Genomic DNA, 70,956 nt, shown 5'->3' on the forward strand with positions numbered 1-70,956 from the left:
TTGAATTTTCTCCAGTCTAATTTTTACTTAAATGTTAGTAAAGATGAGAGCAGTAAGGCATCCTCCTTTCTTTAGCTAAAATGTGAAGTGTACAATGATGTGAACAACTCATTTAGATAAAGTCGCTAGAATAAGGGGTAACAGTGTCTTTGAAGCAAAAAAAATTCGGGTGCCCTTTTTATTTTTTCACCCCTGCCCTTCAAACAGTCTGAGTCCGCCACTGACTGCAGGGTGCAGTACGGTTCGGTTCGCAAAGGTGCGGTACGGATTGCGTTTACACCGCCAAAAGTGGGCGTGACCTGGACTGAGCCGTACTCGTTTTGCCCTCGTTTTCAGTACTCCTCCGTTGGGGTACTGAAAACGATACGAGACACCTGAAAGGGTACCGGAAAATTCGAGCTAAAAACAATAAAAACAAACAAACAGTAGCCTTGAGGTATTATTCTTTACAATGAACATGTCGCGTAAAACGCTTGCTTGGGCAAACAAGGAGGTGGAGACGTTCCTCTGCATTCTTGGGGAGGAAGACGTTGTTTACGATGTTTATGTAGCTGCCACAGTGATCGACATCCGGCCTACCATAAAAGGTACTGTCGGCGGTGGAAACGCGACCTCGGAACTGAGCTGGGCTATACCGCCCCCTCCCTCCCGGACTGAGGCGAACCGAACCGTACCGCACCCTGCAGTGGAAACGCGGCATTATGTGAGTAATGTAACGTAATGCAACCAAGTAAATTAAAATGTCAAGGACAAGAAAATAACTAAAATCGACTCAATTACGTCATAACAGCAAATACTACAGATATATAAAATGTACTTAAAATCTTGAGGAAAATTATGTTCTTGACTTCGAAAAACAAGTAGACTTTACTTAATTTGTTTAAATAAATAAAACTTGGGTGTAATTAAGTAAATGTTACTTAATATTTTCACAACTGTTTTTTTTTATGGTAAGTAAAATTGACTTGATACTGGCAAGTTAGTGTTACTTGATATTGCAGCATTACATTTTACTTGAATCATTTGCGTGAAAATACTTACAATATATTTTTTAAGTAAATCTTACGAGTTATTTTTTCAGTCTTCCATATTAAAATGTATCAGGCATGATACATGTAAAGGCATCAACCATCATATTTTATCAATATCTTGGTCGGTTTTAAACCATCAGTGGATGGTTAATCTTTCTATCTTCCTGGGGTTTTTAGGTCTACCAATGCAAAGGAGGTGCTTGAGGTGATGGAGGGATGGGCTCTGTGATGGCCTCAATGATCTCCTGAAAGAAAACATAACAAATAACAAATAAGAAGGAATTATAACTGGGTTATATGGCAACATGTTATGTACAATACATAATGATTGATGGATGGATGGATGGATGGATGGATGGATGGATGGATGGATGGATGGATGGATGGATGGATGGATGGATGGATGGATGGATGGATGGATGGATGGATGGATAGATATTTCTACCAAAATAAATGAAAAAATACACTGGTTTATAAAAAAAAACGACATCACATTGGCTAATAAGCATTTTTAAAACGAATTATTGCATTACTTGGCAGGGGATTAAAGCTTATCTCCAAACCGGAGTCTGTCTCACGCTGCTGGTATGAAACGCTTGCCCTGTTTGCAGCTTTCACTACACAGCAGGAGTTGGTTGGGCCTGAAGTGCCGAGACAGCTTGTACACAACCTAAACCCTCTCTGGCCTCATGTGGTATGAGACTGTAACCCATTACCTGGAAGACAATAGGATAGGGGAGAGGACTAACCAACAAACTCCAGAAAGCTCCAGAAACCAGAAATGGTGGAAGGTTGGGCTTGGGGCTAGCAACCCCAACTCTCAAAATCCTACATGCTACAGAAACGTTGATGAAAGCTAAAAAAATCCCAAAGCGTTGGAAAAGAAGTCTCTTCAGCGTCCGAAGCTAAAGAAAAAATGACGACGCACATGGAAAACCGCAAGGAGACAGTGCGTCCGAAGCTTCTTCTGACCCCTAGACGACCCACCACCATAGCAACACTGAACGTGAGGACCAAGTATGCAGGAGGAAAGACAGCAGTGATAGCGGAGGAGATGAGGAGCTACAATCTATCCGTCCTTGGTCTGGGTGAAAACAGATGGCTTCAAACAGGGCAGGTCAAGCTGGCGAGTGGAGAGTCCATACTGTACTCATGGCACCCAGATGACTCTGCGCCACATACAGAGGGAGTAGCATTCATGCTTTCCAAAGAAGCACAGAGGGCCCTTATCAGCTGGGAACCCATCAACTCAAGGATCATCAGAGCCAGATTCCATACTACACACAAGAAAATAAACCTCCAGGAAGTACAATGCTACGCCCCCACAAACGACGCAGCCGATGAAACCAAGGATAACATTCACAACCGACTGTACCACATACTCCAGGCCAAGAAAGAAAAGGACATAATTATCCTGATGGGAGACATGAATGCCAAGATAGGAGGAAACAACAATGGCTACGAACTGGTAATGGGGAGACATGGACTAGAGCATAAAGCAACTTGGGTTTCCGCTGACCATACCACAGAAAATCAGATTGACCACATCTGCATTAGCCAAAGGTTTAGGCATTCATTGCTGGATGTCAGAGTTAGAAGAGGAGCTGATGCTGGATCTGATCATCACCTGGTTACAGCAAGGATCCAGCTGAAACTGAAACGCATGAAACCCAGACAAGGAAGAGTCAAATCCAGTGTACAGCAATTTCAGGATATAGGCACATCGGAACTCCATCAAGTCACATTACACAACCGGTTCCAAGCACTACAATAACTACAACAGCAAGAAGCAGAAACCCCAAGATAAACTGCAACCCCCCCACCAAGACGGAAATCAAGAAGGCCATCAAGGCCCTGAGAGGAGGCAAGGCAGAGGGGCCGGATGAGATACCAGCCGAAGCCCTCAAGGCAGACATCGCAACCTCCACCGACATGCTTCACCATCTCATGCAAATCATCTGGGAGGAAGAAAATGTCCCGCCTGATTGGAGAGATGGCAACATTATAAAGATTCCAAAGAAAGGGGACCTCAGGGAGTGTAAAAACTACAGAGGAATAATGCTGCTTTCAACCCCAGGGAAGGTGCTCAACCGCATTATACTCGAGAGACTCCAGAAGGCGGTGGATGAGAAACTGAGGGAATACTAGGCCGGCTTCAGGGACAGTAGATCCTGTGGAGACCAAATAGCCACCATCAGGATTGTCATTGAACAATCAATCGAATGGAACTCTCCTGTCTTAGTAAATTTCATAGACTTTGAAAAGGCTTTTGACAGTGTGGATCGGGAGATGCTGTGGAAATTGATGGGGCACTATGGCATCCCACCAGAGTTCATCAGCATCATCAAGAATACTTACCATGGGATGCAATGTCAAGTTCTCCATGAAGGATGCGTATCAGAGGCCTTTGAGGTCCTGACTGGGGTGCGGCAGGGATGCTTGCTTTCACCCTTCCTCCTCCTCCTCTGCATAGACTGGACTATGAAACAGGTAACCAACAACAGCCGAACCGGCATAGAGGGGAGCCTGACCGAACAGCTAGAGGATCTGGATTTTGCTTTTTATTTTATTGTGTGAAGTCCTTATTTTTGCCATCATTAGTTTAAAGTTGACATTGTGCTCCACTTATCTTACACAGGCATATAATGTAATGCATGAAATATCTCATTTCCGCCACAGGGTGGCTTTGACCTATTGGTGCACTTTCTGTCCGGTGTCTAGACATGTTGTAGAGCAGCGTTGTACGGAAGAGGATTAGGGCCACACATGTAAAAAATAATTAAGTTCTGACTTTATTCTCAGAATTCAGAGAAAAAAGTCAGAATTCTGACTTTAATCTCAGAATTCTGAGAATAAAGTCAGAATTCTGACATTAATCTCAGAATTCTGAGATAAAAAGTCCGAATTCTGACATTAATCTCAGAATTCAGAGAAAAAAGTCAGAATTCTGACATTAATCTCAGAATTCTGACTTTAATCTCAGAATTCTGAGAAAAAAGTCAGAATTCTGACTTTAAAGTCAGAACTACGGGTATCTGTAAGGACCAACCTCCGTGGGAGAGACACTTTGCTTTATGCAGTAGGAGGAAACCTATGGAAAGCCAAGAAGGCCACAATCCGGCCCTAGAATGGCGCGGTAAAAGTGCAAGAATTCCGTACGGAATCCGTACGGAACTAATAGCCGCGGCTATTAGTCATATTGAGATGGCAGTGTGCGAAATACCCGTCAATAATCGGGGATGCCCTCATCCCCAGATTGTTCTCGATATGCAGTAGCCAGCTAGGCCATAACATTACAATATTTCATGGATGCAAGCAAGCCAAGACAATCGATCTATATCTATAGCCTACATGACAACACACACACACACACACACACACACACACACACACACACACACACACACACACACACACACACACACACACACACACACACACACACACACACACACACACACGCACACACGCACACACGTTAAACACACTGGTAAAGCAATAGGAGCCTGCATTGGCTAAAGTTGTTGGGATGCAAGTTATTTTATAACAGGGAGGGGCAAAGTTGTGCATTACAATGCAAGCACGACAATAATTGGCACCGTTCTTGCGCACTCAGAAGAACATGAACTGAATAAATGCCAGGTATATAGCATATCGGAGACGGGCACACAATCAGTGCATTTGCAAATGAGAGCCTGCAGTATGACCGATCTTGTGACATTATTTAACCATCCATCTACAGCTAATACGATCAGACAGATACATCATTGATCACATATAAGCCCACAACAAGCCCAACATCACCACGGCAGGTGCGCTCTCTCTCGCACATTCACACAATCACTCCAACTTCTCCAACTCCAAGGCAAAGCTGTTTCACTAAGACCACAAACAACCACAACTAACCAGCCTACATATCCACAACAATGCACAACAATCAGTTCTATACATTGCGTCTATCTTCTGTTTGGCGCACATGGCTAATTTGCATACTTGCACAGGACTGTCGGCTCCGCTTGTCAAAAAAATAGAACGTATTTGTGAATAAATGCTTTGAATTCTGAATACTGGACTTGGTGAGCTTGGTGAGTTGGCTATGGGACGTGCACTTTTACCGCGCCATTCTAGGGCCGGATTGTGGCCTTCTTGGCTTTCCATAGGGTTCCTCCTACTGCATAAAGCAAAGTGTCTCTCCCACGGAGGTTGGTCCTTACAGATACCCGTAGTTCTGACTTTAAAGTCAGAATTCTGACTTTTTTCTCAGAATTCTGAGATTAATGTCAGAATTCTGACTTTAATCTCAGAATTCTGAGAAAAAAGTCAGAATTCTGAGATTAAAGTCAGAATTCTGATTTTTTATCTCAGAATTCTGAGATTAATGTCAGAATTCTGACTTTTTTCTCAGAATTCTGAGAATAAAGTCAGAACTTAATTTTTTTTTACATGTGTGGCCCTAATCCTCTTCCGTAGCGTTGAGGCATGGCGGACAGAAAGTGTTGTAAACAAATGTGTCGCAATGTCTGTGTATGTTGACAGGTAAGCAGGCAATATAAGAGAATGTTGTGGCAACCCCGGTCATCGGCGGCTGAGATTTGAGAAGGACAAGCTGAAGCAGGGTTGCGGGGCAACGTTTTAATTCGTGCAGCTCACGTGAAAAAGGTAAAACAAAAGGAAATATAGGTTCTTCCTCATATGGGGCAAAAAGGGTCCGTCCCCGGGTCTGGTCCGGCGGTGAGGACGGCGTCTCTATCGCTCCCGCCTTCTCTCGTTCAGTCCTGTGGGGAAGTCTGCTGGCATTAGTACGGGTTGGTGCGTACTCCCCCTACCGCGTCTCTCCAACTCGGCTGTCTTCCCCGTCTGGTGCTTGTGTCCGGTCCTTAAGAGGCCTCTGCCGTCTCCCTCCCCCAGGTGATCTCAATGCCCGTGATTGTCCGGGTGCGCTTGATGCGCGCTCCTGCGCAGCCGCGCTGAACGGCACGTACCTCCCTCGGACTACCTGTCCGCCGCGCCAACTCGACCCCCCGAGTTGGCGCGGGGTTGCCCCAATGTACATAAGAATGAGCTTGGCAAGGATACAGATATGTGGGGAAGAGTTGGCTGTTTACCTCTGCTGTGAATGTTGTATTAAAGGGTTGCAATGCCGCAGCAGGGATGCCTGGGTAACCCCGCTGGGCGTACAGCTGCAAGTCCGCTGCGTAGGCCCCAAACCGTTCCCCCTCCTGGTGGCGGCGTCTGTTTAGCAGCTCGCGGCTGTGGCTGCCGATGGCCCGCTGCCCGAAACGCCTCTCCAAGGCCCGGGTCAGGGCCCCGAGGTCCCGTTGGTCCGCTGGGGCAGGGTCCAGGAGCGCCTGCACCGCTGTCCCCTCCAGCGCCAGGGCGAGGTGGACGACCGCCTCCCCGGCACCCCAGCCGTTGTGCCACTCAGCGAGCCGGAACTGTGCCAGGTACGGCTCCAGCTGAGTTGCCCCGGAGAACTTCGGTAGCTTAACCGCTGTCCTGGCAGCTGCTGGTTCCCTGCTGGCCATTCCGGTCGTTGTCACATTGGGGCCCTGCGCTCCCCTAGCGTAGGGTGCCGGTTGGGGCCTCCATGGGCTCGACCGTGAAGCTCAAGTCCCTCTCCGGGTGAGCAGGCCACATCCCACTTCTGACACCAATGTGGCGAGCAGTGCGGGAAGGCCGAGACGGGAGCCCAGGTTAAGCGGTGACGCAACTCTCGTGCCCCATACACCGCACGACTACGAGAGCTGCCTTAATTTAACACACCACACAACACACAGCGCACCGCATACCCAACCAACAGACATGCAACTCTCGGTAACGGTTGCCGGCAACACTACACACAACAAGCAACACTCCACAACACACAACTACATTCTACCGAGCACACACCCCAAACCCAACACGAAAAGGCAATAAAACCCCTTTTCCCAAACCGGCATATCGGATCCCAAGAATCCCCGGCGCGACCCCCGTAGGAGTCGCCACAATATTATTTCGATTTTAAAAAGGCCAGCAGAGAAGGCTCTGCTGGCCCTGATGGCCCACCACTGCGTTTTGCATACCTAATAGCCGTGGCTATTAGGTATGCAAAAGTGGAATTGTCTTGCTTACAGCGTTTAAACCGGTGTCCAGCCGATTTAGCCCTTTTACTGCGCCATTCTAGGGCCGTATGGTGGCCTTCCATACGGCAGATACACATCGTCACCTCATAGCAGCCCGACAGTGTAGCCTGCTAGTAAATCCAAGGTTGAAGAAGACGTGACACATGTATGTAGCTCAAACTTGTTGGCATCCTTTCAGACGTCTGGGTACCCCAACGGAGGAGTACTGAGGCTACTCACTGCTAAGTTCGGACACCGCCCACTTTTGGCGGTGGAAACACGAATAATGCCACACCTTAACGCACAGAATCGTTCCGCATCACACGTTGGAAACGCGCCATAAGTGAATTTAACTTACTTCGTCCTTTCAGGCACAGAATGGAATAGGAAGATGCATGGCATGTTGTAAAAGTGGGCCCAGGTTGTGGATCTTTGTGTTCATGTTCAATAACTCAGTTGTGGAGATTGTCTTAATACCTTTGCGATTGATTATCGTTACGTGTATTTCCATCCATTTACAACATCCACCTTTTGTAGCTTTGTAGCACCAAACATTAATGCTATGACGGAGAGCTCTGAAGTGGGGACAATTAATTATTTCAACCTCCAAAATGCTAGGGTTTAAATGTGTATGGGTAACTGCAAATGAATAAACAATCAACAATAAGAGATTTGACAGATTTATTTAAAGAGGAGAAAGAAATGAAAAAAATAAAAAAGTAGGGAACATGTTTGCATGTTTTGGGGAGCAGAGGGTGAGTCCTAGCCCAGAGTTGCCATAGTGCCCAAAGCCCTAAGCTGTCTCCACTACTTGTCGTAGTTCTTCGATGAGCGGTACCAGCTCCTTCTCCAGACTGATGATCAGACCTGTAAGGGCACAGGGCAAAAAAAACATTTGGAGTTTGAATTTTATTAATTCAATAAGTTCTGTTAAGTGATTTTCTGCTGAAAGTAGTATGCAAGCAACACACTTTTTGAGCGAAACGGCCCTGTTGTATGAAAAATAAAACAGACTAATTTGATACACAATGTACAGAAATAAAGAAGTGAATTGGATTGTTCTAATTTGTACCCGTGTTGGCACTGCTGCTAGCGATGAAGCTGATCACTAGTGGTAACCGGTTGAACTGCACAATCTGTATCAGAAGGAGACAAAAGGTAAAACAAACATCCAGTCAAAGGGAACATGCCACTGCAACCAATAACTTGGTTTCAAAAAGCTAATAGTTTCATTGTAAATCTTTTTCCTTACATACATAAAACTAATTGCAGATTAGAAACACGCAAGCATAATCCTAGTTGTTTTTGAACATCGCATTTCTATTTACAAAGACTTAAGACCCATCAGGAATACAAACAGTCTTTCACTGTTCTAGAGGTTAACTACATGGAGTGAAATAGTGTTCACTCAATAGTTGGATAGAAATTAACCCAGAATGTGGAAGAAACCTGGTAAGTGTTGTAGTAGCAGATGATACTCTTGTTCTTGGAGAGACCCAGTTTACTGCCCTGGTCCGTGGCCAGAGCGAACGTTGAGAGGAACCCTGGCCGCTGGGCATATTCTGGAGCGTTCTCATTGGCCACTAAATAGGAAACACATTTATTTTATTAAAGGATATACCAGGGGTCTGCAACCTTCACTATCAAAAGAGCCAATTCTGGTCCCTCCCACCAAATGAAATGTTATAAACCACATAACCAATTCGACCCCCAAAATGAAGATAGCACATCATCTAACGTTTTATATATAGTTATACTATAAATAAAATAACCAATAGCCTATAGCATTTGTGAAATGTGTGGGTGTGGGATGTGTCGTTTATTCAAAGCTCAGAGACACATTCGGCTCCGGGCCGCAGGTGGGTGACCCCTGTGATATACCTAGACCACCAATTGGTGCATCAAAATTTCATTGATCCCTGGGTCGGCTGAGATCAGGAGGTAGAGCAGTTGTCTTGTAACCGAAAGGTTGCTAGTTCAATCCCCAGCTCCTAGCTGAGTGTTGATTTGTCCCTGAGCAAGACACTTAATCCTAACTGCTCCTGACGAGCTTGCATGGTTCACTCTGCCGTTGGTGTGTGTATTAGCCGCTGTAAGTCGCTTTGGATAAATGCCCTAATTATAATTGACATCCCTGTCATAAATATTTATTTTTATTTTTACGCAAAGGGTGTTCTTGAATTTACGAAGTAAGGAATAATAACTATGGGAATGAAAAATTAATATAGCTGTTGAAAACATCCTCTCAGAGTTAACTCAACTGTAAGGCTGTAAGGGTGTCGCTGTGTTGAGTGTAGTCCCATTTATATATCAATTATACATAGTAAAAACAGGCAGTCTAGAATAGTCATCGGAGAGTAAAAGGATTCAGGGAATGGTGGTTTTACTATCTAGGCGGTTCATTAAGTACTATAACTAAGCTCACTATAAGACTACAGTCTAGACATGGGGTTGTGTACTTTGTACATTCATCTGAAACATTGAACTGAACACGTGATGTGGCATCGTACCTTTAATGACCGGTACACCGTCTCTGTCAGTCACCACGATGGCATGAAGACCTTCAACACTGGAGGAGATGAACCACAAGGTTAGTGGGAGGACTCGTTGGTTTAAATGCGATGTCTCATATAACCGACTGATTATACCAACCTTGGAAGCTGTTTGTACAGATATCGTCTTATATCCTGCAAGATAACACATTATTAAACATATTATCCTCATATCATGAGGACCATGACCATGATGTACATCCAAAAGGCCAATTGAGAATCATGAATTTCATGCAATCATTGCATTCCCTATTTTAACTATTAAAGTAGGAGTGACAGCAAGATGATTTAAAAGCACCAGCAGACCGTCCTTACATCGACCATGGTGGTCGGCGTGGGTCTCCACGGAGTCAAAGAGTCAAACCAGTGGATCTGAGGAGAAGAACCGAGTCAAACCAGTGTTTCTGAGGAGAGGACCGAGTCAAACCAGTGGATCTGTGGAGGAGAAACGAGTCAAACCAGTGGACCTGAGGAAAGGAACTAGTAGTAACGACAGAGGATTACCAACACAATCAGTACGAACCGTCCGTTAAACGTTACGCGGTCTGTAATCGGCGATAACTTGTCGGTGATAAGGTCCCCGAATAACTCAGGTAAAGACACGCTGAACTTGTTTACCTTGGATGAGTTATAATGGAGTTAACAGGAAGAGAGGTCACATGACAGCCTGAGGTCACATGACAGTTTTATTTTCTTTACGCCAAACGTCACTTCCCTAACCCGGAAGTCTCCATTTAATTTAATCATTACTTAAAAAACCAAAAGAAAAAACACAAAAATAACAGATATTAATATTACTTTGCAAAATCTCGAATATATATCAATGTTTCAATCGTTTGTGGTAAAAGGGGCGTTCTGTACGGAGAAGAGTTGCGACACTCTGATCTCGCCGGCAGGGTGGTCACGTGGTTCATGTAAGCCTGAATAGTTCCAAAACACGCCGTGTCATGTTCTTCGACCAATAATTCGACTTTCTTCAGTGTCATGCAAACGCACTGATGTTTTCTTGGTGAGTCGTTCCAGTTGGCGGCCAGTCTGTCTCAGTTAACGAAGCTCAGGTATGAACCAGGCAGGGTGGTATTTTGCCGGGGGGCCAGTTTGGTGAAGGAGGTAGATCAAATGGTGTTGAGTTTGGGAGATCATCAGGTGAGATGAGGGCTGATTCCTGGGCGAGAGCATTGGACAGCAGATCTGAGAGTTGGAGGGGATTGACCGATTTAGTGTCTCGGAAGGTTATTTCTCTGAGGAGTTGTGGACGAGGAGTTGGGGGAAATGGAGACGTTGCGGAGTAAATTGACAGAGCAAACTAAGTCAAGGATATGACCTTTAACATGGGTTGGGAAAGTGACGTGCTGGGTTAGGTTGAAATCGTCAAATGTCAGCAAATGTAACCAAAACCAGGGGCGATGCTTGAGAGAGAAAAATCATTAGGTTGGTGTCAGGTTTCGGTGAGAAGGAGAAAATCTAGTGAATTGTCCGAAACTAGTTCATATAGGATGGGGGCTTGTTGTTTATTGATCGGGTGTTGAGGAGGGAAAAGTTGGGTAAATCAGAGGGCGTGTGATGGGGGCACGCTGAAGAGGTCTGAGGTTATCAAGGTTGACAGTGCGAGAAGGTGGAGTGGAAGGCGGGCAGTGGGAATGAATACTTTGGATGTTGGATACCGTATGGATGGGTTAGTGGAAAAATGTAGGCGGCGGTTGTGTTTTGGGCCGCGATGAGGGCAGAGGATTCCAGCAGACTGAGTGAAGATTAGTGCATTAAGGGATAACCGGTAGTTTTTATTGAGACAAAGAAGTTTGTAGGGAGAGTGGTGTAGGGCAGGGGTTTTCAAAGTGTGCAAGAGTGAGCCCCCCCCTCAGAGAAAAAAATCCCCCCCCCCCATCTCTGATCATAATTTTAAAACATTTGAAACATTATTATTATCTTTGAAATGTATTTTTTAAACATATTTTTGAAACATTACAACATCTTTGTGCGTTTTTAAACACATTTCTTAACACAATTTAACAACTTTATCTAAGCATGTTTTAGCTTAACCTTTTTTAAATACATTTGAACATCTTAATCTGTGTAAACTGCCAGTTTACACAGATTCATTCAGGGTCCCCGACTCTGAATTTTCTGAGTCGAATCAGATCTGCCTTTTCAGTCCAGAGATTCGACTATTCGGCGGGGTTTGTTTACCGGCGTTGCTATGGTGACGTAAATTATTATAAGCAACTGAAAACGATGCCGGTTTCAAACTAAAACTGTGATTCTGAAAAAAGTATAAATGCTATCAAAATTCCGTTTAGATAGTATTGAAGATACAAGTGTGTAGATTTGTTTAATGGTTTGAACGATCGTAAACGGTTGAAAAATGAATGAGTTACGATCAGTGCCGCTGTCACACTAAATTTGTACCGGGGGCAAAATTTGTACCGGGCGCGTCATCATTACGTAATCCATTACAAACCTGCCTGTCAGCAGATGATCGCGTCGTCCGTTGCCGGGCAGGTTTCAAAAAACATTCGTGCTCATGTTGCCAAAGACGAAATAACATAATACAGTTAACGGATCGCTAGATAATGTAATGTTTTGTTGGGTTCCTTAATAAACACACAATGTATCTTGGAACAGACATCAACATGCAGCGCGCCAATCCAACTGCGCATGCTCCGTGTGACGGTCTAATAACTGATGTTGATATCATTAAAGATAACACTTCTTTTTACTTTATATTTGTATTGTATTTAATTGTTTAATCCAATTTAGCAAGTAAACTGAGTGTTTAAAGCAGGTCAAGGACGAAATAGCACAATAAAGATAACGGATCGCTAGATAGAAGGTTCGCGAATGTTCACGTCATTCGACGCGATCGTCCGTTGCCCGGCAACGGACGACGCGATCATCTGTTGCCGGGCAGGTTTGGACTGGATTACGTATTGATGACGCGCCCGGTACAAATTTTGCCCCCGGTACAAATTTAGTGTGACACCGCCGCTCCCATAACGCGCACTACGCGCTGCGCGTAGGGCCTCAAGTCCTGAGGGGGCCCCTAAAAAGAAAAGAAAAAAAAATAGGCTGTCTCTGTTTACAAAGTAAAGTGTGTAAATATTTGTGTAAATAGTTTCTAATTGTAAATCTTTGCTTCATAGAAGAATTTTTCTTACTTGTATACTTCTGGTTTTAAGTTTGTATTTATGGATAACTATTTAATTTAAAAGATTTTGGACATTCCAATACTTGTGTGTACTGTATGTATGTTTTGGCTGTTCTGTGAACTGTGTTTACAAAGTAGATTTAACTTTTGCGTTTTAATAAAATGTTAAAATGGGAGAAACCAATTCTTTTTTTCGGGGGGGTGGGGGGGGCATAAAGGAGTCATGCTTAGGGCCCCAAAATAGCTAGCAGCGGCACTGGTTACGATGTCTAGAAGTAGGTGTATCAGAATGGGCTGAAGTCTGCAATGAAAACAGCTGTAAACGAAGCGGTATGAAACTATAACTGTGATTCTGAATAAATTTTAAATGATATCGAAATTCTGTTTAGATATTATTGAAGATACAAGTGTGTAGATTTGTTAAATGGTTTGCACGAAGATAAACGGTTGAAAATTGATTTAGTTATGTTACTTCTACAGTTGAAGTACGACTGATGATTTGAATCATTGCCTTTCAGGGTTTTTTCGGGTTTATTTTTTTCTCACGTCGCGCCCCCCCCTGAAGAACTCTGGCGCCCCCTAGGGGGGGCGCGCCCCACAGTTTGAATACCACTGGTGTAGGGGATGGGGAAGAGCTATTCTGGTTAAGTTAAGTAGGGCAAACACAGCTGTGGCTCATCACATGGTGTGCTCCTATGTCCGGTGCCCCAGTGGACTCCTCTGCTAGAGATAACCCACATTGGTGCTTTGGCACACATCCGCCCAAAGTTAGTGTAAAGAGCTCCACCAGTGTTGACCTTGCTGTGAGAGCTCTGTGAAAAGAGATCAGAGGTCATTAACCACCCACAAGTAGACATGATGTCAAGGTATTGAACATTTTATTTCAACCAATATGCAAATCCGATTGAAGGTGCTTCTTTTGTGTCCAATCTCATGTGGTGGACGGGAAGATAAGCAGTTTTCCAAACAGTCCATGAATCCCCAGCTGTCAATCCTCTGGTCAGTATCCAGCACCAAGGACAGCAACTGGTGGGTCTCCTCCACTGAGAATAGATTCTTTGCCTGCACTTGCTGAGCCACACTGTCTAATTTGTCAAATAAAGACGTCTTGGAAAATCTTTACTGGAAACCTTAATATATAAAGTATTCAACGTGTGCAGTAGCGTGTATGTTGGAAGGTGTATTTGTGTTGTATTGTAAAAATAGCCCATGGACTTTTTTCAAATACCTAAAATATTTTAACTTTGATAAAATGCAGGAAAAAGGGAAAATAATCACTTCGATTAACTGCATTTCAGATAAAACTGTTGGTAAAACTTCACAATACAGTGGGAGATTAATTAACTATTGACCAATTAGTTATTGCAGTTTGAGTAGGCTTTGATATCCTTTTATAGAGGTATGCAGGTTGAAATATCAAACCTAAAATCCCTGCACATGTAAGTCTTAGCCCGATATACCCATGAACCGTCTCCACTTGAACCCGTCTCTGGAAACCCGTCTCCAAGGGAACACGCTTCCGCAGGAACCCCTCTCCACTGTTCTTCCCGTTGCCCCCAGAGGTTAATTGTCCTCAGATTGGCAAATCCTAAAAACTAGTGAGAATTGGAGATGACGTGCAAGTGCAATCAGATTAACATTTAACAAAAAACCCTAATTCCTAGAATAATGCTACATAATGCTTATTACTGCATTTACTCATATTAATTAATGTTTTATTAATTTACCCTCAATGTTCCGGGTTACCTGCAGTTAAGAATGCCAGAAATTCCTGCGGAGGCACCATTGTTTCAAAGAACCTGCATAGTGGGTTGCCTGCGCCTTCCTTCATCTTGAACTAAAACTACCTCTCCCTCTAGCGCTGATTGGCCGATCTGCCTTTTCGTAGTGTGAATGTGCGAGATGAGAGTGGCGTCATGAGGTCATGCCATGGTACCTGCAGATCGCCAACGGTTATGGCTCTCTGGTAGACAACCAGGTGTGGCCAATCACAATGAGGCATCAGAACATGAACCCAGTGAGAAAGTGAGAAATAACCTCCCATCCAATTTCCCTATGCCACAAATCTTCTACCACCCTATTGAAGGCAGTGCAATGAATATAAAGCGTGATAGTGTTTTCTTTTGTGAGTTAAGATTTAAAAATATCTATATTATACAGGGCAAGATGCTGGTGGCTGTTTATAATTTATCCGTCATTGTGATCGGAAAAAAAAGGCAACTTTTCAACAATGAAGTAGGTTGGAAAACCCCAAAGGCAAAAAGTGAGAACGTTGTCATTGACATTCATACACCCAGGGGTGCCTCAGCCAGCGCCGAGGGGCCTTTAGCCAGACCGCATCGTACGAATGAGCTTCATGTTCATTTAGATGCACCTTTTCTAAAACATACCTGAATTTAATTAGCCAACATCAACTGTAACAACATTCAACATTGTAAAAATAATTGAACTAATTTAAAAAGGACGGTGGAACTAGATTGAACTCACACAAAAGACAGCATTTGCTATGGCATTCAATACATTTCACCTTACCAGCCTGCACAAAGTAGATTTCCCACAGAGACATCTGGATATAGCACAGTGCAAGATGAAACAAACAGCCAGTGACCGGATGAATTTAGCTCAGATCACAGTCGGGCAATCAAAAATAGAACATACATTTGAAGTGTCCAGTATAAAGAGTAGGTGGAATTATACTTTGCCGTCTCTGTCGCAAACGAGGGGAATCTCTTGTTTCTTTATTTACATACACGGTAGAAAGCTCAGCAGCCGTCTCTCTCCAACAACCTCAGCACTCTTGGTCTTCCTCCGACTCCATTTCCACGGCGACCTTTTGGGGGTCCCCGACGCAGCACACCTCAGGACCAGCCGGCGCTCTCACCTGTGCGTGTAGCGCCACGCTGCTACCGAGTGGCCGTGGCGCGGCGGCGCTCTGCGCTACGCCCGCTCCCTGCAGAGTGCCCCCCAGCACGGGGGGGAGCGTCAGCAGCTGGTACTGCGGGCCGAGGACCTTGAGGAAGGTCATGGGGCCGCCGCCGCCCCCCGGCCCCCCGGGGGTAGCGGAGAGCAGGGTCAGGTTAGAGGGGTGGCAGAGGGGCGCCTGCTCCGCCGCCGGGCCGCCGGGGGACAGGACGGTGTAGCCGCCCAGGGGGTTCCCCGCCACGGGGGAGCCCGCCAAAGTGAACACCTTCCCCAGGCCGGCCAGCTGGTTGAGGGACAGCGTGATCTGGGGGGGCGGGGAGGCGGCGGGCGGCGCCGACAGGCAGCGGCTCAGCCGGGGGTGCTTGGGCGCGGGCGGGGACGGGGCGGGGCTGAAGGTCATCAGGACGTTGTCCAGGTGCTGCGCTTTGCTCTTCAGCTCCTTGGCGCGCTTCCGGTGCTCGTCGCACTGCTGCTCCAGAGCTGGGACCCCGCAGAGGTCACCCACAGAGATCCGGGGTGATGGGAATGAAAACACAAAGTGTGTTAGCGCGGGGTAGAGATGGATGGTAAATAAATGGACCGCCTTTCTAACAGGTAGCCCCCAACCACGCAGGGCGACAGCCAGCTCGTCAGGAGCAGTTAGTCGGAGCCCTCACCAGCCAGGCTCTGGGTGTACTGCTCCCTGTAGTGGTCCATCTGGCTCTTGTGACGCGCGAGAACCTTCTTCACCAGGTCCAGCATCCCAAAGTTCTGCACTATGTTGTCCAGCAAATTCACGTCTGCATGGGAAAAAGCATTTTGTAATCTGTCTATTATGGCCCCCAATGCACTACTGATCATCCCTGGAAGGAGGGATCCCCCGCTCTGCGGTCCGCCTCAAGATTTCTTCCTTGCTTATTAAGGGAGTATAACATGACCTGTTAGGGCCTTTGAGACTGTACCTGGGATTAAGGGCTATACACATACAATTTGAATTGAAATTGAATCTGAACTTCACGTAAGTACACACACATACAGAGAGACACTCATGCCAGCGTACCTTTTACCAGTAGCGGTGGCTCGGAGACCCTCTCATGCATGCTGGTCAACAGCTGCTTCAGCTCCGTCCGGAAGTCGTCCACCACGTCGTCCAGCAGGCCGGCCTGCTTTACCCCACACCAGAATACAACCGAGTCCTCTGGAGGAACACACACACACACACACACACACACACACACACACACACACACACACACACACACACACTTAGTGTGGGAGTTTTATAGGGGCTCTACCTTTTCTTTTACAGGTAAGGTCAAAACATAAAAATCTTAACAAGCGCCACACCTTGTTTCCTAGCGCACTACCTATCTACTACCTTATCTTTAGCAAAGTCGAAGCCCTGAGGGACGCTGTGCACAGCTCGTTCACTGGGCCATGTATGTTTTTTCCTGCTCAGTAGTGCCGCTTGTAAATGTCCCTGAAGGTAAAGAGGCTTATTGGGCGAAGAACGGCCCTCAAGTCCCTCTCCTCTGCACTCCTTTATTAATATAAGCCCAACATCTTGGACCACTCCTGCTTTTCCAGACACAAGTCATCTCAGATCAAGCAGTCCTTCTATAGTACAGAAGAACATCTGGGGAAGGACAGACCCTGCAGTGGAAGGTACAGCTGAAAGGGGCAGAGTTGTGCCATGTTTCCGGCCGGGCTACGGAGATATTCTACTAAATAGAACTCATTCGCAAGTAGCAAGAAGTCTAACGGTGTTGATTTGACATGCATGCTATCCGTTTCAGAAGGTTGGTGTCCTGGGAGGAGGTTTTAACTCGTCTTCCCCGACTGCTACAGTTTGTATGCGCTGTTGCCAAATTGCGCGCATAAAGATCCCTGCCTTGAGCAACTGTTTAGATCAATTGATCCAAACAAACATGAAGTGAAACAAAGTGAAACAAGATTTTAGCTACTCTGCCATTTGATTTGTGAGACTGACCCTTGGGCAACCCTGTAGTGAATAAAGAATGCGATAACCCTATTTTAATAGAATAATGTATATTAGTCCGATGATTTGAACGGCTACATCACAGATTCCTACCCGACTCTCTCTCTGTAATCTGTTGGTGACAGAGAGCCAACACTGGTTCCCAGTAATATTTCAATGCTATATGGATGGCTGTATCCCATTTCTTTACGTTCATCTGTTGTGGACTTTACCTCCGATGGCTGTGACCCACTCTGAGCTCTCCTCTGCGTCCGAGAACGACGGCGATTGTCCGTTCACTGGGAAAAAAGATCAACAATAAAACTAAGATTCAAAGGCCATTCAAGCGATACACATGCCTCATGAGTCACGACTTACTTTAACGTCATCAAATGCGTCAAAGAAAATTGCGACATTCATCAAATTTCTCTCATTTTCAGTTGGCCACAACTATGGTTTGCATCATTATGATAAACATACTATCGACACTTGCTTTTGTGTGCTGCACAAAAGAGGGCACTCTGTGGGCTCTCTGCTCGGAGGGCAAAACTCATATTTCGTAAGGCCTATGTACTCCCCATTAAAAGGAGTTATGTAACAACATAGATGCAAAGCAATTGCTTTGGATTAGGATTAAACCTCACTTCAGACCCCCTCAGAAATAGCTGTTCCTGAATAACTTTTTCTGACTGCCGTAGACACTAGGAATTAAGCTACATCAGACATATTTTCGAGACATTCGGAAGTAGGTGAAACTGCCAAAATGGGACACGGGAGGATGACAACCCTGAAGTGCGTATTTCATGAATAAGAGTCGGGTTTAGGGTAAGGGTGACGGTTAATGTTGAATCTGAACACTAAGAACTGCTGAACCTCAAGTCCACAAGATATTAGAAAGCTGCTTTGATTGAGTATGGAATTTGAAATGTGATGATCTGTTCAATGTTTGAACAAAGTTTAAGGTTAGAGTTTGAAGTTGTGTTCTGAATAATATTAATATAACATACATACGTACACATACATTCACACGCATGTATATTCTGTAGGTCAATTATCCGGGCCACCCCATTGGGGCGTCTCTGCATACTACTTTTATTTCAACCACCCCATGGTTGAAGAAGCTTTAGGATTTAGTTATGGTAAAAAGAAGGACATTCTCAAATCAGATTTGATCAAATCAGAGGTGTTAAAATGTATACAAACAAAAATTGCATCATTGAATAAGAAAATGAAATAGCCTCCTCAAAATGAGGCCTGTTATCTTACAAATTGTTGATGAAGGTGTGACAGCAATAAACTCAGCAGACTGCTGGCTGATGGCGGATAGTTTGCTTCCCACCAGGTCTATCTTAGTGCTGCGACATGTGTTGGAACACACCTTGGCATGCTGGTAGAACTCCAGCTCACCAGAGTCCATGATCTTTCTGCAGGACATTCAAACACAGACAGGCGTTGTTGAGTGGATGCGACACACGGCCGTCTGATTTGTATGCCTTCCCTGATCCCGTACCTGAGCATGGTGCCATTGAGCCGGATGGCTCTCTTCCAGTCCTTCAGCGTGGATTTCCCCGCTAAACAGACAAACTCCTTTGGGCTGACCAGCTGTTCATTTAACTAATCAACAGAAGGAATGAAGAATTCAATGAGGTAACCTTACTTTTACATTTAGCAGACGCTTTTATCCAAAGCAACTTACAATAACTACATTTTTTAGACTTTACTTTTTTCTTTTTATCAACAGAACCATTTAATGATTTTAGAAAAAGACCCACTTGTATGCATTTGATGTTAATGCCAGGGCACACAAACTTCTTCCAGACTAGAATAGCCTTTGTATCGCCACAGGTGATTGGGTAGTAGATATCCGATTCCACGTCGACCTCTTCTGTTAACTTCACTGCGGGGTAAGAACCACAAGTAGACATTGTTTCAATAGAGCTGAAGAAGATCATGCCGACGTTTGTCGTATGCTACAGCTTTTCACGTTACCATAGACCGCCTCTTGCTTTGACAGAGCATCTGCGGTGCAGGACTCAACATCCAGATCCTCTGGTGCAATCTCCACAACCTCCTCCCTAGAGGAAAACATAAACGCACACAAACGTATCAGGAGAAATACACTTAGCAAACTGAAGGTTTGTGGCGTTGAATGATGAGGATTTTCATTTGAACACTGACCCCATATGTTGGCTCAATTCCGTAGTCACCAATACAGATTTGACATCCTCCTCCTCCTTGACAGAAGAAACATCATCCATCTTCTGGTCAGTAATGGTCATCAACACCACCTCTTCCACATCTTGCATAGCGACTGGTGTCGAGGTTAGTTCCAACTGAAACTGAAAGATCTGCATTCATTATACAGAAATAAGTGTGTCCCAAAACTAATTGTAGCTCAAAACAGGGAAATAACAACTGAAAATTATTGACCGGAAGCAACAACCAACACAATTTTTCCCACTACCTCAAAGTTCCTGGGTCAACAAATCTTACTTTTTGTATCAACCAGCATTACCACGTATTATTCTCTGACTAGGTGTAAAATTATTAACTTATCTGTCACAGAGTAGCCCCCTCCTACCTGAAGTATCTTATTATTCCCCATCTCCACCTATGCAGTCCACAAGTTAGGAGAAACACGCAGGGAGCAGTGTTCTCTTATCACGCGCTCTCCCAGCTGTGGATGCCGAAAATCCAAACTTAAAAGCCATCTCTTGACTCCCTTGTTGGGCTCATAGGAGTGTCCCTCAGCTCCTCATTAGGCCTGCAGCTAAATCCACACGTTGGCCAGCACTAGCCTACCCCTGCTGTATGCTGGTACTAGATAAGAGGTTGTTCCTCCTTACTCCTTGTCCAACCTTTCCCATCATCTAACCATAATGCGGCTTTTGCTTAATGTGATGTGATCATTACTAGATGCCTGGCAGCTCAACCACTAGCCGCCACATCTACATCACCGTGGACATTGCTCATTGTCTAACCATTATGTAAAGGGTTCAGCTTACTGTGCTACAACGAAGGCTGCTCATAGAAGGTTCTCCAACACCATCAGTAGAACATACTGTATATAGCAGGTTCTCTAACACCATCAGTAGAACATAATGTATATAGCAGGTTATCCAACTCCATTCAGTAGAACATACTGTATATAGCAGGTTCACACTGAACATACTGTATATAGCAGGTTCTCTAACACCATCAGTAGAACATAATGTATATAGCAGGTTCTCCAACACCATTCAGTAGAACATACTGTATATAGCAGGTTCTCTAACACCATCAGTAGAACATACTGTATATAGCAGGTTATCCAACACCATTCAGTAGAACATACTGTATATAGCAGGTTCACACTGAACATACTGTATATAGCAGGTTCTCTAACACCATCAGTAGAACATAATGTATATAGCAGGTTCTCCAACACCATTCAGTAGAACATACTGTATATAGCTGGTTCACACTGAACATACTGTATATAGCAGGTTCTCTAACACCATCAGTAGAACATACTGTATATAGCAGGTTCTCCAACACCATTCAGTAGAACATACTGTATATAGCAGGTTCTCCAACACCATCAGTAGAACATACTGTATATAGCAGGTTCTCCAACACCATTCAGTAGAACATACTGTATATAGCAGGTTAACACTGAACATACTGTATACAGCAGGTCCTCCAACACCATTCAGTAGAACATACTGTCCATTATAGTAGCACTCCTAACCATCCCTTCTCCTGCTCTCCTCCTAACCATCCCTTCTCCTGCTCTCCTCCTAACCATCCCTTCTCCTGGTCTCCTCCTAACCATCCCTTCGCTTGGTCTCCTCCTCCATGATGAAGGGAACTCCTTCCTGTTCGTTGGAGGGCTGCGGTTAGGGGTGTGTAAACCATGTGGCCGGGGAAGCCTTTTGAGACTGTCGCTGTGATCAAGAGCTTGACAAATTGGATTGAATAGGATTTGACTTTAAAACACGCAAATATAAACGCAATGCCAGAGTAACCACTGATCCAGATGATCCCTGGAGCTGAACTCTTCCCCGCGGAATCTGACGTCCCACCATCCCCTCCTCTACCGCGGTGTCCATCGGGCCTCAAACCAACCTCGAAGGGAGCTTAATTTAGTAACATCAGGCTTGAAATTAAAAGTAAACTCGTCTCTACAACTGACCTTGGGAAGTAGACACAGCCCGCTTTCCGAGATCCGATGAGAACTACTGATGTTGTTATTGTCCTTCTCCTTCTTTTAGTTCTAAACGACGCTAAAGGTGTACAGCGCCCCCTACTGTCAGGGAGTATATATCACTACAGCTTTATGTTCACTAAAGCTCTCTTTTATATCGTAGTACTAGCTGATCTTTGATTGAGGCTTGCCACTTTGCCAAACTAAATGTTTATATTTGCTTCTCATACCTCCCTTATCTATTTTCCCCCACCCAGGTCCAACCTCAGCCCGGTCTCTCTGACCCTATGACCAACATGTATCTTTATATAGTATATTGCACTATTAAATCAGTGGAGGCTTCTCCAGTGAGGAGAGGGAGGAAGATCCTCCTTAACATTGTTGAGAATAAAAAATGTAGATTTTCCAGACTACTGTAATGAATTAATGCCCTTAAATATGACTACTTTAATGCCTTTGTATATGTAATGTTGGTTTTCCTGGGTTAAGGGATATTAGCACCTCCTATCGCCTATTGACAATTACTTCAGGGAGGACGTTCCTCCCTCAGCCTCCTGAGTGGCGAAGTCACGCCCTTTCCAGTAGACCCCATGGGTATCGGGTTAGGGTAAATATCTAAGCCTTTAGGTTTTATCTTATATTGACGAACAGAGCAATGTTTCCGTTGCCGCGGCCGGGCTGCGGAGCTCATATAGCAGGGCTGCGGAGTCCGCGGCCAGCCAGGGCCGTGGCCAGGCTGCCCGCAGAGTTCGCGGCCAGGCTGCCCGCGGCCGAGTTGCGGAGCCTGCGAGGAGGATTGACTTGATCTATAAATGAAGTCCCTCAAATTCTTAATTGGCTTAACACCATGACCAACATTCTGAAACACACATTAACATCCACATTTGCCTCAAACAATGTAGGCTTTGCCCATGTAAATAGTTTTGAAATAATGCTCTTGGCGTTCTTTTAATTGTTTGTTACTCTGACCACTCTGTTTGATATTGTGGAAAGGATGTTAGTGAATGATTCAGAGGATGATGCATTTTAAATGGCATCGCTTATGGTTGTGTGTCTTCATTTTTCTTAAAAAAATTGTAGCTGAAAATAAACATAGCCAAATTACATCCAATAGCTTCAGTCATTGAGGGCACCAATGATAGGCCCAGATTATATTGTTTAGTTTTACAAATCAAGAGTAGGCCTGAATTGACCAATTGGCTTTGCATCCTTTCCTTCTGCCCTTGTAGTCCAAGACATGCTGCCCACCAGCAGCCACTGATATATATATATACATATATATAGACTATGGACAACCCTCTCCGTCCATCAGCTACAATGGAGGTCAAAGAGATAGGGCTAAAGCTTCCAGCAGGATCGTTTTTATATTCAAAAGCGAAATCATTGCACTCTTCCAACTAGTAGGCATAATTTCTTCTTTCCGTATTTTAACATTCAACATGAAAACTTGAAGTTGAAGCATGAGCTTTTGTTGATGGGCTTCCTCCTCAGTTTGGTGAGTTATCCGTGTCAGGTTTTACTAATCTTCCTCAGTGCAGACCAACACCATGCTGGTTGTAGAGGCCCTGGAGGAGTAGACGGAGCAACCCAAATGCACTCTCCACCAGTGATTTGTCACATAACGGCATGGTGTGGTAGGAGGGACTTTTGCAAAAGCCTCCACAACCCTACAAAGACACCTAAAGAGGGGCATGAGCCTGGTAGGATCATCAATAGAACCAGAGGAAGACACGTCTCTCTGCCTGGTAGGATCATCTATAGAACCGTCTCTCTGCCTGGTAGGGTCATCAATAGAACCAGAAGAAGAACCGGCTCTGTGCTGCTGTTATTGTGTTTAATCTGTAACGGTTTACTTTATTAATCTTGGAGGGAGAAAGAGATTTCAAAATCCCAATATAGCTACATCGAATAATTTCTATTGTTCATATGCAAGCATTCCCCGGCCTCAGTGCAGAGCGGCCACAACCGGCCCGTTCAGTTGACCATGAGGTGCAGTCTGAAGCAGTAAAGCCACTGTGTGGTGGCACAAGGCTGTCTGGAATGCCTCTGTCTAACCTATAAAAGAAGGTGAAATATATATATGCAATGCGTGTTTCTTTATTGAATACTTAAGTTTGTAACATCCAACCCGTGTGTGTGATCGTATACTCAAAATCCAATATGTGATTGTGTCATTTTAATACCGAAAGTGGAAGGCAATCAAGATTTTCTTCAACGCATTCTTAAGTCTAGTCTGTACTAGTCACACAAGGAAACCTTACCTCTTTCGCAATGAATCACTGGGCATGGCAACATCGCTGCCAAGTGACATTAACCCGCTCTATTTCCAGTCAGCTACCCGTCACTTACTTTTAACAATCACTGGAGGTGGGAAAAGGCACTGTAGACTATAAAAAAAAGTACCCATGAATGTGGTCTAATTACCCACACCACTCCTTCGACTGTTGTGCAAGGCAGATGTGTACTTAAACACTGAGTAATAGTGGCAAATCAATCAAAGAGATTATGCAAGACATTTTTCTCATGGTGTCGACCATAAACAATCTCTCGCTCTCTCACACACACACACACACACCACATCTGCTTTACATTTTACACAATTGAAACAGCAGAGACAATAGAAGCAGTACAAATATTTTATTAAGTGGGCATAAAACAGTAACCAGTGAAGAAAATCACTGAGAAAATGGACAAATCTGAATTATATAGCTTTGTTTCTTTTAAACTGCAACAACCACTGCTCACTGTGCAGAAGTATGCGTTAACCCACACCTGGATCCAATACCAGCTACCAAATGAGAACACTCGCCTTCCAAAAATACAACTTCCTTAATGTATAAGAAACATGTAAAAGTAGCACACAAACATTAAACACAATTATAATATAACACCATTAAATGTTTAACTTTGATGCAAAATACAATTCTTGGTCCCAAGACTTAAAGCAAGCATATAGTTTAGTTCATCAAAAAAATAAAATATATAAATAATTACATATTTTTATCCAACCATATGATTTCATTATTTCATCGAAAAATACCATAAACACTCAAAAATGCTGTAAGGAGTTAAGCATTTTTAAATAAAGAAACGCAGTGGTACACAATTTTTTTTTTTCCATTTTGTGCATTGTTACATTCCAGTGTAATCCCGGGAAGAATCCAGTCTCAAAAAAGGCAGTGGCCTCCACAGGCCTACATTGTTTAAATAAATAAGACCAGAAATTGTTTCAATAAAAGCCGCCATCCCTATACGCCGAGCGCGGAACGTGAGCCCAGCCAGCACCGTCACTCTCTCACTCACTGTGTTCCCAGAAGAGCGTTCCCCTGACCACAAAGACAGGTCCCATAGTACATGAGAAACACAATAAAGCAGCCTCATAGTGACTACTCTGTCTTTTGTCAGTGCAGTCGACTTCGTTAGCCTTTAGCAGCCTCGTCCGCCACCAGCCCCTGATTAAATACACCATCAAGGTGGTGGGGGTGTCCTTTGCAGGTTTGTCTCGGGCTCCCACCATAAAAAGGAAGCCTGACCAGCTCAATGTGCCCCAGCTGACCGCTGGGCTTGTACCCCAGCGGCTCAGTCCTTGGCGCCGTGTGGGATCCCCAGCACCACGTGGAGCTCTTCGGCCGAGTAGCCCAGCAGCTTCTCCAAGTCGCAGGCGAACCGGTAGACGTAGCGCTTCCCCGGCGTCTTGTGGATGATGTTCTTGTCATAGTAGTAACGCAGGCCACGGCTCAGCTTCTCGTAGTTCATCTTGGGCTTGTTCTTGCGCTGACCCCAACGCTGCGCCACCTTGACCCCAACAGAGCATGAATTAGTGTTTCTGTGGCTCTAGTTTAGAGGTCGACAACATTCTTGATTTTGCGTTACAACTTATCTAAAAACACATACGCGGTGGTAAAACCCGAGCAATACATATTGGCTTGTCAGGAAATTTATTTACCGCAATCAAATCATTGAGCCCAATGTTAACTGACATTTCAACAACATACTCATACTTAACATAGCATTATGGATGCAACAGGAATACACACACCTCGTCAGGATCGGTGAGTTTGAATTCCCACCCGTCCCCAGTCCAGATTATAATGGTCTGACAACTGATGTCGGTCAGGAGTTCCAGGAGAAACTGCCAAAGTTGTATAGGGCCACTACCTGAAGAGTGATAAAGTCAGGATGAATAGAGGGGTAATGCCCTCTTCCTATAAACCCTATGAATTGTTTGTGCTATATTAATTTAAATTCCATTGCTAAACCAAGTTGGCGAATAGAAAGACGGAAAACCTTGGCAATCAAGTATAAATCAGTATATTTTCAACTATACTTGTGAGCATCAGATAAGATCAATACTAGTACAGAGTAACAAGTGTTTTACTAATCAAACGCCCAATATAACACAGGGTCATTCTGGGCAATGAAATGAAAACATCAAGGCAAGGCTAACACAGAAAGCATCTCTCTCAGTAGGCCTACGTACAATTAAGTGCAATACATGAAGAATAGCAGCGAGAAGCGAGTTCTGAAGCGAGTTGCATCAGAAAACCAAACGCATCCTCAAAGTAATCCCTGGGAAGATCCCATGGAACTTACCAGTAAAAAGAGCGAGGACAGCAGCTGGTACAACCGGCTTCCCCAGTCCGACGGGCACGTTCTGCTCCTGGATGTAGTCCTTGAAGGACAGGTTCTGTTTGCCCACACAAAACTGGGTCGCACTGCAGTCCTCGTCAAAGCTGTCGATGGATGGCACCCTCTGGGTGTCGGCCAGAGACGACTGGCTGCCCCAGGAGTGCAGACCGTTGAAGCTCTCCACGCTGTCCAGGGAGCTCTCCAGTGAGACTGCAAGATAATACAAAATCAATACGCTGGTTACTTTCCACACTCCCTACTGGAAATAAAGGATAAATTCCAATCGAATAATACGTTTCAAAGAATTTCAAAGAATATAGAATATGCTTTCTGATGTGGGTACACTTACGGGGTTTGGCTTGGTGGCAGTTATTGGAAAAGATGGGGCTTCCTGTAGTGTAGCTCAGTTGGTCATTGTCCCACGGTTTCTCGGAAGAGTCTTTCTGGTCCTGGATCAGAGGAGAGGTCTTATCAGGGCTCTCAAACAGCTGTCTGAGGAGGCTGCTGCTGCTGCTTTTTGGAACCTGCATGACACCACCATTGTCATCCCTACCAAGATCTGCAAAGAGGAGAACAACCAACGATGACGTTGATTGCAGCCTGCTACATGCATAGGAGATCAAAAAAGGGATTCCTTCTATACATCATGACGCTTTTGGAAAGGCCCTTATTAACATCTAGAGGATATTAAGATAAATATGCAAAAGGTTAAGCTGCAAGTCCCCGATGATTCTAGAATAAGTAGATGAAGGTTAATGTTCCCAAATAGATACATATACAGTAGATGTTAGGGGAATTACGTGGATGAATGTTTTAAAAAGATAATGAGCAAACCACTCAGTTTAGCTCTCATATTTACACAAAAATGAAAACATTGAAATGTAGTTAATGAGCAATGAAGGGCTAGAGCCTTACCAGAAGTGCACATCCAGTCCACTAAAGAGGGGACAACACTGTTCAGGTTATTGGCGGCCATCACTTTCTCCTGGGACTCTTAAGAGAAAAGTAGTAAAATATGTTACACTTTATGGAAGTGATCAAACACAGAGCTGCCCTCAAAAGTGTGAATGAATGCTGAACCGCTAAACTGAAGCTTTCTTTAATCACAACACCATCAAGAAAGACTAACACAAAGTGACTAACAAATGACTACAGCTTTACTACACAGAGTCTTAATAGCATTAAAATCCTTACGCATGAATTTACCTCTCATCATTTGATCTAGATGCTCCCACAGGATGTCTCCAACAAAGTCAGGCGCCAGCTGCAGAAAGTTCTCTTTTCCCAAAGCGCACAACTGGTGACCGTTCATCTCGAACCGGGAGAAGTTGAGGTGAGCCAGGCTGAACTCACCTGAGGCCCACTGCAGCCACTGGAGGACATGGGGCCTGGTCCACCTCCGGGGGTCTGCAGGGAGAAACCATCACGTTGTACTTTATCATTAGCCTGATCATCATCCTGAGTTCTATTTGGTTTCACTTTATAATCTGTTCTTAGGTTTCTTCTGTGAGCCGTTTTCATAGCCTGGGCGGGGTCGCCTCAACCAATCACTAAGCAAATAACGATTCCCCCGGTGACGTGGCTCTCTGTTGTTGACTTTAAGAGCCGTTTCTTTTTTTTAAAGCATCTCCAATAGCAGAATAGACAGTGACCTTTCTTAAGCTCTATGATTACACAGACTCTGTCACCATATTTGTTAACAAGTTATACTAACAAGACTTCAAAAATTCAGGGTCAGCCAGTAAAAATGTAAAAAGGGTGACAGAGATTCTTGGGCTAGAATGAGGCCACTTTAGGATCCATTTTCAGGAGCTTTCTCATAACAAACTTGCAGAGCCATCATGACATATTGAATTACAGATATTTGTATATTCTTGATTACCAATCTAATTTCATCTCTCCAGAAATTATCTTTATGAAACTGTCAACGGCGGCCCCGGAATGGTCGTTAGAATCCCAAGACAAATCCAAACGCAATGAACAAGCCATTTGCCAAAGGCAAGAACACATAATGCTGCTACAATGCTCTGACTCATAGCCCAGAAAAAAACTGTAAATAAAATCAATTGGACTCACTGTCGGAGATGCCGAAGCACTGCTGGACTTTGTTGAAGCCTCTGAAGCTGTCCTTCAGGGCTTGACTCATCACTGCTTTGCTACACGGGGTTAGCATCGGCACAGAGCAGGCCCCGGGCTCTGGAGAACACGGAGCGGAGCGGACGGTTAATAGACAGAAGGTGCATTAATCAGGGACTGAATCATTGTTTACTGAATAGCCGCGGCCAACTTGTTTTCCATTTGAGAGGATTCAGTGTGCTGAATAACATCCGATCTAGAGGGATTGTAATCGTTATGTATGTTTATAAGACTAGTAGTGCAGTGGAAACCAAACATGTGCGGGCAGAGGTTTGCTGACATGTGTGGGCGACGTGACTGATGAGTGCAGGGGGTGAAGTGGACCGCAGCATACCTTGAGACACACATTCCAGGCCCGAGGGAACCTCCTGGAGGGACTGATCCTGATCAGGAGTCAAGAAGTACCCCATGGCCAGGGTGTCTTCAAACATGTCAAAGGCCATTTGGCGCTGTGGACGACACACACGTCACACACATACACAGTTTGATTTTTGTGTACAATCCAGTGACTATAAGATCAACAATTCAACAAGAGTTTTGATGACTCATTTATTAGGGGCTGGGATGGGGGGATGGGGGGAGTTTTATAGGGGCTTTCTACTTTTTCTTTAACAGATTACCCAGTCAAAACATTTAAAAAAAAAAAAAGCGCCACACCTTGTTTTCTAGGGCACCTATCGGTCATCTTTGATCAAACTCGTTGCCCTGAGGACTCTGCGCCCAGCTCGTTCACTGGGCCATATATGGTCTTTCCTGTTCCGTAGCTCCGCTTGAAAATTTCCCAAGGTAGAGAGGCTATTTGGGCGGAGAACGCTTCTCAAGTCCCTCTCCTCTGTACTCCTTTATTATTAAAAATCCCAACATCCTGGACCGTTCCTGCTTTTTTAGTGGTACTATTTGCACATCTGTAACATCATGGCACACAGTGGTATGTTGACATGTTATATATTGCCCTTCCTTTATATAGGCTATTTCTTTCTTCTATAGGAAGCGTTCAACGTTTGTTTGTTTTTTGTCACAGCCTGCGCCACCGACCCGTCGCTCACGTAGGGGGTATCTTATTATTGTATAACATTATTAACTACACGCCCGTCATACATTATAAAGTCACATTAATGCTTTATTCTACACACATTTAGCTCTGAACACATTAGGGCAAGCATCGTTGCTCAAGTATCGGGTGTGTCCTTGTTAAGGCAAACCAGGCAACAATACCCTACAATACAGGTCGTATTACATAGGCTATACAATAATAATAATACATTCTTCCCGAGGTGTTCCTCCGCAAAGCCCTTAAATGGTTTGGCTGGTGGTCCAGTGGACGAGAGCACATGCGGGGATGAAGTCAGCCAAGTTTTCTCTGAGGTTCATTCTGTCTATATATAGTCTATTTGAGGGAGGAATCGGTCCAACAACTCCGTGAATTAAACCCAGGTTCTACAACTCAGGAACAAAAAGTAAAGAAAGCCAATGCTGAGAGCCTACCTTGAGAGGGGAGTGATGCCCATTGGGGATGAGAGACATCGGATCCACGGAGAAGTCACACATGTCGACTATAAAGGGGGATGGAATACAAAGCAGCATTTTCACCATACTGCATTATAACTAAAATATTACCATTAAAACCATTTAAACTAAATGTAAGAAAATAACCTATGTATGTAGGTTTACAGTCCAACTCATTTAATGTTTTTTTTTCCCACAACCAGTAGAACACAGGTTTCTATTAAGGATTAAAAAATAAAATAAAATAATTGAATATAGAACTTAATCTAGGCATGATCTGTCGTACAACATGTCATCCGCAGCAGGCCATTATGATTGTATACAGTCAGTGAGCCATGTTCCCCAGCGCTTACCTGTTGAATGGAGAGAGCTGACGCAGATTCAACTCCTAGCAGAATATTCCTTAAATGTGCTTGAACGAAGTGTCCTTGTCGTACCAGGAGACGTTTGTGCGGTCAGTGACGAACCACAGGAGGTGAGTTCTTCCCGGAGATTGCTCTGATGGGCAGGGCTCTGACGCTCTGATGGGCGGGGGTCTGATGCTCTGATGGGCGTGGCCAGCTTCGAAAACATTTCCATCATGCGCAGTGGAAAAAAGTTTTTCAAAAGACCAAGAAGACGACCATTTTCTACGGAAAAGGATTAGGATCACCTGTGATTTTTTTTGTAGTTCTGATTTTAACCTCAGATTTCTGATTTAAAGTCAGAATAAAAAGGTTTTTTTAAGTCAGAATCCTGCCTTTGAACTCAGGATTCCATAGAGATAATCACATGTGGCCCTAATCCTCTTCCATACTTTCCCCACTCTTCTGTAGATTTAACCTTATTGTGCGTTACTGTTATCGGCTACAAGGAGTTTATTGTTTTCAAGCTTTGCCGAAATGTAGTCCATATCTCTGATGGGAAAAAAATGTGCATGAACCATTTCTCAATTAACTCTATGCATGTTCCAAGGCATATGCACAGGTTTGAAACAATATGATTGAGCTGGATTTATAGAAGAACATCTATACAGTAATTGCACAAAATATAATTTTAGGGGTTCATCAAAAATGTGTATTTATATTAAGGTTATGATGATATTTGCCCAAACAAACATATTCATGAAGCCCTCACAGATGAACACAAAAAAGTACAATGAGTAGATCAAATTTGTGATTGGGATATATCACAAAACTTTTTCTAAATGTTGTACAGTAATTTGTATATCTTTTAGCTTAAACAAATAATTATTTCAAAATAAAATCAAATCAAATCAGCACTCCCTCTATTGTGATGAAGGGGAAATCACTTCTATCATAGGCCTTCATGCATCAGTCTCCCTTCTCTGTCCTCTGAAATAAGTTGCATTGGTACAACCCCACTAGTGAGGGGAGCATGTTTGTACTCCATTAAACCTGATGACTGGCTTGAAAATCCCCAACATGGTTCAGCACTTGAAAACGATGATAATGCGATGAGCTAATAATTAGGGTATTTTATTCGTATGTGGAGGGGTTACAGTAACATCATTTGCAATATATTTATTGTTAAAGTACAACAGATACATGATACCTTTGCTAGCAATTCTCAATTTTGTCAATCTGTCATGATAGCTCAATCTAGATATTCTATATTGCTGGTGTCCTTTTAATAAACTCCAACTGTAAAATGGATGAGTGCAAAGAAACAGCCTCATCCCAGTAATGAATGAGCTTACCCGACTTAAAGCTGCTGTTGGTACGATTTTAGAGTTGTAAAGAGAGACTTTTAAGACTTTTAAAACAACCAAAATAACATCCCCCCTCCCTGCGTTTCTCCACCATTGAGAAGTGTTATATTCACATACCTGTGATTGACAGACAAGATGGATCCCCAAACCAATCAGTGAAGAGATGCCCTGATTGGTAAGATATTAGTCAGGAGCAGTGTCAAAGCTAGATGACCTCATACCGAGGGAGGCAAGCAGTCACCCAAAAATATATTTTCAGAGCATTTCACTCATTAATAGCTGACGGATGGCAATGGCATTTCTTACTAATTAAACTAAAATAATCGCTCTTAAATCTCACCTACAGCATCTTTAAATTAAGCAATAAAAAGAGAAAAAAACAAACATCAAAACATTATTGAACTATGTTCATGTAATACTCGCACAGAACATAGCAACAGTATATTGCAATTATGAAATTGCATTAATGAATTTTAACTGCAAATCAACCAAACATATCAGTTTAACCGTTTCATTTCCAACATGGCACATACATTTAAAAACTAATTTTAAAATCAGCTTTACTTTCAATCAAATTCAATTTAGGTTATCGGCTTCTATATAGGAAAAGGGCAATGTCGCTCCTCATCAAGAAAATGCAATTGTATTTCTGCGTAAAAATCCTATTGGATTGCTTTATAGCAATGTGTGTGAAGCATACGGGGCATTTAATTATAACTCACTTGAATGATATACGGGTCTTTGCTTTTGGTAATGCTGCAGAAAGCAATTGCACAAGTAATAAAAACAACAACAATTACATTAATTGTTGAATTATTATCCTGAAAATTGGCAAAGAAATGAACATAATGCAGAGGTAGATGCAGGGCAAAAGGAGAATGGAAATGCAGTCATACAATTACAAAGCTTAACTACCACTGTTCAAAGATATGCTTTTACAGAGTTAGTGGTGTACTGGTGCAAAGGAAAATAAGAAGAAATTGGCACTTATCATAAAAACATCACTATCTTATTTGATTTGGGGTGCTCTACAGTGGTCCAATAACCAATGACAGAATGCTAGTCTTTAAAACACCATGACAACCTGACTCTTCCTCTCTCACTGTTGCATGTCAAGAGAACAACAGAAAATTAGGTATGGAATGCATGGGGTGGGGGGGGGGGTCAGTTCATAGTAATCACTAAAAGTCACTTAAAATAAAAAGCAAAACAATCTTCACAGTACAAAAACACCAATGGCTTTGTGGAAAAAAGATAATAGATATATAGTTTTGCTACCGACAGGATTTCACTATAGATCACGGATTACAACATTTAAGACACCAAAGTTTAAGTTGGAATAGTGGCTACATTTTCACAAGGTCGGACTGAACCGGGGTGCTTCCGCGCTGATGGGGGACAACTAGTAATTGCTCAAAACTAAAAGGAACGCCAACAGTGTGCGGGTACCACCGATGGGTGGAGATACGAATATCCTTTCCCGAAGACACACCTATGCATCGGTGCGTAGCGGAGGACTAGTCTGAGATTGAAGAGTGAATCTAATTGTTAATTTGGTTAGTCCTGGTGCAACCGGTTAATGTTTGTTGCAGAGGTTTTTCTGCCAGTAGACCCAGAGGATAATTAGCTGTTGGGACTCAAACGGTCCCCCATGCTCTCCTCACGGTGTCCCCGTGATGCAAGCATTTCACTGTGGTCCCGGTTTCCTTTCAGTTTTGCAATTACGTTTTTAGCGACGGCCAGAGGGGGTAAGCGCTCTCTCTAGGGGTAAGGGAGTGTCGGGGTGGGCCTGGGAGCGGTGTGGAGTGTGTGTGTGTGTGTGTGTGTGGTAGGGGGGGGGGGGGGGGGGGTTAAAAGGTGGTCCTCAGTTCTTCAAGACAGAGTCGTACACTTGGTAGACGTACTGGGTAACCTCGGGAGCCCTGCACTTCAAGGAGAGCTGTGGAAACCAGAAGGGACATGAGCATAAACACAGAGGAACAGAGGACACTCAGTACTGTACTGTACGGTACTGCAGCGCAACCAAACGCCTGCCAGGAGCATTAGCTTGAAACACGCTAACGCTCATGCAGTTCCTGACCGACTTGAATGCCAGCCGGAGGTCAACTTGGTGGAGATCAGTGGTTTGTTAAAGAACCCATATCATGCTTTTTTTGTGTTAATAATTGGATTTGGGGGTACAACTAGAATAGGGTTACATGATGCCTGTGTGTTAGGAATACCCCTTATTATTCTCACACTGTCAATTTCTGCAAATACAATTTCAGCATCTTTCAAAAACTATCCGTTTTGTATCGTATCGCTTTAAGCCCCCCCCCCTCCCGAGTTGCCCTAGTCTGCTGTGATTGGTCAACACGCCCATTCTGTTGCGATTGGTCGAACGGTTTGCGTGTGTTTCTGCAAAGTCCCACACTATTATGGAAGAATTTTTTTAGCGCAAACGAGCTGTTTCACCCACTTATTGAGGGGCATTCTCGGTGGGCACGACTACTCTGCCATGCTCAGACGTCAATTTTTCTAGCTAAGCAGACGTAAAACATGCGTACCAATGTCATGTAGCAGTCTAAAGCAGGGGTCACCAACACAGTGCCCGCGGGCACCAGGGCGCCCGCAAGGACCTTATGAGGCGTCCGCAGGCCTGTTCTAAACATAGCACTACTCATTCTTGAACAACTCTTTCCCATCTTTTTTAAGTCATTGTTGATAATTATTGTGAGAAATCATTAACATGACTTAATTAATTAACATGTCTTCACATAGATGAGTATCATTAATCATCGTTAATAGTAATACATAACTAAAGGCAAACTGAGCAAATTTGTTATTTCAGAAGAGTGTATCAAACGGGGTGCCCGTCGTATGACTCAGTACCCATGAAGTAGCTCTCAGGTTCAAAAAGGTTGGTGACCCCTGGTCTAAAGCAAAGGGAAAAGTCAAAAAGCATGATATCCCCCGGTTTGAAAGCGAAAGCCTTTGGGGGAGTTCTCGTACCGTGTAGTTGGGGTTCCCGGGCTGGATGCGGAGCTCGGCCAGGATCCAGATGCCGTTGGTGAGTTTGAGGGACTGGTACAGCATGTCCTGGCCCTCCACGTTCCTCTTGGCGATGGTGTAGATGTTGTTGCTCTGCAGTTTGCCCGACACCGTGTCTGCGAGACCACAGGGGAGGATTCATTGGTTCACTACTGTTGGACAGGGGATGATGGATCACACCCCGCAGCTCGGGGTAAGACCCCACACACACGCTGCCGAGGCTCACGCTGTGATTGGCTCACCAGGTGAGAGATGGTCTTGATTAGGGATTGGTTCAGAGATGTTTGAGTCAAAGGCCCAATCCCATTTCTACCCCTTCCCCTTACCCCTGCCCCTTGTTTTGAATGGGTAAGGGGATGGGGTAAGGGGTAGAAATGGGATTGGGCCTAAGGCCCAATCCTTACAAACCCCTTCAAAACAAGGGGGAGGGGTAAGGGGAAGGAGTAAGGGGTAGAAATGGGATTGGGCCTGAGTATTAGCTTAGAGAGGGTTAGGTGTAAGGTTAGAGACTGTGAAGTTTAGGGGTTACGTCAGAGAAGATTAAGTTTATGGATTACATAACAGATGGTGAAGTTTAGGTATTAGGTCAGAGGTGGTTGAGTAGAGTGTGGGAGGCGTGGATTTCGTGTGATGCTTTGTTGTGACTGCCTATCAGCTTTCCCTCCCCCACGATCAAACCTGTGTACTCATGGATGGGCTTTGCCTTTGGTGTGAACCCAGTCAGGGAGAGATCCCCTGTATGAAAGTGGATCACCCTTGTCGTGTTCTGTAGGAGCCCAGAAAAGTCACCTCGGTGGAGTGTGGCAAAGGACATTTAGGTATTAGGTTAAAAAGGAGATGGTTAGGTTTAGCTATTGGGATAGAGATTGTTGTGCTGTTAGGTACCAAGGGAGAAATGGTTACGTTTAGGTACTAGGCCATTAGGTAGAAGGTTAGAGATTAGGTTAAGATATTGGGTTAGAGGTGTTTAGGTATAAGGTTGGAGATAGTTAAGTTAAGGTATTGGGTTAGAGATGGTTAAGTTAAGGTATTAGGTTAGAGATGGTTTAGGCATAAGGTAAGAGATGGTTAAGTTAAGGTATTGGGTTACAGATGGTAATGTTTAGTAAGAAGTGCGTCGGCAACCAATTACAGCACGATTCTGGGCAGAGTGCATCATGGATTAGGATTAGGATCCATAATTACGCCTCTTGCGTGCAGAAAGATAATTGCCTCGTTATTTGGGTCTTTCTGTGCTACCCAGACCTTTGTGAGGGGGACATACAGCTCTTGTTGGAGTGCTTCATAAATTCAGAACAAGACTCAGGTCCGGAGAATAACAACAAAACATCATTTTTCTGAATTGACATCCACCTGAAGAGGTCCGAACCAGGTGCACAGATACAGTTCAAAGGCTGCAACTAAATAGTAATTGTGTTAAATTAATAATTAATTGTGACTAAATCACTGGGCGTTGCGTTAACTTGCCGTCATGTGCTCCACATGGCGCGTCCCAAATCGCCTCTTTGAACATTGATTACGAGCAATAAGATAAGATAAGAATAATGTCATGAAAGTGGAGAGTTGACCCCAGAGTTCGCCGTAGAGGACGGAAGTTCAGCCCTTATTGAGTTGGGAGAGAGACATTGATTACTAAGCTGCCGTTTCCCAGCCAAATCCAAAAGGTCTCCGCTGCACACATTAGACTCGCCGCTCGGAGGCTCACGTGGAGCCGAGGTTGGTCCGAGGGACTCATTGTGTCGTCATGGAGAATATTCATTGTAAAACAAAGCTAGCCTTGAAGGGGCCGGATGCAATGAGCCACATGTCCCACCTGTATCAACACATCCCTGGACCCCCGCTTCATTTCAGGCTTCCAACGTTACGACTATGCTAACCAACACACGGACTACGGGGGGGGAAGAGGACCACTACTGCAGCCGGGTCCGACTAGCTGTTCCACCACACGCTACAGGGACAGGGGCGAGCTATTTGGAGAACCTGGGTGCGGCACGTCCTTGGTGCTCTTATAACGTGGCGGCTTGTTGCTGCTCTACAGGTGGCCGGCCACTCCACTGCCAGCCAACGGAAACGCACGCCTGTAGGGTCTTAAAGCTCTCTGAAAGGGAAACATGGAGGACGGGTGGTTTTTGGATTACGTCGAGGAGATGATGGGTCTTGCATCTATCGGTAAAAGGAAAAGTAAAATGAATCGTAATAGCTCTCTCGGTCTTATTATAGATTTGTAGAAAGGTGGTGGGGGTTGGGGGGGGGGGGGGGGAAGCAGTCAATGTCAGCTGTATGATTTGACAATGGGATACAAATCAATGCTGAGATGGATTAGGAAGAGCCGTGAAGGCCATATTCTGACAGTGTAGGAATATCTTCAACTTCTAACACCATCGTTCTTTTGCCCTAGGGATCATTTACCCCGTGATAATATCCCAACACAACCCGCAATTCATTAATGCAACACAACATTATACAATAACGGACATTTCGGAAATGCAGGTCACCGTTGAGCACATACCTGCATTAAGGTGGCACTCCTTAATCTGGTACTGCAGTTCATTCTCGTTGGGATGTCCTTCCATGTGGCGAGGAACACCTGGCGCTCTGTGGAGAACAAGGTAACTGGCGCTCGCCATCACTCATCCTTGCTGCGCCTGGCTCAACCCTACCCTTATCGTAGGCTCCTCTAGGATTACTAACTGCTGAAGCACAAATGGCTGTCCTCTGATCATTCATTCTGTGATTTCTTAGGAAGGCCATAACCATCCATCAGCTTTCAGTTAGGGAAATACGTGCTGAGAATAACGGTTCAGATTGATGGCTCCTCGCTCTGCATGGGAGGATTTAGATTTTGGACCGGTCTCGGCTCAATTCTGACTGATCAGGAACTCTCTTCCCTGATTGGTTCAGGGAATCCATCTTGCCTTTCAATCCCAGGTGCGTGTTTGCACCACTTCAACGGCAGGTCAAGATTGGTGAAAGGAGACAGTTTTTGGCTTATTAGAAAAATCTCACTCTCTAAAATCTTGGTTAATGCTACCTACAGCACCTTTAAGTCACACTCAGTGTAACATACAATTCCTGTTAAGGATAAGGGGTTGGGACTTCAACACATACCCATTTTTCCATCTTCCACAAAGAATATGTTGAGGGGGATGAGCCCGCTGAAGTAGAACACGTCGATGTTGTTCTTCACGGCCACCTGTGTGCACAGGAACCAAAGCAGTGCTTAGACCTGGCCTCCACACTATGAACGACACGCTGTAGTTTAACTGACCACGCAATGCCGCTCCTGTGAATATATGGAACACTGTTTGTATTGGACTGCCGTGCGTAGAATTGTAGCGTTGTCTTTCCACATATTCTTCACAACACTTGGTAAGCCTGAAGGCGCAATGAGTTTGGCTCCCTAATGACATGTCTCTGGAGTTAGTTTGATATTTTACTTGAAAGAGGGAACAAAACAATCAAAGGCATGAAATCCAAATAAGTTTTGTTTTTCAGGCTTCAAACTGAATTTTCCCGCCCATGATCTTTGACGTCATGACTCTACGGAAGCCATATGGGTCCATGCTAATATATGCAATCTTAATAATAATCAAATATAATACAAAACAATAACTCAAAGTATGCAAACAAGACATTTACTAAATATGGCTCTAAGAGGAATGTATTTATTTGAAAAAGGAAGAACCACCATGCTAATGATTTTCTAATGTATGAGAGCATTTCCTCACCAACGGTCCAAGCTCGGTTCTGTCTGAAGGTGTGGGTACCTGTAGGTTGTTGAGAGGGTCCATCTTCATGACCGGCCCGATGGTGTTGAGAGGCAGGGACACCTCGATGGTCTGGCTGGGCATCAGGGGGGTGTGGATGGGCAGGGGGCTGGTGGGGATCATCCCGAAGCTACAAGCCACAACAGCAGTTACACAAAGCTGAAGCCACAACGCACAACACGTTCAAAGGCGGGTGTTTGGAGGCCATGTGGACGGCCGGAGTGTGCTGTTGGTCACCTGTTCTTGTTGAACTGGATGGCGAAGTCCGACATGTGTTGCAGGGCCTTGTTGGTGAAGGTCATGTCCATGTACATGTGTCCCTGGCGTCGAGAGAACGTCCCGCAGATCTCCAGACCCTTGGCTTTGACGGCTGGGAGCCACACCTAGCACACGACATCTCATTAACATTTAGCAGACGCTTTCATCCAAAGCGACTTACGATGAGTACATTTGTCAGCAGAAGGTGAAACAACATATGGCTGTCTGTACAGTTAGGATGTTCATAGAACCAAGTGGCAAACACAAAAAATCACTAGGTTAACCCACTTCCCGTATTCAACAGAGATAGGATGAGATGCTACACAACTAAGTGCTATAACTAAGTACGACATACAATAACTGCGTAGGAGGGGTGGGAGGGGGTGGCTATTCCGAGTCTAGGTGAACTCTGAACTAGTGAGTCTTGAGAGCGTCTCTGCAGTCCTGCGGTACATTTGGAAGATAATGTCGATTTTTCACAAGCCACATAATAGCCGGGTCGATTTTATGCGTGTATACATAAGAGAGTCGTTCTCTCTCTCTGGACCTTCCCCGCCTTCAGTGAAGGCCTGAGATTGCCAAGAATAATTATGCAAACAATCATCATTATCACTATTATTATTATTATTATTATTATTATTATTATTATTATTATTATTATTATTATGAGTATACATTTGTTGCATCAGATGAGTCCGTTTTCAATCCATTTCCCAACTATATGCGTGCAGCTACAATGGTTTCAGGAGCCTCTGCCTAGCAGAGCCTGTAAAGAAATGCATCCATCTGATCAACATGGGAGTAGATGTGTTTTTAATCCGCTCACATGTTAATCAATGAGAGTGCACAGCAGAACAAGTAGAGACCAGTGGCCATTTGTGTTGAGCTCTGTGTAGGTTTCCAAACCGTGCATAGCACAGCGCTACAGGGTTTTCTGTTTATAAATACCGGTTGCCCCGAGATGAACGAGCTTCGAGTCCACACCCTGTGAATTCCCAGGGTTTACCAAGCAAGGTTCTAGGCCACGCCCATTACAACGTGTCTAGTCCTACGGATACATGAGAGTATATTTAATTCATTTGTAACTCAATGTGAAAGTTAATGACCTGCAAATTACATTTGGAAAACCGGTTACCACTGCAAATTTCGTCTAAATGTGGGCCTGTATTACTGCAGTGTACCGACCTCAGGCAGCACGCGGCTAAGAGGGGCCTAGCATATCCCCAACCTGCCTGTTATATCCCAGCAACCAAAATGAGTCTTTATCATCATGTTATTTTTAGAGCTGTCAAGCGATTAAAATATTTAATCGTGATTAATCGCATTAATGTCATAGTTAACTCTAATTAATCGCGATTAATCACAAATTATTTTTCTATGCTAAATATCCCTTGATTTTTTTGTCCCATAATTCTTCTCATTTTAATTCTCTTATCAACATGGTGAAGTGCATCGGCTTGCCTTGTGCAAATGATTTTTTATTGATAACAACATTGGCATATACACTGATCAAAACAGGACGATACAAAAAAAGAGCCTATAGTGCAATTAAACGACTGCTTTGAACAAATGTCATTTGAACATAGCAGTCAGGCTACTGCTTCTTTGTTTTGAGCCAAAGAATTTTTTTTTTTTTTTTTTTATAAAATAATTGCGTTAATCGCGCGATAAAAAATTTAACGTCGTTAAATTTGGTTTGCGTTAACGCCGTTAATAACGCGTTTAACTGACAGCTCTAGTTATTTTACATGCACTATCTATCTCTGCCTTTTGCCCGCGGTGTCGCCATGTCTCACTGACTCCCAACACGTTCTTGCTAGGGTGCCCAGAAAAACGCATACTCACCTCACAGGGATTATTACACATCTGGAAACCTGAATACGCAAGTCTCTGAGGGCATTTTTGAGTAAGTGTTCACCTAAGGTGGGGTGCCCCTGGTGCAGCAGAGTACAGGTGAGGCCTGCTGCGTTCCACTTTTAACCTTGTATTTGGTATCGGTTCCCTCCGCAGCTCGTGTCACCAGTTCAACAGCGGGAAGGCGTCAACCCGTACGTTTCTATTTTAAGGAATGTGCTAGCGTCATAGACGACCTGACGGTGCTTTGGCCTCCACTCACGGATTTGGGAATGACGTAGCCCCCGGTGGTGTTGGCCATGCCGGTGGAGAGCTCGAACAGGTCGTTGAGGCCACTGCTGAGGGCGGCGGGCGTGGGCGACGGGGCGAACGTGTTGGGCACCGAGGACGGGATGAAGTTCTGCCCCACCTGGGGGAGGGAATCACAACATCTGATTGATGACATTTGACATCAGTGGATTCGGTCAGCCAGTCCAAGATTCTTTTTTTTTTTTTTGCTCCATTTAATATACAAATGTAGTTTTATTTTATCCGTTTACTCGAATATAATTTATTGGTAATATACTTGAAAAAAAAAATAAAAATAATAATAATAATTTATTGTCCAAGCACAATGAAAGGGGCAGGCACTGTGAGCATGTCAGTGCTATTTGTATGTGTGTGCGTTTTAGGTGACACATAAAACTTCGACCTTGCACTTGAAATTCCTTGAAAGAGGGAAAGATTAGGGAAGATGCAATCGGCCTCTTACCCAGGCCAATACTGGATACGAGTCCAGCTGAATTATGATTATTTATGTAAACCTTAGCTAGCTAGCTTTGTCAACTGACAGAGCTGACTGAACTTAAGCAAGGAAGCATGCAGACGGCCGGCTTCAACACGAGGGGCTTCAGAACTTACAGCAGGACTTCCCCCAACACCTCCGCCCAGATCTCCCCCGAGCTAGAGAATAAAAGAGAGGACACCCCAAGCATTACAAACACACACACACACACACACACACACACACAGAGACAGACAGAGACAGAGACAGAGAGACAGAGAGACAGAGAGACAGATAGAGACAGAGAGAGAGGTGTCTAGCAACAGTGAACAACAGATTCTTTGCTTCTGCAATACTTCTTTTAAAAGAAAACATCAATTTTATCTTTGTGAAGGAAAAAATTAATGGTACCATCCTACAGATTTCTGAATAGTTTTACAAACTATATGTGTACGCAGAAATAGGTGTTGCTGGAACGGTGTATAATTGTAGTCCCATATTTTCTTGGGTACATTAACAAGTACACACTGAATAAGGCTTTGGAGAGAAAGCATTGTGATTCTGGGGTTTGTTGGTATCACGCGTTTTTTGTGAGCTTATTTTGATTAGCCTTTTGGACATTTGTAAAAACAGTCAACGGGGGAAAATGTAACTCTCCAAACAACACAAGTAAGCCATCAAGAAAAAGTATTTAAAATAGCACTAGTTAGAACCTTGTGATAATGTTACGCAGATAAATCTAATAGAACACAGATAGATGGTGTGCCATGGTAGCTCACTTAATAGAGTACAAGGCAGTTCACTTTCCATTCAATTAAAACCTATTTGTCCAGCATGTATCCGGAACCACTCGTGTTTGGAGGATGTTCAAGGCTCACAGCCGTCACGTTGCGTTCTCTGGCTTTAGAAAAATGGAATTCTCTCTCCAGAGGTCGTGTTGACAGATTTGCTGGTGAATGGCAACACATTCTCGCCTGTTTAATGGACGGCCTAGACTACCTACAGAATACACACACCATAACCTTGAGGAAAGGTGTTGACGGAACAGGCTTCTCGCCCGCATTGCGGGCGAGGGAGAAGGAAAGACTCCTTTCAGTCACGCGTGTTAGTGTTGAGTAGCGGGAGACAGGGAGTGAACTCCTATAAGGGATTTATCCGCCTTCCACTTTTTACATTTATTTACACTTTTGTATTATTCTAAACCAACACATTTTATGATATGAAAGTTTTGATTTGTGGCGGGTGGGTTTTGGGGCTCCTTCATGAGATTTGCATTACAACAATCAAATACATAAAAAACAAAACCAGCTCTGCGGACTGCAACGTGCTACATGTTGTAATAAGCAGTATTTTGTCCCCCACCAGGCTGTCCAGCCCTCCTCCCAACAGGTCCACGGCCCCCATCTGCATGGAGGACACCTGGGGCACGTTGACGGGGGGGCCCAGGTCCAGGTTGAGCAGGTCCCCCAGCAGATCCCCCTGGCTGGGGATCACGCTGGTCTGGTCCATGGCCGGGGCGGGCCCACTGCTCACCGGGCTCTCCCCGGTCTCCGTGCTGCGGACGGACGGGGGGACGGACGGGGGGGGGGGGGAGAGAACGATGAGGGACGGGCCATGAGAGTCATTCAACACGCTGGGACGTGTTTGCACGCTGTTGGGACGCAAACCGTGCAGAGACGCCTACCGTGTCTGCCAGCAGAGTAGTCCTGGCAGACACCCACCCTCTGCCAGGACTACTCTGCGGGCAGAGACGGTTTCCCAGCCCTTCTGTCTTCAGGCATTCAATGGATTATCTGCTCTTCACTGGAAATCCTTCCCAGGGATACATGATTTAAAGCATCATAAACATGCGATGTAAAAATAACCTGTTGTGTAATGTTGTAATGTTTAACTGTTTAGGACCTCATTCAAAGTACAGTCAGCATTAAGATGGTGAAGCCGTTGCAGTTAGCTGGCCCGTTCGTAGCCATTCAGACCACAACATCTGCTGAGCTCCTATTGGCTAAACTCTCTAGATAGGCATTGTATCGTCCTCAACCAACACAATCATGTTCACAAATAAGGGGTTACCACACCACGTAGACAGACACACAGCACGCAAGGAGTCACCATGAAACTACACAGGAGACCCCTGAATACAGGCAGACACACTAAAAGGGATGGCTCCCAGGTCATGTGACCTTACGGGGCCATACGGGTCAGAAGGGTTTGTGTGACGGGGCCAGTGGTCAACACTGGGCTGTGGCGCCTGACCTGCTGTGCTGGATGGGCAGGTGCTTGCGGTGGATGCCGTGGCTGCCCTCCACGAAGGCGTTGGGGGGCTTGTGGTAGACGGAGGCCAGCGAGCCGATGTGGCAGATGAGCTCGTCCAGCAGGGTGGGCTCGATGAGGTCCGTCTCCTCCGAGATCAGGGGCTTCTCGGACAGCACCACCTCCTTGGCGGTGACTGGGTCGGTGGACAGCAGGCGCCAGTAGATGTAGCCCCTGTCGCGCAGGTCCGGGTTGTCAGAGTCCTGGGGACAAAAGATAACTTTAGTAATTATATTTATAGAAAAAATAACGAGACTTTTAATTGTTTTGTTTATCTTTTTATCTTCGTTATCTGAAACTACATTATGCCCTACATTTTAGATTAGATTAGGCTTTATTGAACCTTTTGGGATGACTCCCTCAAGGAAATTGATTATTTTGAGGTGTGGGTGGAGAAAGGGTAAAGAAAGAATGTCTGGAGTGACTGACTGACTGACTGACTGACTGACTGACTGACTGACTGACTGACTGACTGAGTGTGTGTGTGAGTGTGTGTGGCTCACCTGCGTGGCCAGGCTGAGGACCTGCTGGACCAGCTCCTGGGTCTCAGAGGGTTTCTTGAGGAACAGCTTGACGATGGCGGTCAGCAGAGTGAGCTGGACCTGAGGACGGAGGACGCAACATCCGTCAGCTATACACACGCTACACGTCGTCGCCCCAACGCCGTCCAGTGAGGCAACATTACCCTAGCGGGCGTGTGTTATATACACCCTCTAGTGTTATATTGAGGTTGTACCAAGGTCGCCAACTTAATGAAGATAGAATCAAAATGTAGTCCTATTATATTTACACCTAGGGCATTTAGCAGACACTTTTATCCAAAGACAAAGTACATTTGTCAGAAGGAAGAGAAACAACAATACATTGCTGTTGGTACAGTAAGGATGTTCATAGAACCGAGTTCAAAGCACCAACAATCGCTAATTTAACCCGTTCCCCGTGTACAAAAAAGATAGCTTGGACAAGATGCTACACAACTACTAATTAAAACATACAATTGTGGGTAAATTAACTCTAAAATAAAAGAGTGAATCCAAATTCCTCTCAGTTTCCCAGGAATCGATCAAAAGCAGTGTAACTGGAAACAAGGTCGTTCAGTCTCCGCCCGTCCCTGAGAGTGTACATACAAGTGGTACAACCCTGAAGCCTGCGTGTGCCTGCGCACACAGGACGTGCAAGGTCGTATCAAGTGGGAGATCTCTCGAACATCACCCCTACGTTCAAACAGGCTGAGCCAATTGTGCCTTACATGTTAACAAATACTGTTTTTTAATCTGGATACAATCTAAATTAAATAGATAGAAGTCTGCACTTTAGTAAAACAAAACAACAACCCATGAAACAGGAGAGGTCTGTACAAACAAATGAAGAAGAGGACTTTTACGATATTAGGATTGGAGCTTTAGTGTGCATATGGATAGGGGCAGTACTGACGTCACACAGAGGGGGCAGTGCTGAGGTCCCATTAGGCTGGAAATAATAAAGAACTTTGTTTTGCATATTTTTTTTTTTTTTATTTGACCTTTATTTAACCAGGAAAGTCCCATTGAGATTAGAGTCCTGGGAGTCCTGGCCGCACTGGCCATATACACGGCGGAGAAACTGAACGACCTGATCAAAGCGCGCGGGCTGGTCGCCTGGACCGACGGCACACCCCACCGAGCCGAGGTACCGGTACGGGCGTGTCCGAGAGAGCTGCCCGCATGGCACGACTGTGGTCCCGCGGTGAGTACCTCCCAGCTAACCCCCTAGAGAGGTACGATCGCACTCACCCAGGGAAGTTCAGGCACATGCTTCAAGTTCAACGCAACGCGTAGGGAGGGACACTTGGATCCAGCAGGTGTGGGGGGGGGGGGGGGGGGGGGGGGGGTACCTGCGTGCTCTCGTCGTGGAAGCCCTCCAGGAAGCTCTCCAGCAGCTCGTCGGCGTTGTCGATGCGCTCGGCGTACTCGCCCACGATCCAGATCATGGCGGCGCGCGCGTCGGGCTCGTCCAGGGAGTCCAGGTTCTCACACAGCGTGGCGATGATGCTCTCATACCTGGGGGGGGGGGGGGCACAGGGTCCGGGATTAGGGTCCCACGTTAAACACCGGCCTTCCCCGGCCTATACCACCAACATCTGACCATATAGGCCGCAGTAGAATAAAAGGACTGGTTTAAATAATAAACCAATTGCTTGGCCAGTAAAGCTTTTTTCACTATTGAAAATAAATAGTGAATATTTCATTATGGCAGGGAAAAAGTAAAAAAGTTAATGTTGGGCCCTGAGGAACATGGACTCACCGTTATTGATCAAAAACTGTATAACGCCGTTGCTCATTGGCTCAGCAATTAAAAAGTTTGATGTCATTTTTTGGTGAATACATTAAGATCATTCCCACGCGCTATACAAAGGACAGGCTTCCCCTTGTATTCACACAGTCGCACGTACTTGTTGGGATACTTGCGGAAGATGTCCCGAATGACCACGATGGCCTCCTGCACCACATAGTTGACCTTGGTCTGGATGAGGTCCAACAGCGTGCTGACGCAGCGCTCCGCGGATTGCTGCGTGGGGAACACAGCGTATGGCGTGAAGAGGAACCCCCGTCTCAGGGTAAATACTCGGACTCGCACGTCTGAGAAACACCACGTAGCAACACGCATTCACCTCGTGTCTGACTTTATTTGTGCTTCCACATTGCCGCCGACGTTCCGAGCTTACCTCGACTTTGATGGCGCAGCGTCCGATGGCCCTGACGGCCTTGCGAACAAAGTCCACATCGACCTCGGTGGCGTACTCCTTCAGCTCAGCCAGCACCTGGGGGCGGCGTGTGGGAGTCACGACCAACCGTTATGAATGCCATTCTTCAATGTTTATTACCAACGAGACTACTGAACTTCATAAGATGCAAAATGAAAGTCCATTCCTTCAGCCTTCTTATCAGTTCAGGCTTATCTGTAAACATGTAAAACATGTCCATCCTTTTATGTATTACATTTTAATGACAGGTTATTCATTAATTATATTTAATAATAATAAGTCATGCTATTTTTCAATTATTTATCCGTGCACATCCAAGGTCCTCGACATCTTAGGTAAGTGAAAGAGATGAGTCACATCCATTTGTCATCAATTCATTATTGCCAACTCTTCCAATCATCCCGCAGTGTCAAACGGCATAGCTAGGCATTTCCATTCAGTATTGTCATAACTCGAGTAGTGTACCTGGGCTATGTTGGCCTGGGAGGCCAAGCGAATCATGATGTCCAGTTTCTCCAGCTTCACATAGATGGGGTCGTTGTATTTCACAAAGAACACCTTGATCTCCTGCTTCAGGATCTCAGGCCTGGTGAGAGATCACACCACACATTGGACCAATGATGCTTACTAAATATCACTCATTGTGATTGAGTTATGGATACTTGGAAATCTTTCAGACAACCCAAGTGCTTGGAAATATATAATAATATAATAAGAAATACCTAATGGGGTTAAAGAAAATAAAGATGGATGGACCAATCTTAAGGCCTAGCACCATGAGATCTCACCATCACTTGCTTACCATTACTACCATGACTTGCTAACAGTCATGGTAGTAATGTTCATTCCACTTAACGATAAGTGGAATATTATAAATTAGTATGTTTCCTTATTAATACTTTCCTCCTATTTCGACTTTTTCTGTTGATGGATTGATAAAATAATCAAACCTCGTCGAGATTTACGGCTCTACAAGGACATGTGACATCCTTTTATGACACCCAGGACATACATGTCCGTCGTTGAATCAGCTCATAAACAACAGTGATCCTGCATCGCGCTTCGCCCAAAGAATCGGTCAAAAAATAAATCAATAGAAAATGCGATCTGACCTTTTCTGGACAATGAGGTTGATGTTCCTGAGGGCCACGTACTGGACCTCTGGCTCCCCGGACAGCAGGGTGACCAGGGGGGGGGAGAGCTTCTTCAGCAGGGTGTTGTAGTAGTCCGACTCCTTGGGCAGCAGCTCCAGGAACTTCATCAGCACCTTGACGGCGGACAGAACCACCGCCGAGTTGGCGTGGGACAGCCGGGGGGTGACGCGCTCACAGATGCTTGGGGGAGGAGCAGAAAAAAGAAGGTCGCTTTAGGCCGTGGAGGATGGTCGGTTACCACGGCGACAGCCATAACACTGGAGGTGGAACACATATTTTATTGATGATCTTGTCCGCATGTCTTCCAGTAGGTCCGTTCTTCAAATGGACCTAGAGTCTGAGGACAATGAGGAACCGACGTTGATTCCCCACAAATACAGATGGCTTTTTGTTGTTTCCCATTTCTCTTTGAGGTTTGGAAGACGGGGAAAACACACGTTGCACTGCATACTTAAACTTTTCTATTCATCAGAACTTTTCTATTCATCACCTGCTACAATTTATCTTAGCAATTCCGCCTGTAGCAACGCTTATTTCATCAACTATTTTCTTCAGCTGTTATGTTATTGTTCATGACAGTCTATAAACATCCTCCATCCTTCATTGTAACATAATGCCTTAGTTTTCATTGATCTTTGTACGTGTGTAAGTAATGGAAAGCAGCCCGTGTGGAGCCACTCCCATGATTGGTCGACGCGTTTCATTATTCAATGGAAGTCTCAATACCACTCGGATGATCGGCCTGCGTCCAAGCACATTGGGCACTTGTAACCAAAACTAGCTACCCCCCAACCTTCTGTGATCCTATCTGGGAAAGATCGCTACCTCCGTCTACCTCTAGAGAGAGAGAACACTAAGAAGAAAAAGATCTCATATCTGACCAGAAACATAAGAAGGATCTCTGTGTCATGGATCCTGGTGCCAACAATCATAAACAGTGATATCACACCCGGACCCCTTTGCATCTACCTCTGGGCCTCTCGCTCATCCTTAGGGTTGTAGTTGGACAGGCAGTCCAGGATGAAGATCTGGCCCCACTCGGTGCACTCGTTGAGGGCCGTAAGCAGCTTGTTGATGTTCTGGGGGTTCAGGTCCAGCAGGTTGCTGTTGGGGTGGGACTCGCTGATCTCCGACAGAGCCGCCACTGCATTGGCCACGACCTGAGGGTTTCATATTGCCGACATGGATGATCTGATGCCGTGCTTGCAGCAATGCTACTGGGACGCATTGCAGCTGAGGTAAAGCTATGTCATTGAGAAGGTGGGAAAAGTATCAATAAGTGCTGATCACCAGCTGTTTAAATGATGCACTCCTCTATCTCACGCTCAAAGCAAGAGATATACCTGCTCTTTAACCAGACATTCGCGTGGACAACCTGCTGCATCTTAAACGGAGAGTTGATGTACTACTATGCACATCCCACTAGCTCTTCAACAGCAGCAAGCTGCTGTCTTCACCCGACGAAGTGACTTCTTCAGTGCAATTTCACGTTTTCGCGGCATAACAGGGTTTGGGTCATACAGGTCTGTCATTGTTTTGGCCAAACAGAACAGAACATAGTTCATACAAACTCACTATAGGCAACTACACTATAGCTCCCTTTATAGTGCAGGATGGCACCATTAATGAGCTTCCGCTAAGATGACGGTGTGGGGGACAGTGTCGGGTGTGAGGCCGCACCATGGGGTTGGAGTCGGCGATGAGGTCCCTCAGGGAATCCAGGAATCCCTGGTCCTCCACCATCTGGGCGTTGATGTCGTGGAGCTTGGCCACGCACACCGCCGCCGTCTTCCTAACGTAGGGGTCCTCGTCCTTCAGACACTTCCTCAGCGGCTCGCACAGATACTCTGTGATCTTGTCCACTCGGATGCAGCCCATGGTGCGCACGGCCAGGGCCCGGATCAGAGGGTTGGGGTCCTCGCAGTCCTACGAGGGACATGGAGGAGGGACGTCAAGAGGGCTGGGGCACAATTCATCAGTTTGTGAATTGTACTGTCTGTACAGACAACTGTCTGTACATCTGTTTCATCTTCCTAGACCTTAGGTTAGAGAAAGAGGCCGTCCATCAGACTCTGACGGGGGGACCTCGTGAGGGGGCTTGCCTTTACGAAGCTGTTGACGGCCATGATGGCCATGTCGGGCTGGCTCTTGGCGTAGTTCATCAGGTAGAGGTACACCAGCTTCTTCAGCTCCAGGTTGTCCGTCTGCATGCAGTTCACCACGTCTGGAAACAAGGAGCTGATGGCAGATAAACGATTAGAAACCCATTTGAAGTAAACGAGGCAAGAACAAAAACACAAATGTTTATCATGCAGGCAAGAATTCACCGTTATGTTCAGTGACATGTTTTATGTTCTTATGAGGAATTGAAATGTTAATTCGTATACATTATCGAAAAATCTATATCCAGAGTTTTTAAAGGTCTTTTTTTGTACCTGACATCCTTCCCCACCGTCATGGCAGCAATGACCTTCTTGACTGCCTCCTTTCTCTTCTCCTTTTTCTCATTGTTCAACTCGGCCTTCAGCTCGAAGATTTCACCTATCAAGCAAGCCCACATCCAACGTTAAAGGAAAGCCAAACCCTAAAACATCTTATTTTGGATGCTGAGTAATGTTGCGGGTCGCATGGTACTGATATGGATTGATCCGAGTCCAATTCTCGATTTACTGCCCAACTGTTTTGGGTCACCAGGTAACTTGAATCAAACATGATTCACTTGACTACAGAAGCCCCGATAATGATTTTCATGCTGGAAAAAGGTTTCTCCCAGAGGTGTGCAAGCAAAGGTTTTATCTTGATAGTGGGTAGGACCAACTGGAACAGGGGGTTTGATTTCCCTTTAACAGTATTATAGATTATTGAAGTTGATGTCCAACCATACAGAAATGCAGTCAGCAAAATATCATAATGTGTTGAGCTCATCATTAAAAAAGGACACCACATCAGATATTAACATGCAATACAGATGATACAGTACAGGTCTATATCAAATAATTCCAGTGAGATAGAAATCAAGTTTATCATTTACCTTTTTTGTTGGTGGTAAAATATTTGGAGTCTGTCATGACTATGGTCTTTCAAGTCTGTGAATGACAAAAACAGAGGAAGGTGGAAGAGAAGAGAAGATTTAGACAAAAAAGACAACTGAGTATTGGACTGATATAGAACAAATATAGTGACAGTTACTGTCCTGTTCAAGCTGACCTTTAAAAGGAAGATCTCCCAATGTTCGTTTGTGATACTTATAACTAAATACATCATCATGGATCATGCTCATCTCCAGTTTAGCATCGAGCAGAGACCAGGATAATATCTTTGTACGGATTGCCGCGTTTAATGCTGACAAAAGGCAAGGACATTCCACACTAGAATAGATGTGGAAGTATCAATAACCACACAACGGCACTCAATAAAAAGTAACTGATTTCAAAGTAACCTTAATAGTGTGATTGGAGAGATCTGAACCTAAAAATTAAAGCTTGATTTCAGCAATCTTTTAAAAATGTCTAGGTACAGAACTTTTGTTTGATCCATTTCATATCACCCTATTCAATCATTTCCAGTCAGAAAATATATACTACGCATATAATACGCATTTGGTAATAAGGCGATCTTAAGCAGGGGGGCATATTTGGCAAGCAGCCCTTGGTCGAGTGGTGATGGGGAATCTTGAAATGCGGAAGCTATGGCTCCATTGTTGGTGTAGCACGCCACAGCCTAGAAAATCTTTTTCTTTCGTCACCGATTTTCATTTTATAAGGATGCAATCACACAAGAATAGCCCTCCTTTCCCTCCTAAAAATATACACTCAAAAAGCCAAAAGTGAAACAGGAAAGCAAATATATATAATAATAATAATAGTTCAATTGAATGTAAAGCTCTTATGTCAATAAAATGTTAAATTGTGAAGAAAGAAAATAGTTCACACAATTTTGCATGAATGCTTTAGGCTGTTTTTTGTTTTCATTTTTTCAAACGTAGCAGTAGCTCTGTGAGGTCGAGGGCTTCAATGGCGGGGGATCGAAGGGAAGCGTCATCAGGCAGAGAGGGAGGTCAAAGGGCTACCCTGCCTCAGCCACTAAGGAGCATTCAAGGGTTACCCTGCTTTTCAACCTGATATTTGGTAACGGGAGAGCCAAGACTTCATCCTCGTGCTGAAGTCTTGCAGGATAGCCGGCTGCGGAAGCGGCCGCCATTCAACTGCGAGGGGCACTCTGCCACCATTCACAGCTGAGAGGCCGCAGTTTGCCACCGTCTCATCAGTGTGGAACTTTCCTACTAAATTGTTCGTTAAGGTTTGCCAGAGGATGGGGGATGAGGAAATCCACGACGAAATGGTCAATCCTCAGAATGACAAGAATGGTTGAGCTTTTTAAGATCCATCACCTAACCACAACAGCGGGTAGAAAACCAGTTAATTTTCCTGCTGGTCCTCTGAGTGCATTGGTTGGCAGGGAAGCAGAGCACTGGGCGCATACCAGCTACGCTCAGGCCCTGTGAGGTTTCTGTTTTTGTGTACCGGGTCAGGGGACGGGTAATGGCATTGCTGTTCATTGCTGCATTGCTGTTCTCACTGTTCACTTTTGCAGAACCATTTTCAGCATCTTTCAAACACGTTGTTTTGTATCATGTCCTTTTAAGGCCCCCCTCCCGAGTAGTTGTAAACATTGAGGGTAGCCCGGACGCACGACTTCTGCACTTCAGCTCCTTCCACTGCACGGTCTGACGTCACGCTGTTACGTAAGTAAAGCACGCACTCGAGGGGCGTTTTCGGTGGGAGCGAATGCTCCACCTGACTCGGACATTGTTATTGTTAGCTACATTAGCCTCTTTAGCAAACCAGATCGAAACAAACAACAGAACTTTACATTATATTACACAGCAAAATGCAATGTAATCAATCGGTAAGAGCATTTAGAATATACATTAAACGACCAACGTGAACCAAATACATCAAGTTATGGGTGCAGCCATCTTCGTTGGTCGAGTTGCAAGATTATTCTCGCTGAACTCGGTGGACTCTCAGATTCCAAGTGGATACGATGAAAAGGGGGCGTGCCTCGGTGAAATGTAGCAAGAAAGCTGGGAGATTTCCCACTTTGACACTTGTGCGGTCGGGGTACGATGCATCTCGGCACATCATTAGCATACGTAAAACGTTTATACGACTCATGTAACAGGGATAAGACGAGAAAGCATGATATTGCCCCTTTAATTAGGTCCCATCGCCATTACCGTAATACCGGTGACAGCTGCGCATGCCGTAACAGCGGGAGCGCGCAGCTACCTGTACTGCGTTTTGGCCGCCACTCTGCTCGTACACTTCTTACCATCAATCCCTTCCTTTTAAAAGACAGTCCCATCCATGTGCACACGGTGCAAGATAAACACAAGGTTGACAGAACGACAGCCGAGAGTTCACACAATGTATGTCTTTAACCCATCTTTAACCCCACAGACGGCTGGATATCCTACTATTTTACTTAGCTTACATTAGCAGAAATTAGCATGCAGTGTTTATTGCATGCTAAGGAAATGCTAACACGACTGATCCATAATACCACACCTCAGGAGGAAACGCAATTCGTGCTTCCTTCATGTTGGTTTAGTGTCAGAATGAAAACAATCTATTATAATGAAAACACCAATCGGGTTAGAGGTCCATCTATCGATCATCGGCAGCCAGAACTGTGATCCCAGAAGGCTTTATATCAAGCTATCGTTAGATATCTGGACAGTAGCTTAATCCAAACAAAACAACGTCGATTTATAAAACATGAACGATACCTGCTTACGTGCAATGCAAAGGCTTAATTTCCAAAGTAGATGATCCTGAAACACCTAGGCCGTGAAATGTAGGAAGTAAAATGTTGACTGAAATGAGCGCTGGAGGAAGATGGAGAACGGAATTCAAGGTCTTAACGGAGGACGTGTTCGAGTACACTCGGAGAGAAAAAGTATGAATAAATATAATTCCAGAATTGTGTAAGCGACGTCTTCGATACTCTTGTCAATATATATATAATAGCATATGAACGGAAATAACCAACCAATATAATTCTTTCTTCAATTTAGAAAGTCTATCATTTAATTCAAACAGCTGTCAATCATGCCCATATGAATAAGCCAAGCAAGGATATTCATTGTGCATTGTTGACATTTGAAAGGGTTATCCCCCCATTTTCCCTCCTACTAATTTCTACAAAACGTGTAAGTAAAGCAACATAAGGACAATTCGACTGTCAAAAGCAATAGGAGATTCCCCTCCCATTTTTTCGTTTGACTTCAACGCGGCAGTGTGCATCGTCTCCGCCCTTTTAAAGTGTGAGATGCAAACAGCCACTATTCTGGTGACGAGCAGAAGCATAACTTTATTCACTTTCACCCCAAACTGGCCAATTTAGATTTAGTGTGCCCGTTGGTAATAAAATGGACAAGATGAATATAAAAATATCAATGATTATTTGAGAAAGCGTTGGTTGAAGGAAAAAGACTAGTGTTGGTCTATTAATGTATATTACTTTGGTCTATGCTTTATTCAGACCACATTTTTCAAGCAACCATCAGTACCTCATTGGATCACACATTTTTAGTGCTAACACCAATTATGAATGGATTATTCTCCATATAGAGGTCGATGGGAATAGGTCAACACAACACGATATAAGGTTTCATGAGTTTGAAGATAAGTCAGACACTACAAACATGGCCTCTTTGCCTCTTTTAATAAGGATGTTGAAAGATTAATTGACATGCCCAAAGAAGTCATTAAACAGAGGAGATCAGTTTAATCTATGCTAAAGGAGATAAGTAAGGAAGCATTGAAGCATCTTTCCTAAGCATTAAGAGAATTCAAACAGCTTTTATCATGGCTTCCACTCAGATACTTCCGGATCATTTCACTCAGTCAGTTAGGATCCTTCCTAAGCAGAAAAGACTAAAAGACAACAAGAGCCAAAGACTTTTCGCCTGGAAACTGAGGTTACAATAGAATGTAAACATAACTGTGATGCTGTGTAACAGTGTGCACTGTGATAGGTTGAGTGCCATATGGCTGTTACTATCCACAACACACAAACGGGTATTTCACATCTGATATTCAAGACAATCAAAGGTTTATGGTGTCCGGTAAATCTCAACAAGAGCTGCGGTCAAAAAGTCAAACTATTCCATGACCATGATGGAAAAGATGTGAAAGAGAACTCATCAGGGCATGGGTCGAAACACTGTTGGTGCTAAGGGAACCCAACTGCACTTAAAACGATGCTACGTTATTATGGACCAGTGGTCGTTATAGACATTGGTCTGCCATGCAAAAAACATGTTCTGAAGATGGGAATCTTGGATATTTTGCCTGTTTGCAATCTTGGTGTTTCATGCAGGCTATATATGTTAATATACTTCATTGCCAAGTTTGAAAATGATAGGATCACAGAGGGGGTAACATAATGTATGATATTGAGTGAAGGTCTGGAACTGCTAAATTCATGAGCAGTTCCAGACCTTCTGTACAAATGAAATGAAGTACGATGGTCTGGTAGGACCAGGTTACCCTTGCGTTGCTGTTCGACATTATTACAGAACCTCGTCATCATGAATATCTATGTCTGCCTTGATTCAAGGTCCCTCATTGGCCACAACCAGAAAAGGCACTGTCATTTATCAATTTTATTGGCGTTAATACGTCAGAATATTAACATGCAACATTCGGTCGTGTTAATGTGACATTTCATTATTTGCTCTAATGGCCTACCATATGAAGGTGTTTCTTTAACTAATGACACATTCTTTTTATTGCCTATTCTGTTTGATATGATCATCTCAGTATCACGCGATTTCATGCTCATAGTTACGGAAAGGTAATCCTAAGGGGAGGCGTCACTGCCTCCAAGTGAGTGAACGTTTGTCAATTGACAAAGGTTCACTCACTTGGAGGCGGGTGTCTGTAGAAGTTTTAAAGTGATTGGATCTGCTCAGTGCCACTCTGGATCTGCCATAACCAATCGCATAGCGTTTGGTCGTGACGTATGTCATGCGACGGGACCGGCTCCTTCACCACTAACGGAGCCAGGTGGAAAATCAAACTTTTCCCGAACCCGGTGGGGAGAAGCGCCACAACATCATGGCCACCAACAAAACTCAGCAAAGCTTGTTCTTTCTCCGGCTTTAATTGATCGATTTTCGGCAGCGATGCCACAACAGACCGAATAGCTTCTCTCGTATCCTTCTCCATTGTCTTCCTCTGACTACAACTGAAACTGGCGGGCGACCCAGACGTCATCGTTCTCAGCCACTCCCTCTGTTCGCTGATTGGACCGCCAGAAATCTGGTTTCCATGGAACACATTCATATTAAGCAGACCCAGACCTAGTACTGAAGGGAAATAAAAAATTTAGCGGAAGTAGGTAGGTGGGCGGGGCCAGGCTAACGCAAGGGAGCATGTTGTGGATAAATCAATGATTTGGGCTTCTAGGCAAGTGCTTTGCACTAGTTTCAAGCTCCTAGGTATACCGTACAGGAAATGATGTGAATGAAGCATTGTGATTTAAAAGAGGCCAATTTAAACTTTCAGCGGGAGACAGTGAAGTTTTAAGAAACTTGTTTATGGTGCTGGAGAACTTTTTGCCTTATTTAAACGCACATTTAGGGAATGTTTATACTAGCAACATCAGACGATGAAACAATCCAAGCATCGTTGAGTGCTCACTCACTCCCGGTGAATGAGGTCTTATAGGAAATTCGCCACACACCATGATGTTATACTGAGATGGTGATAAACAAAAAATAAGCTGCTGCTGACACAGAGCTTTACACATCCACATACAAAGGAGCGTTACTACTATAAGTGTCCAGGAAGAATAAACCTCTCTCGGTAGCCATCAAGAAAATCAACGTGTTTCCAGAACTGGCTCCACGCATCCACACAAACCATTATGTTTTACTAAAAGAGTCAGAGAAGCCTAATCCTCTCTCGTATGCCGCAGAAAACCACTGTTAGCTGGACCTAGAGGTGGAGCTGGACCTAGAGGTGGAGCTAGACCTTAGAGGTGGAGCTGGACCTAGAGGTGGAGCTAGACCTTAGAGGTGGAGCTGGACCTAGCGGTGGAGCTGGTTCTACAGGTGGAGCTAGACCTTAGAGGTGGAGCTGGACCTAGAGGTGGAGCTGGACCTAGAGGTGGAGCTTGACCTTAGAGGTGGAGCTGGACCTAGAGGTGGAGCTGGACCTAGAGGTGGAGCTAGACCTTAGAGGTGGAGCTGGACCTAGCGGTGGAGCTGGTTCTAGAGGTGGGGCTAGAGGTGGAGCTGGACCTAGAGGTGGAGCTAGAGGGTGATAGGAGAGAGAGAGAGAGAGAGAGACAGGCCTAATTAAGCCATAGAAGGGGCCCCGGGATCCAACACAGAGTGGTCAAGTAAGCCCCTGGACAACCCTAACATGTAAAAACAGACAAAAGGGATGTGTGTCCACCTAGATGTGTGCTGGATAGATCAGTCTACCAGCCTACCCAGTGGACTGTAGCAAACGTTGCTCATCTATCCGTCATACATCTAGGTGGACATGGCCACCTGTGATGTCAGAAGCTGCACATTTTCAAAACGGCTTGTAATGGCTAATCACACTCACACCTGGTGGTTTAATATGTCCCCTTTAAGTTCTACATGTAAATTGTTTCACATTATTGAAAGCCAGCTATGCATTTTTTTAGCTGTTTAGCAAGCTAATGTTGTTGATTTCTGATATCAATGCTCCATTCGTAATTACGTGTGTCCCAATAGGACTCACTATATTGATGCACCTAGCCGTTCCAGAATCACTCCAGAATCATACTGTCACACCATGCTGTCAACAAGGTCACCGTACATAAATATGTGTGCCTTATATATCTTACGATAAAGTGAATTGCTTACTTTATTACTTCTTGTGTGCCTTATATATCTTACGATAAAGTGAATTGCTTACTTTATTACTTCTTGTGTGCCTTATATATTTTACGATAAAGTGAATTGCTTACTTTATTACTTCTTGTGTGCCTTATATATATTACGATAAATTGAATTGCTTACCTTATATCTTTTTTGTGTGCCTTATATATCTTATGATAAAGTAAATTGCTTACTTTATATATTCTTATGTGTTAAATTGTGTGCCTTAAAATGTCTTATCATAGAGCAAACTGTTTACTTTATATACCCTTTTTATGTAGTAAATTGAATGCTTAAACATATCTCCTCGTGGAGAAACATTAGAGGAATACAAAGAACGTGTGTCCCTTTAGACCCCATGATATGGGAACACTCGGCATGTGCATGATTTCAAGCTTCTTGTGTTGCCCCTCGGGCAAAATAAGGGAAAGTACTTGGAAACGTATAACAAAAGAGCTTATGTTACCAAAAGAGTTAAGCAGAGAGATCTGCGGGGAGAGCTCAGTCTGTGCTTGGGTGTTCTTCTGATGGTGTGATGTGTTGTGCTCTGCTCTCCTCTGCTTTTCTGCTCTAAAAAACTGTGGCCTACATAGCAATAGTTTTCATCTTAAGGACTCTGATACCGCCGCGCTCGGTTCAGACTCCTTTCTTTTTAGTAGTGGTCCTCGGAAAAAACCCTTCCCTGACCCGGTCGGAAAGTGTTGGTGGTTTGAGAAGGTATCCACTTTAGCATTAGTTTAGTCTGAAACCCCTTCCCTGACCCGGTTGGAAAGTTTTGGTGGTTTGAGAAGGAATCCACTTTAGCATTAGTTTAGTCTTTATTGATCCCCGGAGAAACCGGGGACCAATGACGACGCGCCAATAACGACGCGCTCTCCCAGCTGATCCCCTCACGTAAGTGGCGCATATTACAAGCAATGGTTGATTGTGACTGACGTGTATGGAGGGTGGCAAGGCAGAGACGTAAAAGAGGTTTTGTTAATTCACAAGGCAAAAAGATACATCATTGTTTCGTGTTGACCAAGAGAGACCTTGATCCCGCTAAACGGGGGTCAGGTCTGAATTCGTATGTGTGTGTGTGAGAGAGTGACCAGGGCACACACCTCTGCGGAGCGGTGTGTCGTAGGCCTACGCATAGTTCCTATAAATCACCGCGCGTGCGGTGCGAACACTCGACATGGCGCCCAACGTGGGGCTGTGACTAGTCAAACGAACTAGGCAGTCCAGTGCACGAACCGCACACCCAGGATAAAATAGACTGTGACTAAATCTACGAACTAGGCAGTCTTGGTTTTAATTTTTGATCATTAATATTAATAACTATTGTTGCATTGTGATTGGTTGTGGTTATTGATTATTACTTATGGGTGATTGATGATTGCGATCCTGTTGCGATTGTCAATTGATGGTTGTCTTTTCCCCATTTTGCGTCTTGTGAGGCTGTGACTAGACAACGGACTGGCAGTCTTGGTTTTGAATTGTGAGAAAATTGATTGGTGTTCATTGGTATTGATAGCAATGGTTCATGGTTTTTGATTATAATAAAATGATCAAGTAATGGGTATTTCAGCTTGTTAGCACGCCTAATAAATTATTTGGGTTAAAGGTAACATCAAACCTAAAAATAAAATAGGCTAATACAAGAGTTAATTGTGCTTAAAGTAATGTTCCACCTTATTTCTATTTTTATTTGATTTAATTTTCAAGTTAAACGAGGTCCGACTGGTCTAAAGAGCGAGGCCGTTTTGTCTTCGAAATTAAACAAGGCCTGACTGGTATAAGAAGCCAGGCCATCATATATTTTATTAAACGATGCCCGAATGGTCCAAAAAGCCAGGCAGCCTTATCTAAGTAGTCTTAAAGAATAAAATAGGTTAGCCCCCTAAAAAAAAAAAAAAAAAATATATTTGGGTTAAAGGTACCATCCCACCTAAAAATAAAATAGGCTAATACAAGAGTTAATTGTGCTAAAAGTAACGTTCCACCTTATTTTTATTTTTATTCGATTTAATTTTCAATTTAAACGAGGTCCGACTGGTCTAAAGAGCCAGGCCGAGTAATTTATTCTTGATAGAGGTAATATTCCACCTGGTAAAAAGGGTTGGCCCCCGAAAAAGTATAGTAAGGTTGATAAGAGAGTTATTCTAGTTAAAGATAAAATTCCATTAATAAAGGGGTAACCTGCGTTAAAAAAGTAAAAGTCCACGTAAAAGTTTCGATATGAAAAAGTAAAATAAGTTATTCTAGTTAAAAATAAAATCCCACCTAAATATAAAATAGGTTAATAAAGGGGTAACCTGCATTCAAAGTAAAAATTCCCCCTAAAATTTTCGATATAAAAAATAAAATAAATAAAAATAAGACATGAGCAGAACAGTTGCCTCTGAAATAGGGGAGCGAGATGTCGATGTAGATACCCAGGAGGACTGGGAGATCTCGGAAGGACATGATGAGCCTCAGGGTGGACCGGGACACGGAGGACCGGGGAGAGCATTAACGCCACACGCCTTTTCCCCAGTCCCTCCTCGAAGGAACTCCCTGATGATAGAGAGACCTGGGTCCGTGGTACCAGGGCCATGGGCGCCCTCAGATTTCGTAAGAGGACCATGGCAGGAAGGACAGGTGACCATATACCAGGGAGACCTGTTGAGCTGTCCTCTGCCCCGAGGACCGGGAGAAAAGGTTTATGTGTTGAATCCCACCAATCCAAGTCTAGCCCATGATTCGGGTGCCGCTCGAGCACTGAGGGATAGATTCCCCACACTTACGGATAGGTTTACTCAGGATCAAAGGCAAAATAACCGGCTACCATTCCACACCCCATCAGCCCACCTACAAATAAACAAGGAGCATGGACTGGTAGGAATAGTGCATTGCTGCTACCTCCCCAGGCAGGGGCACCAGACTGTCGAAGACCAACAGGTGGTGCTAGAGGAAGTGATGAACCTAGGGGTACAGAGGGTACTCGATATGGGGGAACCCCCCCCAATCAGGATTGTCCTGCCAGTGTTTGGTGGTGGTGTTTACCAATATGAAACGCATGTGTTTACCTTGGCCTTCCATAGACTGATCTGGGCAAACCCCACCATTCGTTTCACTCTGGTGACCCACTCGGTAGAAGAGTATGAAGAACTGATGGAAGAGTTGACAGATCGAGTGACTCTCGACCCCCCCCGAAATAGAGGAACCCCCCAAGCCGAATTAATCTACAGGCCACAAAGAAGAGAGCAGACGAAACCGGGGGCCCCACCGGCCCAGGGGACCCAGGTTTTTGACCAATACAGGCCCCCCGCATATAACCATAGGGGTTCGGAACTGGAGAAGCCACAACATTCGGCCTTCTGGGGAAACCCAGAACAGGATCATGGTCCAGTGCAATATCCCACACTAATGGACATAGCCACCCCAAATCTAAATCCGGCTCCAATAATAGTAAGGCCAATCCCAGTTAGGGGACTGATCAACCCTAACCGTGGAAGAGACCCCATGCATAGTCAAGTGCAGAGGGCTCATGGTCTATACCAAGTACCAGACTATCGGTATCCCGAGCCCCGCCGGCAACAAAGAGAAGAGAGTCACACACTCCCATCTCATAAACACCCAGGATGGTCCCACAGATCCCTGGGGGCACAGAGTGAGGAACCCTCTACCCGGAATCAAAACCCAACAAAGGAACCAACAGCTGGGACGTCAATGCCCGAATGTCAGTGCCGAAACAAGAAAGAGACAACAGCGATAAAACCAAGTTGGGAGGATAAAAATCAGAATCACACCAAGGAACAATCAAAATCAACGGGCAAACTAAGACCACAACCACCCTCCTCAGAAGAAGGAATATATGGAGAGGAGAGTGAAGGGGAGGGGGAATACGAAATGTATAACCCACCGAGAGGAAGGAGGCAGGGAGTGCCAGGATATAGGTGTACGGATATAGACCCTGACAAATACCCGTGTAGAACCGAGACAATGTGCAGGGATCCAGGTTACCCCTCACGTAAACATCCTGTCCTAACGATGTTTGAACAGGTCCCAGAGCCCTGGGCCCCTGAGCAGTGGGAACCGGACTGGTATGAGCCATCCAGGAGGGAAAGACAGCTGGTGGAAAGAGCCCCCACATCCACACAAATCTGCGACTATCCTGGGATAACGAAACCTTGGAAAGAATCATACATGGCCAGTGGTTATGACGCCTGTCGTTTGGGATGCATAACAAGGGACAGAAGCGTGATGACAAAAGCCAAAGTAGATTGGGAAACCAGACAGAACATGGACTCCCAACCCCATTCAGACGCTCACACTCATTATAGACACAGAGACAGGACTTACTCTCCAGAGCCCCACCCAAACCCAACCAGGAGAAACGAATGGAAGGGGCAGGGACACACCATCCCCAATGGAGAGGCCGAAGGCAAGGATCGAGGAAGGAACCCATTCTACAACACCCGGCCAACCACAGGGGAACCTCCGCAAACCTATGGAGAGGCCGAAGGCAAGGATCGAGGAAGGAACCCATTCTACAACACCCCACCAACCACAGAGGAACCTCCGCGAACCTATGGAGAGGCCGAAGGCAAGGATCGAGGAAGGAACCCATTTTACAACACCCGGCCAACCACAGAGGAACCTCCGCGAACCTATGGAGAGGCCGAAGGCGAGGATCGAGGATGGAACCCATTCTACAACACCCGGCCAACCACAGGGGAACCTCCTCCAACCACGCCACTAAAAATAGGGCCTCTGAGCTATTCAGCTCCTGCCAGAGTGAAATACTACACCCATACCCCCATCCAGAAAAGAGGAGGGGAGCACCATTCCTCACAGGGGGTCGGGACGAACTCAGAGACAACAAAACATCTTTTGAAACTAATGCCAGACCGCCAACCACGAGAATCTGAAAAAGATTACGTAAGGAGGCTGCTGGAATCAGGAATAACCACCGAACAATTAGAAGCAGACATAATAAGAATAAGGTTGCGATTGAAGGAACGAATACGGATCCCCCACTCCATGACCATCGCAGACTGGGTGTCAGAAAACTTTTCACCGGGAGAAAACCCTATCGATGAGTCAATGTCAGCTAGTTCAAACCTGGTTAGAACAGGCATGACCACTATGCTCATGGCAGTGAATAATCTACTAGACGAAGGAGCGACCTCCACGGACCTGGAAAAGTTTTTCGGAATGACCCCCAAAGGAGGGGACTTGGCGGCAGGATGGAAGATTTGGAGCAACGAACATAGACGCATAGAACTCACACTGTACGAGAGACGCAGAGCCAGTGAAATGAAAGAAAGAAGTCAGAACAACAAGGGAGAAACCCCGCACAGCCTCTACAGAGACCCAAGAGAAGAAAGGAATGATGGAAATAGTCAAGACGGAAGGTACAATTACCAACAGATCGAACGTAAATTCAACAGGCCACCCCAGAACGAAAGAGGTCCCACAAACAATGGTCAATCGGGGTTTGGGCAAAACCAACAGAGAGGCGGACCAACAACTCGCAGCCAGACGGTAAACTCCAGAGAACAGAACCAACAGAACCCCGATCCAATAAGGGGTGCCACAAAACCGCCATTCATGGAAAAAGACGACTATATGCAGTTATCAAAGGAGGAGAAAGATCGGAGGAGGGCAGAATACGAGAAATGGAGAAGGGAACAAAACCAGTAGATATAAAAGGAGAAATAGCGAGAGCAGGATTCCAAGAAGGAGACACGCTATACGCCATGATACCCAATAAAACAGAAAAATCTTAATTCATAATGGACACAGGAGCAAATATCTCCACCCTAAATCCAGCCACAGGAAAAACCAATCGGGCTAAACAAATGACGATACAATTAGCGGATGGACAGCTTAAACGGGCCGTCGTAAAAACCTTTGGTCCCATAGAGGGGGTGGAGGGCCACATGAACCTGCTGGGAGTAAACGATTTTCCCTTGGCAGACACCCATGTTGGGAAACCCCCCCCCAAATCAAGAGGGGGCCGACCCAGCAGGATATGCAGTGCCACCACCTTTATAAAACCAAGGGATATACTAAAGATAAAAACTAGATTGATATCCGAATCAGAGATTAAGGATAAAAACAAATTGAAACAAATTTTAGATTTGGGGGAATACTCTGCCTTAAAGAATGATGTGGGTTTCCCTCATCAAATAGAGCCCCACGTTATCCGAGGGGCAATGCCCCCACGAGTGGCCCAATACCCAATAGACGGAAAAGCAATTATCGAAATTGGAGAGACCATCCGCGAATTAGAAGCTTTGGGGGTGCTGGAACAGGTGCGAGACCCCCCCTGCAACTTACCAATCCAAGCAGTGGCCAAGCCAGATGGGACATACCGGCTGGTATGCAACCTCGTCGAACTTAACAAAAGATCAGCAAGAGATAGCAGATCACTAATAAATCCGAATCGCACAACGAAGACAATGCCGAACTTAAAGTATAAAACATGCTTGGACCTGGCAAATGGTTTTTGGAGTATCCCTTTGGAAAAATTTTGTCAGCTGAAAACGAGCTTCACCTTCAAGGGTAAATCTTACTGCTGGACGAGACTTCCCCAAGGTTACCACAACTCCCCAAATGCATTTCAGACAGTGGTGGAAGACATACTGGAAGGGGAGCCTGTGGTGATATACATAGACGATATTTATATCACCACAGACACTGAGGAGGAACATCTCGAGGTCCTTGAAAGAGTCATCCTAAAATGAACAAAAGCAGGCCTCAAAATAGGTGGGGGGAAATTCGAAATTGGCCAATACAGAGTGAAGTATCTAGGGTTCCAGATAACTGAGATGGGAACGGACGTCTTACCCGGATACCTCGAGAAAACCTTTGAGGAAATAACCACTACTGTAAAACAAATGGAGTCACTGTTGGGACGATGCGAATATGTGGCTGGCCACATTCCAGGTTACTCAGAACACGCCAGCCCATTACACAGGGCAAAAGGTCGTATCAGGAGGAAACAACCGGACGGCAGGGTTCTACACGACTCCCCCTTGACAAGGGATGAATTGGAAATGTTGGAAAAACTTTGGAGGTTGAACGACAAAAAAAAAAAATGAATAAAAATGAATTATAAAAAATATATAAACTGAAATAAAATTTAAATTAAATAAAATTAATAAAAAAAATTGTATAAATAAAATAGCAGCGAAAATTAATAATACTAATAATAAATGTAAAAATGGAGTATTGAATGAAATTGCGGTGATAATTTCGACGTCCGAGGTACACATTAGCAATTGTAGTAATGACATGCAGTCATAAAAATCATTTGTCTGAAAAATGTTGTTGTATGCGAACATGATGTATCTGCCTTGCCTCCCCTCTCTCACGATCAGCCTCACCATGTTGTATGTTGCTCTGCTGTAAACCCGGGGGGCCTGGGAGGAGCCTATCAATTTCGCTCCCACTTTAATGGGAGGATGATGTATAAGAACATTCTAATGTTCTTACACCATTATATTCCTATATCAAATGTACCTACCAGTCAAGCTAAGGGGATGGACTTGTGTGAATTTTCTCATGTATGTTGTCTCCGCACTAGGACATGCTATAGAATATTTAGGAGGGGAAAACAAGACACTCATCAATCTAGGAGTGGCCGTAAGCCTGGTTATTATCTACTTCACGTACCTATACCAGCTCAATAGAAACTCCCAAGTTTCCCCTCGTTATGACCTAACGAGGGGACGGGTTAACCACCAGACGAGACCTAGACAAGCTAGGGCGATGAGCAGCCATAGATTTCTCTCTCCCGCACCTAACACTCATGCCCAAGGAGGACCCAACTTCAGGACTCGTGCGGTACCAAGAGACCCAACTCCCACGCAGCCTCCACCCCTGATGGGGGTTGGGGCCCTCGGACGGGGCCACACTAGGCCCCTCTCTGCTCAACGACCAGAACACTCCCAACATACTCAGAGGGAAGGCACCCACCTTCCCTCCGAGGTGTTTTTCCGGGGTCCAGGAACACGCAGGAACCAGCTGCTCCGGTTCCAGGAGGGAGAGTGGTTTAAGACGAACAACATCAAGTTGAGGAACCCAGAATGGACCTTTAACCACTTCTGCGGTCTCCGGTTGGGACCCCGAGGGTGGCCCCCAGCTAGATGAGGACTACCAACACATCTGGCCCCTTATCTCCATCAGAGAAGCGGACCACCTGATGCCGTACTCCACTCTCGTCGCCTCCACCCCAGAGGACACCAGGAGGTATTCTAACCAGAGCATCATACGGCTGTCCCGGAAGCTGTTCTATCATCTCCCCACAAAGAAGAGGTTCTGTATCCTGGAAAGCAGCAATGGACAACACAACATCTACTTTGAACAACCCCGAGTTGTTCAAATACATTCTGGGCGTTGTAGGTGAGAACTGGGACACCTACAACGGCAGCACCCAACACAAACACACAAGTACACATACACACACCCACACACGGGTACACATATGCACATACACTGGTACGGCATAGGTGCATGGGAGGATGACGTGTGTCCCGATAGGACTCACTATATTGATGCACCTAGCCGTTCCAGAATCACTCCAGAATCATACTGTGACCCCATGCTGTCAACAAGGTCACCGTACATAAATATGTGTGCCTTATATATCTTACGATAAAGTGAATTGCTTACTTTATAACTTCTTGTGTGCCTTATATATATTACGATAAATTGATTTGCTTACCTTATATCTTTTTTGTGTGCCGTATATATCTTATGATAAAGTAAATTGCTTACTTTATATATTCTTATGTGTTAAATTGTGTGCCTTAAAATGTCTTATTATAGAGCCAACTGTTTACTTTATATACCCTTTGTATGTAGTAAATTGAATGCTTAAACATATCTCCTCGTGGAGAAACATTAGAGGAATACAAAGAACGTGTGCCCCTTTAGACCCCATGATATGGGAACACTCGGCATGTGATAACATGTGCATGATTTCAAGCTTCTTGTGTTGCCCCTCGGGCAAAATAAGGGAAAGTACCCGGAAACGTATAACAAAAGAGCTTATGTTAGCTGACGTGTGTCCCGATAGGACTCACTATATTGATGCACCTAGCCGTTCCAGAATCACTCCAGAATCATGCTGTGACACCATGCCGTCAACAAGGTCACCATATATATAGGTGTGCCTATATATCTTATGATAAAGTAAATTGTTTGCTTTACAATTTCTTGTGTGCCTATATATATCTTATGATAAAGTAAATTGTTTACTTTATAACTTCTTGTCTACCTCATATATCTTATGATAAAGTAAATTGTTTACTTTATAATTTCTTGTGTACCTCATATATCTTATGATAAAGTAAATTGCTTACTTTATAAATTCTTGTGTGCCTTATATCTTATGAGAAAGTAAATTGCTTACTTTAGATATTCTTATGTGTTAAAATTGTGTGCCTTAAAATGTCTTATCACAGAGCCAACTAGTTACATTATATACCCTTTTTATGTAGTAAATTGAATGCTTAAACATATCTCCTTGTGGAGAAACATTGGAGGAATACAAAGAACGTGTGTCCCTTTAGACCCCATGATGTATGAACACTCGGCACGTGATAGCATGTGCACAACTTCAAGCTTCTTGTGTTGCCCCTCGGGCAAAATAAGGGAAACTCGAGAACGTTTATCAAAGGATCTTTTGTTATCAGAAGAGTAAAGCAGGGAGATCTGCAGAGAGAGCTCAGTCGGTCTTTTTTGGGTGTTCTGCTGTTGGTGTGGTGTCGTGTGCTCTGCTCTGCCCTGCTCTTCTGCTCCAAAATACTGTGGCCTGCATAGCAATAGATTTTTCATCTTAAGGACTCTGATACCGTAACGCTCGGTTCAGACTCGATTCTTTTTAGTTTAGATTTAGAAATCCAACCTCAGGCTCTTCTTGGGAGAACGTTGGTACTTTTAATAGGAATCCTCTGTAGCACTAGCTTAGTCTTAAGCGTGATTAAATAAAGGCAACTCTCGGGGTCATGCGGTGTACTGAGGCCAGAGAGTTGCGTCAACGTTAAAACCCAACCTCGGGCCCCACCTGGGAGAACTTTGGTAGCTTAGACTTAGAAACCCAACCTCGGGCTCCACCTGGGAGAACGTTAGTACTTTTGGTAGGCCATTTTTCATCTATTTTCTTCTGCTTTTATTGTCTTTTCTTTTCAAATCTATACTCAGTTGTAAAAGTTATTGTGTTTATTGGACCTAAAAATAAATCTACCTGACTACATTTGTAGTAGGTTAACTCAATCGTTCGAGTCCTTTTCCCTGTCGACTCCTCGACACAGGCAAAGCAGAACGACGCGCTCTCCCAGCCGATCCCCTCACGGTAAGTGGTGCATAATACAAGCAATGGTTGATTGTGACTGACGTGTATGGAGGGTGACAAGGCAGAGACGTAAAAGAGGTTTTGTTAATTCACAAGGCAAAAAGATACATCATTGTTTTGCGTTGACCAAGAGAGACCTTGATCCCGCTAAACGGGGGTCAGGTCTGAATTCGTATTAAAGCAACTGTTGTGAAGGGACTTAACAGAGTGACCTGCGGTTGGACCGGGTTAAGACTGAGCCGAGCCGGGCCGAGCGCCTCCGTGAAACCGACGAAGCACGGAAACAAGTGGGTCTCGACCTAGGTTGGTCCCGGGGAGCGTACGTGCGACACACACACACACACACACACACACACACACACACACACACACACCTCTGCGGAGCGGTGTGTCGTACGCAATAGTTCCTATAAGTCACCGCGCGTGGGGTGCGAACACTCGACAGTAACAGCGGACATTAGTAGTTATGCTTGCTTGGATAAAGTTAGCTGACCAGCTAGGCCTACTAGCCAGCTTGTGCAACATTACTGACAATTGGTAATGTTATGATGCTACTTTATCACATTGCCAGCTAGCTCACTTAATGTTACCATCGCCACTTAACATCTAGCCTCACTAAAGTCTAACAAGGCAAGGCAAGGCAAGGCAAGGCAACTTTATTTATATAGCACTTTTCATACACAAGGCAGACTCAAAGTGCTTCACATATAAACATTGTCATACAATAAAATAAAATAATAGATAAGTAAAAGAAAAACATATGCAAAGAAATGGTTGATATAGAAAAAGGCATTTTAGTATTAAAATAGAAATTAAAGGCAAAGTTAAAAAAGCTTTTTAGAAAGTGCAATGTATTTAAGATTTTAGCAGAAAGCTATAGCAAACATAAAAGTCTTCAGTCTTGTTTTAAAGGTGCTCAGAGTTGGGGCAAGTCTTAAATCCTCTGGGAGTTTATTCCAGCTATTTGTTGCATAGTGACTAAATCCTGCTTTCCCATGTTTTGTGTTTACTCTGGGGATAATTAACAGATTGGTCTCAGAGGATCTTAGTGGTCTAGAAGGCTGATGTAGTGGAAGCATATCAGTTAAATATTTTGGGCCTAAACCATGTAGGGATTTATAGGTTAGCAACATGATTTTAAAATCAATTCTCTGACCTACAGGAAGCCAATGTAACGATTTCAGAATTGGTGTAATATGATCAAATCTTTTGGTCTTTGTTAGAACTCTAGCAGCAGCATTCTGAACAAGCTGAAGCTTCCTCAGAGTTTGTTTTGGAAGACCTGTGAGGAGACCATTGCAGTAATCAAGCTTACTAGTGATAAAGGCATGTACAAGTTTTTGTAAGTCTTCGGTGGACATGAGCCCTCTAAGTCTTGCTACATTTTTAAGGTGATAATATGCCGATTTTGTAACTGATTTGATGTGACTGTCAAAATGTAAATCTGAATCCATGATAACCCCTAGATTCCTGGCTTTGATTGAGGTTTTCAGGGACAGAGAGTGAAGGTGTTGGGTTACTTTAAGCCTTTCCGTTTTAGGACCAAATACAATTATCTCTGTTTTGTCCTCATTTAGTTGAAGGAAATTTCGGCACATCCATTCCTTCACTTGCTCAATGCAGTGGCACAGCAGATCTATGGGCCGATAGTCATTTGGTGATAGCGATACATAGATTTGCGTGTCATCAGCATAGCAATGATGGTCAATATTGTTATTTTGCATGATTTGCCCTAGTGGGAGCATGTAGATGTTGAATAAAGAGGGTCCTAAGATCGAACCTTGTGGGACTCCACATGTCACGTTGGTTGATTCTGATACAAAGTTGCCAATGGAAACAAAGTAGTTCCTATTTTGAAGGTAGGACCTGAACCAATTTAAGACAGTGCCTGAAAGCCCCACCCAGTTTTCTAACCTTTCCAGAAGTAATGTATGGTCTACAGTGTCGAATGCAGCACTGAGGTCAAGTAGCATTAGTATTGAGGTTTTGCCAGAGTCTGTGTTAAGACGGATGTCATTTACAACTTTAATAAGGGCGGTCTCAGTGCTGTGCAGGGGTCGAAATCCTGATTGGAAGGTGTCATAGCAACCAGTTGATGCCAGGAAGTGATTTAGTTGCTGGAGGACAACTTTCTCAATGATTTTACTTATGAAGGGTAGATTTGATATTGGTCTGTAGTTGTTAATAATAGAGGCATCTAGGCTCCGCTTTTTTAAAAGGGGTTTAATAACTGCAGTTTTCAAAGCTTTTGGGAACTTGCCTGACTGGAGAGAGTTGTTAACTATCTGCAATATGTCTACTGCTAGGCAGTCGAAAACATTCTTAAAGAGGTTGGTAGGTATAGTATCAAGGCAACAGGTGGATGGCTTTAGTTGTGTCACAGTTTCCACAAGATTTTGAGAGTCTATGACATTAAAGCATGCCATCCTTGCCACGTAATTTTTGCCTGAACAGGGTGGTAGTCCAACATTTTTGTTTGACGTGGAGATATTGATGGCGCGTCTGATACCTTCAATTTTATCAATATAAAAAGCTGCAAACTCATTGCATTTCTGCGTGGAATGGAGATCAGGTGGAATTTCTGTTGGGGGGTTGGTCAGTCTGTCAACAGTTGCAAATAGGGTTTTTGCATTATTAGTGTTGGTTTTAATGATATTGGAGAAAAATGTTTCTCTAGCATTTTTTAACTCTAAATTGTAGGCACGGAGGCTCTCTTTATAGATATCATGGTGAATATGAAGTTTTGTTTTACGCCAGATGCGTTCAACCTTCCTGCATTCCTTTTTCTGTGCTGTTACAGAAGCAGCTTTTCTCCAGGGTGCCTTTTGCTTTCCAGAAATCGTTTTAACCTTATAAGGTGCAATGACATCTATGACTTAAAATTTTCAAATTAAAGTTTTCTACAAGATCATCAGCAGAACATGGGTTTAGAGGTGGTAGCAAGGA

The 70,956-nt window shown here is 44.5% G+C and overlaps 5 protein-coding genes across 7 annotated transcripts; 1 reads left to right on the forward strand and 4 right to left on the reverse strand.

Annotated features, from left to right (window-relative positions):
- Positions 1-1,947: 1,947 nt before the first annotated feature.
- Positions 1,948-2,842, forward strand: LOC115547075 (craniofacial development protein 2-like). Its single transcript, XM_030361043.1, has one exon. The coding sequence runs from the start codon at positions 1,948-1,950 to the stop codon at positions 2,803-2,805; it is 858 nt and encodes a 285-aa protein (XP_030216903.1). The 3' UTR covers positions 2,806-2,842.
- Positions 2,843-7,796: 4,954 nt separating this feature from the next.
- On the reverse strand, positions 7,797-10,372 carry LOC115547787 (ragulator complex protein LAMTOR3). 3 transcript variants are annotated; one of them, XM_030362240.1, is made up of 7 exons: positions 10,303-10,372; positions 10,000-10,119; positions 9,785-9,819; positions 9,643-9,701; positions 8,582-8,715; positions 8,205-8,268; positions 7,797-7,999 (listed from the first exon to the last, which is right to left on the reverse strand). In XM_030362240.1, exons 2-7 carry the CDS (start codon positions 10,006-10,008, stop codon positions 7,926-7,928), a joined length of 375 nt encoding a protein of 124 aa, XP_030218100.1. In that variant the 5' UTR covers positions 10,009-10,119; positions 10,303-10,372; the 3' UTR covers positions 7,797-7,925. The 3 variants fall into 3 exon arrangements, with proteins under 3 accessions (XP_030218100.1, XP_030218099.1, XP_030218098.1); XM_030362239.1 differs by having other exon boundaries at positions 10,000-10,151; XM_030362238.1 differs by having other exon boundaries at positions 10,208-10,364.
- Positions 10,373-13,690: 3,318 nt separating this feature from the next.
- On the reverse strand, positions 13,691-21,984 carry gmeb2 (glucocorticoid modulatory element binding protein 2). Its single transcript, XM_030362044.1, has 10 exons — positions 21,883-21,984; positions 19,887-20,047; positions 19,698-19,783; positions 19,481-19,605; positions 19,219-19,322; positions 18,975-19,132; positions 17,942-18,007; positions 16,791-16,928; positions 16,408-16,530; positions 13,691-16,231 (listed from the first exon to the last, which is right to left on the reverse strand). Exons 2-10 carry the CDS (start codon positions 20,012-20,014, stop codon positions 15,618-15,620), a joined length of 1,542 nt encoding a protein of 513 aa, XP_030217904.1. The 5' UTR covers positions 20,015-20,047; positions 21,883-21,984; the 3' UTR covers positions 13,691-15,617.
- A 2,530-nt stretch (positions 21,985-24,514) lies between these two features.
- ets2 (v-ets avian erythroblastosis virus E26 oncogene homolog 2) lies at positions 24,515-30,755 on the reverse strand. The gene is made up of 10 exons (XM_030360699.1): positions 30,519-30,755; positions 30,145-30,212; positions 28,994-29,108; positions 28,600-28,719; positions 27,730-27,930; positions 27,439-27,516; positions 26,873-27,082; positions 26,488-26,733; positions 25,934-26,052; positions 24,515-25,689 (listed from the first exon to the last, which is right to left on the reverse strand). Exons 2-10 carry the CDS (start codon positions 30,205-30,207, stop codon positions 25,474-25,476), a joined length of 1,368 nt encoding a protein of 455 aa, XP_030216559.1. The 5' UTR covers positions 30,208-30,212; positions 30,519-30,755; the 3' UTR covers positions 24,515-25,473.
- An 872-nt stretch (positions 30,756-31,627) lies between these two features.
- Positions 31,628-52,801, reverse strand: LOC115546892 (AP-1 complex subunit beta-1-like). The gene is given in 23 exon segments (XM_030360698.1): positions 31,628-33,815; positions 34,868-35,022; positions 37,416-37,469; positions 37,472-37,501; positions 38,015-38,099; positions 38,674-38,803; positions 38,911-39,056; positions 41,048-41,194; positions 41,686-41,727; positions 42,911-43,103; positions 43,802-44,061; positions 44,362-44,460; positions 45,732-45,897; positions 46,290-46,405; positions 46,563-46,658; positions 47,067-47,187; positions 47,714-47,935; positions 48,725-48,915; positions 49,436-49,681; positions 49,858-49,993; positions 50,191-50,296; positions 50,787-50,841; positions 52,183-52,801. Coding segments are annotated over 22 exon segments (2,853 nt in total). The 5' UTR covers positions 50,824-50,841; positions 52,183-52,801; the 3' UTR covers positions 31,628-33,740.
- Positions 52,802-70,956: the final 18,155 nt, after the last annotated feature.

The sequence above is a fragment of the Gadus morhua genome, chromosome 7, assembly GCF_902167405.1.
Source record: "Gadus morhua chromosome 7, gadMor3.0, whole genome shotgun sequence".
NCBI classification, from domain to species: Eukaryota; Metazoa; Chordata; class Actinopteri; order Gadiformes; family Gadidae; genus Gadus; species Gadus morhua.

Excerpts from the sequence above, each read along its gene's own strand:
- gmeb2 (XM_030362044.1), bottom strand. The coding sequence starts at position 20,014 with ATGCAAGATGTGGAAGAGGTGGTGTTGATGACCATTACTGACCAGAAG. Across the intron at positions 19,606-19,697 it reads AAAGCAAGAGGCGGTCTATG|TGAAGTTAACAGAAGAGGTC; the intron begins GTAACGTGAAAA and ends CTTACCCCGCAG. Across the intron at positions 19,133-19,218 it reads CTCAATGGCACCATGCTCAG|AAAGATCATGGACTCTGGTG; the intron begins GTACGGGATCAG and ends AATGTCCTGCAG.
- LOC115547075 (XM_030361043.1), top strand. The coding sequence starts at position 1,948 with ATGACGACGCACATGGAAAACCGCAAGGAGACAGTGCGTCCGAAGCTT.
- ets2 (XM_030360699.1), bottom strand. The coding sequence starts at position 30,207 with ATGTGTGACTTCTCCGTGGATCCGATGTCTCTCATCCCCAATGGGCAT. Across the intron at positions 28,720-28,993 it reads CCTGGAATGTGTGTCTCAAG|AGCCCGGGGCCTGCTCTGTG; the intron begins GTATGCTGCGGT and ends CGTGTTCTCCAG. Across the intron at positions 25,690-25,933 it reads AACTCACCGATCCTGACGAG|GTGGCGCAGCGTTGGGGTCA; the intron begins GTGTGTGTATTC and ends GTTGGGGTCAAG.
- LOC115547787 (XM_030362240.1), bottom strand. Across the intron at positions 8,716-9,642 it reads CGGTGTACCGGTCATTAAAG|TGGCCAATGAGAACGCTCCA; the intron begins GTACGATGCCAC and ends TTTCCTATTTAG. Across the intron at positions 8,269-8,581 it reads GCTACTACAACACTTACCAG|ATTGTGCAGTTCAACCGGTT; the intron begins GTTTCTTCCACA and ends CTTCTGATACAG.